This window comes from Saccopteryx leptura, chromosome 1 (assembly GCF_036850995.1).
Source record: "Saccopteryx leptura isolate mSacLep1 chromosome 1, mSacLep1_pri_phased_curated, whole genome shotgun sequence".
Classification (NCBI taxonomy): domain Eukaryota; kingdom Metazoa; phylum Chordata; class Mammalia; order Chiroptera; family Emballonuridae; genus Saccopteryx; species Saccopteryx leptura.
This window is the reverse complement of record NC_089503.1, coordinates 41,658,640-41,730,076: the sequence shown is the minus strand read 5'-3', so window position 1 is coordinate 41,730,076 and position 71,437 is coordinate 41,658,640. Positions and strand designations below refer to the sequence as shown.

Below are 71,437 nucleotides of genomic sequence, written 5' to 3'. Positions count from 1 at the left end.
CAAATCATACTATTTTAACAATTACAAAGGTACACTTCACCAGACCCAGAGCACTTTGCCAAAAGCACAAAATGTCCTCAACCTTTTTTATAGCCATGGGAAAAAAATCCAGGGGCAGGGGGGTGCTTCCAGCAAAGCCGCGCCCTACCCTCATCAGGGTATTTCACATTGTCTAAAATCCGTAAGTCCATCCAACAAAGGAGCCAGTGCCCACTCCAGTCATAGTCCAGGAAATCAGTCCACACACATGGGGCATCAGCCACCTCCTTCATCCCTGCTGTCCTGGCAGGTCTTACACTGTTTCAGAGAGGAGCACATGGCAATGGCAGTCAGCATTTCCATCTCTGCTTCAGAGAGCATGATGGCACTCACCCCTATGTCCCCAAATCGCAGACCTACCAAGGACTAACAAGTACTCCTTGCTGCTGGGCTCTCACCTTCTGGAGACTGTGGATCGCAACTCCAGACCGATTCTCCTCATCCTCCAAAGAGGAACTGAAAACACCAGCTCCCTGTCTCGAGGCCCCGGCTGCCACAGCCTTTTGCTCCACAGACCTTACAGCTCCGTACCTGGCCTCAGCCTCAGCCTCAGCCTCAGCCTCAGCCCCGGCCTCCTGCCACTGCTGGGTCTCCACAATATCCAGGGCAGGATGCAACTCACGAAGCTGTGATTCCTTCTCCAGGGTCTGCTCCATTTCCAAACAAATATTGTAAACCTGGTCGGCCTCCTGCAGTGCTTACTTCAGCTCCAGAAACAGCATCTCTTTCTCCCACGTTTGCTCCCGCTCCTTCAACTGCTTGGTTTGCAGGTCCCGGGTAGCCTCTTCCACAGAGCTCTCAAGTTTCCTCACGCATGGCTGCAAAAGTCAGCCAGCCTATAGTCCCCAAAAGGACAACCATGAAGAACCATAACAGCAGCCCGTCCCCTACTCCACCACTCAAAGGTGGTAGTGGCTCCATACTCATCTGTATCGAATCCTAACACAGACTATGGCAAATGTAAAGCCAGATGCCGCCATCATGGCCATTCACATGCAGGTTCGCATTGGATTCGGACAGATGGTAATGAAAAAATGCAGCCACGAACTGATGGGCTATCATCTTTATTCCTAGCTTGCACCCGACAGCAAGTAAAAACACATACTGGGCTCCAAAACCCACTCACAGTCAGTGCTCACAAAGCTACTGACTTATCCGAGTTTCCTAGAATCAAATGTTTCTAGCTCACCAGCCTTATTCACTTCTGTTTTCCATCTCCTTCCTTCTCCCTGCACAAACTCTGCACAAACTGGCCTCTCACTCAACACTCCACCATCTTGGCTGCTTCTACTGGCCTCCTCCCTGTGGCATTCTCTGCTTTCCTTTTGTTGGGCAGATAAAATATATTATGCTCACTTTGTTAAAGATGGCGCTGCCCACATGGAAGCCTGTCGCCCAGGTGATATTAATGTGTGTTGGGGGACGGGCTGTGGGCAGGCAAGATGCTTGTAGCCTGGGGCTTGGTTTTAGGATTAAGCCTTTCCCACCCTTTCTGATTTGTAATGGTGCAGTCTCATCATGCTCCAGATAAGTGACTTTGTATCAGAGACTTCCTTGTTTGTATATTGGATTAAAGGTTTTGATTTCTACACTATAAAATGGGGGCAGAACGGGAGCTTTCGTTCCTAGTTCCTGAGATTAGCATTAGAGAGGAGAGCAGAGAAAGGCCATGTGGAGGAGGCCAGAAAAAGCAGCCAAGATGGCATAGTGTTGAGTGAGAAGCCAGTTTGTACAGAGTTTGTGCAGGGAGTAGGAAGGAGATGGGAAACAGAGGTGAATAAGTCTGGTGAGCTAGAAACCTTTGATTATAGGAAACTCAGATAAGTCAGTAGCTTTGTGAGCACTGAATGTGAGTGGGTTTTGGAGCCCAGTGTGTGTTTTTACTTGCCCGCCGGGTGCAAGCTAGGATTAAAGATGATGGCCCATCAGTTCTTGGCTCCGTTGTTTCTTTACTGACTGTCCAAATCCAATGTGAACCTGCATGGGCCAGGCTGCTGTAAGGATGGTGGCCTTGGATACTGGCTTTACACCTCTCTAATGCTAATCTCAGGAACTGAGAGGGCAAGCTCCCAGTCTGCCCCACTTTATAGTGCAGAAATCAAAACCTTTAATCCAATATACAAAATAGGAAAGTCTCTGATACAAAGTTACTTATCTGAGGCATAATGGGATTGAACCACCCCACATCAAAAAGGGTGGGAAAGGCTTAGTCCTAAAACCAAGGCCCAGGCTACAAAAATCCTGCCTGCCCACAGCCTGCCCCAACACACATTAATATCACCTGGGCGACGGGCTTCCATGTGGGCAGCGCCATCTTTAACAAAGTGAGCATAATATATTTTATCTGCCCAATACACAGCCTGCATCTCTGGTTATCCCCCACCCCCATCTCCATGAATGCCCAACATCTAGTGTAGTAGACACTCAAAAAAGAGCTGATAAATGAATAAACATATCATCATAGGTAGTTCTGAAATTCCAGAATAACAAGAACACTTCTCACTAAGTAGAAACATGGATACTGTTAGATATGCAAATTCCTAGGTTGTGTTTCACTGTGAGAAAATGTCTGTGAATAAAAATTAGGCCAGGAAGATGGGAAGATGGCAGCGGAGTAGGCGGACACACAGACGCCCAGCTCTCACCACCAAATTGGAATACAAATCAATTTAGGGAAAATCAGCATGAAAAACAAACTCTGGACTACAAGAACTGCTCTCAAAAACCAAGGAGCAAAGAAGAAGCCACAACAAACCTGTTAGGGAGCGCCTGAATCTCCCCTGCTAACAGGAATGAAGGGGAGGAGGAGGCTAAGAGCCCAGAGGGGATCTCACCCAAGGGAAAAGAGCAGAAAATACTGCTCACAGTCACTTGCCTGGTGACCAGGGATCGAGGTTTGTTGAAAAGACAAGCTTATCTCCCAAGTGGAAAGGACAGGGAGAGGGACAGACTGTGAGGGGCTAAGGAATGCAGGAAATGAACTAAAAAAGCTGACTCATCCGTGCTGGAGGTGGCCATAGCTGGGGGAGAGACTGAACCTTCCACAAAACAGTACTGAATTGCTTCTGGATCAGAGATCTCCGGACATCTCCCCAGCTCCAATAAGCGCAACAAGACGCAGCTGAAAACAAGAAGTGGGGAGGAGGGGCAATAACTCAGGTCTCCATGGAGATATGAGATACACCTCCCCCTACTGAAGCTGAGAAAATACCCTGCCCCCAGAGAGATTAGTTGGCTGAAGAGGCCTTCAGAGTCTCAGGTTACACCCATCACATTCCTGGATACACTTTCAAGGAAACACCTGCTGAGATCAATAAACAAGACTATCACCTGTTAAGAAAACAAACAAATCAAGACTTCAAAGCTGCCCAAATCCGAAAGTGGATTACAAATAATAGCTGATACCAACCCAAGAAGACCTAGAAATAACACAACTGAAAACTGGAGGCAGACAACACCAAGCCTAGCCTCAACCAACTCTACAAATAAAACACCCAAACACAATGAGAAGACAAAAAAGTGCAATCCAAATGAAACCACAAGAGATACCTTCAGGAGATGAACTGAGTGATATGGGAATAATCAAACTTCCAGATGCGGAGTTCAAAATAATGATTGTAAGGATGCTTAGGGATCTTAGAACAACAATGGATGGTCATTATGAACACCTAAATAAAGAAATAGCAAGTATAAAAAAGAATCAGACAGAGATGACAAATACAATATCAGAAATAAAGACCACAATGGAAGGAATTAAAAACAGGATAGATAGAGCTGAGGATTGAATCAGCGAGTTGGAGGACAACTGAAATGAAGGCATGAAAGCAGAGAAGAAAAAAGAAAAGAGACTCAAAAAGTCTGAGGAAACTCTTAGAGAGCTCTGTGACAACATGAAGAAAAATAACATCTGCATCATAGGGGTTCCTGAAGAAGAAGAAAAAGAACAAGGGATAGAGACTTTGTTCAATCATACCATAGCTGAAAATTTCCGTAAATTAATGCAGGAGAAACTCTCACAAGTTCAAGAAGCACAGAGGACTCCATTAAAGAGAAACCCAAAGAAATCTACACCAAGACACATCATAATTAAAATACCAAAGCTAAGCGATAAAGAGAAAATATTAAAAGCTGCAAGAGAAAAAAAATCTATCACCTACAAAGAAGCCCCCATAAGGATGACATCCGACTTCTCAACAGAAACACTTGAGGCCAGAAGGGAATGACAAGAAATAGTCAAAGTAATGCAGAACAAGAACCTACAACTAAAACTACTTTATCCAGCAAGGCTATCATTTAAAAAATTAGGCCAAAATCTACTGTACTCTTCTCCCCTTAAGACATCATCTACACTTCTCCAAGTCATTATACACTCTTCTACAATATGAGTATATGACAGAGCAGAAGTCACACTAGATTTGTCTGAATCCAGGGCTTGGCTCTCAACTTCTGGGTCGTGCTTCCTCCATGTCCAGATGGCTGGGTTTTAGGATCTGTGTTGGGAACTCAGTGTCACAATCTCTACTAGAAAGGTATTCTGCTGTTTTGTAACAGAACCTTGGGTAGAGATAAGCATGAAACAATGGAATGGGGCAAAGTCCGGGTTTCTTAGTCCGTGTTTCTGAGATAGCTCTGTCCAATGGCATTCTTCCAAATCAAGTCATTCAAACTGGAATTACCATAAATCACCCTTAATATTTGTAAAAGGTGTACCAGTTTCCAGAAAAGAACATTTGTTAAGGAATGAAGGTAAGGAGCTGAAGTAGAGAGAGGAATGTCCAAGGATGTTCTGGTCCTTGAGTGAGCCATTTATATTCTCCTATAACTTCATCAGAAAGAGCTTTGCAGCCTAACCAGGCGATGGCGCAGTGGATAGAGCATCAACTGGAATACAGAAGACCCAAGTTTGAGACCCCGAGGTCGCCAGCTTGAGAGCAAGCCTATCTGGTTTGAGCAAAGCTCACCAGCTTGTATCCAAGGTCACTGGCTTGAGCAAGGGGTTACTCGGTCTGCTATAGCCCCACTGCCAGGCACATATGAGAAAGCAATCAATGAACAATTAAAGTACCACAATGAAAAACTGATGATTGATGCTTCTCATCTCTCTCCATTTCTGTCTGACTGTCCTTATCTATCCCTCTCTCTGACTCTCTATCTGTCTCAAAAAAAAAAAAAAGGCTTTGCAGATGTATTCCATGGATTGTTTCTTAGTGAATAAAAGAGAGTTGTTCCTAGATGATCTGGGGCACATGTTAGCCAGAGTGAACTGAGTGCAGCTCTATGAGTGTTTTATTCATAGATAAATAAATCCCCTGGCATAGGAAGAAAAGTTGTATGCCCTTTACAGTAACTAGAGATCTCAAAGGTAAAGACCTAGCCTATTAGGACAAGTGCCTCCAAGTTTGAATGATGTGTGTCAGCTTGAAAACTTAACTTCTTATTTATATATTTTCCATTTTTACTTTTCCATGTATTGAGAGTTCACCGTATCTCCCCTCATTAACCCACTCCTTCCCCTACCCTTTTCCTTTGTCCCTCCATTCTCTCTGGAACTTCTATTAAGAGTGGACTGTGCCTGACCAGGCGGTGGCGCAGTGGATAAAGCATTGAACTGGAATGCAGAGGACCCAGATTCGAGACCCCGAGGTCGCCAGCTTGAGCGCGGGCTCATCTGGTTTGAGCAAAAGCCCACCAGCTTGAACCCGAGGTCGCTGGCTCCAGCAAGGAGTTATTCAGTCTGCTGAAGGCCTGCAGTAAGGCACATATAAGAAAGCAATGAACAACTAAGGTGTTGCAACGCGCAATGAAAAACTAATAATTGATGCTTCTCATCTCTCTGTTCCTGTCTGCCTGCCTCTGTCTATCCCTCTCTCTGACTCACTCTCTGTCTTTGTAAAAATAAATAAATAAATAAATAAAGAGTAGACTGTGGAAACTTTGGGAGGACATCAGAAAGGCATCTCTACTGGTCATATAACCGTCCTTTGGGGCTTTGGGGAGGTAGTCCTACCAGCTGGTAAGTATCAGCCTTCCAGAACACGGCCTCCCACACTCAGCCCCAAAGCAATATGGAATCTCAGCTTGCTGTCATGAACCAGGATGCTAACTCACTGCTTCCTTTAATTGCTATCCTGTCCCTGCCTCACTTCACATAAATGAATTTCTCTCTGGGTCAGACTCCTCCTTCTCTACACTCCACCTGATCTTCCACTACTGCCTTTCAAAGAGCTCTGGGTGAGAAGACACTGGGGGAAATACCCTCCTTTAACTTGGCCTATTTCCTTCCCCTGTTACAGAAACTGAACCTTGCTTTTCTCCTGTTGATTCCACTTACTGTGGTCTTCTCCCACGGGGTATGCCCCCTGCCATTCCTGAACAAGAGAATGGGAAAGAGAGTCTTCATCTTTTTATCCCCCACTGCCATTTCTGCTGTCTTTACCTTCAATGCTTTTAGAGCTTTGTCTCCTAGGTCCCTGTCAAATTCTTTACTGCCCTCTCTCCAGCTTCACCAGTGTTATCTGTGCAAATGATTTCCACAACAGGGAGATTTTCAAACACAGGTATTCCTGAAGTCAACTCCAAACTTGCTGAATCAGGGTTTTCAAGGTTCTGGCCCAGGAATTTGCATTCTTAAAACACCCACAAGATGCTTCTGTTTTAGACAATCTGATTAGTAATGTTTGGGTATAAAACAGCTCTCTACTCTATTTGTTGCTATTACTCCCCACTCCTCTCCAACCTTCATGGAAAATTTCCACACTTCATTCACAGCCCTCATTCCAATATATTCATTGCAACATATAGTATTGTATTTTTCACTCCATGAGACACACTTTCTTCCCCCAACAGTGGAGGGGGAAATGCCTGTGCGTCTTATGGAGCAAAAATTCATTTTTCTTAGCTGTTGCAGGGTGCTGCGCCAGTAAACATGTAGAATGAGCACCAGCAGGTAATCGTACCCAAGGGGCGGTGTGCGGAACCTGCATCTGCTCAGTGATCTCCTGGTTCCGGTTTCCACAGTTCCATGCAGCGCAGCAGGGAAGGCAAGCAAGGTTGTGATGGCGCATTGATCTAGCATCATCGAGGGCAGACGTGAGAGGTGTGCTGCAGCTGCTGGAGCTCTGAGTGAAGTGCTGATGTCACTTGTTGCCAGCCTAATAGCATTTCATTGGCTGGCTGGCTGGCTGGCAAATAGAAGAGGGACCCAGGGTGTAAGGCATGTGCAGTGAGCTGGGAGGCCAGTGGGAGCACAGGCAAAGCAGCGGCTGATGGAGCAGGCTATGCTGCTCATCTCCTTTAGTTTATTCCAGCTGTAATCCAGGTAGTTTGCCTATGGAGTGACATTAGAGTAAAAAATAACTGGACTTTCCCTAGTGCAGCAGCAGGGGGGTTCATGAGAAAGGATGATGGATGAAAATGGAATGAGAGTGTGGATTGAAAAAGTTTGGTCCAAACGTCCTAGAGGGCTTCTGAAAAATCTGCCCTGTTAGTGCTTGACCAGTTTAGAGCATATATTAGCAAAACCACACACAAAAAAGATCTTTAAAAAAGTGAAGACTCATCTAACCGTAATTCCTGGGGGTCATACTAGCCAGTTGCAACCTCTCAACGTTTCCATCAACAAACCGTTTAAGGTCTTTATGTGAGAAGAGTGGAACAAATAGATGGCTGCTGGTAATCATGATCTGACACCAACTGCATGAATGAAAAGACCCACTGCCACTCAAGTTTGTGAATGGGTTAAAACATCAAGGCAGACAGTGAAGAATGAAACCGTGTTACGGTTTTCAAAAAATGTGACATTAGCAATGCTTTAATTTGGCACTGAAGATGGTATCATTTATGAAAATAGTGAACAAAGTGATACCAGTGATTGTGAGCAACTGAGCTTCTTAAATTCTGACACAAGCGACGATGAGTTCCTGGGGTTCCCGGACAACTAGAAGAGTATTAGAACATTGAAGTCTCTTCTCATTTGTTAATAACAGTGCTAATGGTTGTTAATACTGCTGTTGAGTTTACATTGTTGAAATATTATTGTGGTATATTTTATTAAATATTTTAACACATCATTTGGTTCGAATTGTTTTTTTTCTTATTTTCCTCCTTAAAACCCTAGGTGCGTCTCATGACCAGGTGCGTCTTATGGAGCAAAAAATAGAGTACTTATATCGTTGAAACCTCCCAGCATCCTAATACGTAACATCTTGCTCCCTTAAAGTTCCAATATGCCAATACCTTGGGAAAGGGTGTTCCAGTTGAAAGGAATAGCTAATCCAAGCCCCTGGGGTGAGATGTGTCAGGGGTTTGAAGAACAGGGAGGAGAGCAGTGTGACTGGAGGAAAAGGAGCGAGGGGAGAGAGTAGGCTATGAGGAGTGAGTGAGAAAGAGTAGTCTTGTAAGCCATTGTTAGGGCCTTCACTTCCGCGATGGGTAAAACTGAGAGGGTTTTGAGCAGAGAGTGACATGGTCTGTCTTGTGTTTTCACATCTGGTTGATATATTGAGAAGAGACTAATTGGGGGCAAGGAGGGACACAGGGAAGCCACCAAGGATTCATCACTATAATCCAGATGATGATGCATAATAACAGTATGATAATGGTATGTGCGAGGATGCTGGCTTTCTGGATACATATTTTTTGACAGTAAGTTCAACCATTCCGAGTCAGTTGGGATTTTACTGCATATAAACAATGTCCATGTTTATCTGTTCACCTCTAAATGATGAATATTACACAGCACGTATCATGTTTCAAAGCTTTTTCATTTTCTTAACTTCCAAACACCACCTTCACACTACTTCTTTCAATCTATGCAGATTACTTCTCCTCCTTCATTCACTCACTGAATCATTTGATCAATAAAAATTACGAGAGCCTGTTATTTGTGAGATGCTGTGCTTAGAGACACAGCAGATTGTCTGTCAATATGCCAGACAAGGTTCATACCCCTGGGTCTGCGCACAATAGGGCCAAACTCAGAAATGCAGACAGGCAGATTAGGATGCATCCTGACAGGTAAAGGATGGTGTTCCTGGTTTCCCTCTGTTGTCTATCGTCCATCTTAAAATATGCCTTCTTCATTCTCTCCCCTTCCTTTATGAGAGAAATACTTGATCCTACTACACTCTGGGCAGCTCTGTCCCCAGAGGTCCTGTGGGCCCTTGGACCTTGAAGTGTGTTTTGCTCGCATTTATCTGCCACTAGCTTTTGTTAACTCTCTCCTTATACCCTATGACTCTCCCACATCTTTAGATGAGTTCCCCATAGATCTGCGTGTATTCATTGACATGATACTTCAACAAGTATTTACTGAGTGGTGATATCCCATTTCCCACTTATTTCAGGGGTGCCCTTTGGCAGCTGAATGTGGTCAGATAAAACTACACAACCACAGTGAATAGTTTTACTGTAAATTCATGATCTTTAAGCTGCCTTACAATCCTGTTAACACTTCCCAAGTTAATTTACTTTGCCATTCTCCTAGATGCCCATTATTCACTCCTCTCCTGGAATTTCTACCCTCTTTCTCTTTCATCCTCCTCTCAGTTAAAGACTTTGCTTCCAACTTCGTGGAAAAATAGAAGCAATCAGAAATAAACCTCCATGGGCTCCCACCACTGAATCCGCTGATTTACATTCATTTACTCCCACATACTCTGCCATCTCTCCTGTTACTGGGGGTGACCTGTCCAATCAGCACCTAAGGCAATCCTTAGGTTTAGACTATGCAGACAACAGTGACGCCTGTTGCTAATGAGTGATTAAGACATTAATATTATATATATATATATATATATAATATTAATGGGCATTTAAAAAGTTAACTCACACCCTGCATTTATTCTTTAAGAAAGGTGACCATTTTATAAATTCTTTTAATTTATGCTTAACATATAGATAAGATGTATATGTGCTTTTATTCCCCCTTTTTTTCTTAATTTTAGGAACTGATATGATTGTCTGATACATAGGTGAAGCCTTGTTTTTATAAAGGGGACTTCCACTAATAATAGGGCTTTGGAAACCTCCACCCTGAGTTTCTGACTTGAACTAAAAAAAAGTTAATTCAAACACAGTCCCACATTACCCGGACTTGGGTGATAAAAAGTAAAACAACACACCATATCTATTTTCCTTGTGTGTTTCAATAATTGTATCATTTAGCCTGACTAGATGGAGGTACAGTGGATAGAGCGTGAACCTGGGACACTGAGGACCATGGTCTCCCGACTGAGCATGGGATTGTAGACATGACCCTATGGTTGCTGGCTTGAGTGCAAAGGTCACTGGCTTGAGCGAGGTTGCTAGCTTGAGCAAGGAATCATTGGCTTAGCAAGAGCATCTGCACCACCAGTCAAGGCACATATGAGAAACCAATCAATAAACAACTAAGGTGCCACTACTGTGAGTTGATGCTTCTCATCTCTCTCACTTCCTGTATGTTGTAAAGTCAAAAGGAAATCTTGATATATCTCTCTTCTCTCATACTCTAGATTTCTTATTCAGATCAAGAGTTTGAGAGTTTGAGACCCTGTACCTCAAAAAATGTCAAGTATTAAGGTAATAATTGAGTAAACAGCCAGGGAGCTGAGAGTCAAAAAGAGTTTATATGCTGATAGTTCAAAAAAATCAAACAAAGGAAATAAGTAAGATATGAACTTCATTGGGTTTCAGGCATTCAGTCTTTCTCTTCAATCTGTCCTTAGACAAATAGAACAAAGTCAGTTTGTTTAGGATGAAATACAATCTTCAGAATTCTCTTTCTGGAATGTTTTCAGTTAGGATGAGGCACACAGTATATATTTTTTTGATAGTTAGAGGCGCTAGATATATTGATATATGTGTGTGGGTTATATACATATAGACTTCATCTCCCTGAGCAGAAAACTGCTGATATTTTCAACACACAGTGACAAAGGACAGTCAGTGACATTCCGTGTCCCCACCCCCAGGAAGACACAGGTGACAAAAGGCTTTGCCCTGCTATACCCCTGACTGGGATCTGCGCACTTTCCCAGTCGGGGTGCCATTTTCCCATAACAGATATTCCCGTCTTCTGTGCTTTTATAGGGTTCTTAGAGTTTATCCTTTATTTCTATTGGGGAGTGGAAAATTCCCCCCTTCCCCTCTTGATCCTTATGGCAGTGGTCCCCAACCCCCGGGCTGCGGACCGGTACCGGTCCATTGGCTATTTGGTATCGGTCCTCAGACAAACCATAAATAACTTACATTATTTCCATTTTATTTATATTTAAGTCTGAAAGATGTTTTATTTTTTTTAAATGACCAGATTCCCTCTGTTACATCCGTCTAAGACTCACTCTTGACGCTTGTCTCAGTCACGTGATACATTTATTTGTCCCACCATAAAGGCCGGTCTGTGAAAACATTTTCTGACATTAAACCAGTCTGTGGCCCAAAAAAGGTTGGGGACCACTACCTTATGGCCAAACTCATAATAAAATTGGCATGAGACCAGATTAAGAGGAGAAAAACTAATTTCACGTGTGGACATGGGAGATCATAAATGAGGTTGAGATAAATGATCAAACCAGCCAACTTTTAATACTTTGTTGAACAAACAGAACAATACATTTGTGAAGCTCTGACAGGTCACAATAGTATAGGTTTTGGTCTCCATTAATGAGGAATCTAAGCAAAGTGTGAGCGTGGGTGTGTTTGGTAAAGAAGTAACGAGGTTTGCATATACAGACTTTCTTGAACTCTGGCTTAAGGGAGTCTGTCTCAGCCGTGAGCGGGGAAGGCATCTACACAGGAAGGAATTTTTTCCTGCGTGGTGGGGGACCAGGGAGGGTCGATGTGCTCTTCTTCCATTGGCTGTTTGTCAAGGAACTTTGACTGAAAGGACTCAATACCCCATTGTGGGCTATTAAGTAGCAGCCTGCCCTGGGTTTGACAGTTCCTGGCACCTAAACACCTACTCCCAGTCGGAGGTATGTCCAGGATTGGGAAGCAGAGTCCCCTCCACTTGAGTGCCCACGTCTAACGAAGAGGCCAGGATATTTTTATTTTTAATTTAAAATTATTTTAATTATAATCAGCATACAATATCATATTAGTTTCAGGTGTACAACATAGTGATTTTATGTATATATACCTTATAACATGATCACCATGAGAAGTCTAGTAACCATGTGTCACCATGCAGAGTTCCAGGAAGAAAATAAAAGAGTCGGCTTAGATAAGGCACTGCTTCAGGGCTGACAGCGGAGCAGGCCTGTCTGTGCCTTGTAGTCTGTGCCTTGGAGCTGAGAGCCGAGCATATGCAGACAGAGAGGGGAAGCAGCCTTGCAGGGCACCCATGAGATTGGCTGGGTCAGTTTAGGAGCTCAAGGGCTTTAGCCATGAACTCAAAGGGATTTCATCTGACCATCTGCCATCTGGCCCAGCAGGGACCATACTGAGGAGATGACTAGTAAAACAAATGCTGGCTGAAGGAGAGTCCTCTCACTGCACACCTTCCAGCAGTCTAGGTGTCCCGTCATGGGCCCACACCCTTTCCCTCCACAGCCCAGGTGGCCCTGCCTCGTCCCCTTCACTCAGACAGCAGGGCTGGCCTCCGGCCCCGTGGCTGCCAAGGCAGAGCAAGTCTGCCTTGTTTCCTCAGAGTTGCACAACGGGGAAATGACCTGTGGACAAAAACAGACACTGGTGTCCAGTAAGTGTTCCTTTCTACACTTCTAGGAGAAATGACCTGCAGGGACTTTGCCCAGGTCCAAGTCTGCTTTTTCTCCCCCTCCCCCACATCCCTGGCAGGGAGGGCTCAGTATACATAAATAGCAGTCACCGGTCCCCAGCAGGCAGGGACGGTAGCTCTCCTCCACTGGAAATCAGGTGAGGAACTACTCCAAGAGTGGTTGCTTCCCAAAACTTACTCTGTTCTGTCTTTCCCAGCAAGCCTGTGAATTCACGGTAAAGTATCATTCTGTGTTGAATTTGCCCTGTACGAGGTCAGGGCTGGGGGAGTACAGTTAGTGCTTTATGATTAATTACAGGCTGCTATAGGAGGACCAGTTTGGTCCTGACTGCACTCTTCCTCCACCAATGCCACCTTGGTGACATCATAAACAGTCTTGGGCTCAGAGACGATGGGTTCAGAATTGAGGGTCATGGTTCTGAGTGAGGTTTCCCAGATGCACAACCAGACTCTGTTTTACACACGAATCCCCAAGGATTCTTTCCCGTGTCTCCCTGACTCTCCCCTTTCATTCCAGCTCCATGAAGCTCTTCACAGGCCTCGTGTTCTGCTCCTTGGTCCTGGGAGTCAGCAGTCAGGGCTGGTTTTCATTCATGGGACAGGCTTATGACGGTAAAGTCACTGGCGACAGTGGGATGGGGGGTGGCATTTACGGACACTAGGGTTCACCCTGAGCTCCTTTGGGGCTGAGCTACTGGATCAGGTATGTGGCCTGATGTAGGAGAATGCGCAGGGGTTTGGGGAGTTTTTCATCAAACAGACTGCACAAAGGATGATTAAACTATCCGTCTCCTTCTCCTCACTCCCTCTCTCTTGCCCTCTTTTTCCTCCCGTCCCTTCCTTCTATTTCTTTATTGGACAGATCAGAGGGACCTGCAGCTTAGCTCTTGCTGGGGCTTCCTACAGTCTGGGGCACTGTCCCTGCTTCTGTCTGTTGGCTACTCCTTTTCTAGCCTTTTTTTTTTTTTTTTTTTTTTTTTGTATTTTTCTGAAGCTGGAAATGGGGAGAGACAGTCAGACAGACTCCCGCATGCGCCCGACTGGGATCCACCCGGCACGCCCACCAGGGGGCTACGCTCTGCCTAACAGGGAGGCGATGATCTGCCCCTCCGGGGCTTCGCTTGCGACCAGAGCCACTGTAGGGCCTGGGGCAGAGGCCAAGGAGCCATCCCCAGCGCCCGGGCCTTCCCTGCTCCAATGGAGCCTCACTGTGGGAGGGGAAGAGAGAGACAGAGAGGAAGGAGAGGGGGGGATGGAGAAGCAGATGGGCGCTTCTCCTGTGTGCCCTGGCCGGGAATTGAACCCAGGACTTCTGCACGCCAGGCCGACGCTCTACAACAGAGCCAACAGGCCAGGGCTCCTTTTCTAGCCTTTTAACTGATGAAAGAGACCAGTAGCATCTATTGAGTCTCCTGAGGGAACTCAGCCCTTGAATGCAATTTAGGGACCAAGTCTTCTGATGGGCTAAGGTGTGAGGAGTGTTCCATGACTCTTTCTGTGCTAACTGGGACACTTCTAGGGAACCAGGGACAGTTCTGGTCACCCATTTTAAGTTCAGAAGAACTTAGTGAGGCAGACATCTTCTCCAGCTTTGAAGCTTAGAGCAGGTGAGTATGTTGAGTACGGACTAGCTGCCAGTCATCACATCACAGAGTAGAGTCTGACCCGCTGAGGCCACAGTCTTGCCACGTAGACTTGCCCGGGTCCCTCTTCCTAAAGCTCAGTGGTCCTCAGTCCCATGTGCACACTGGTATCACCAGGAGAGAATTAAAACCTATTGAGGCCCGAGGCCCACCCCAGAGAGGCTGAGGTAATGGGACTGACATGGGGTATGGCATCAGACTTGCAAAATATCCCCAGGCGACTAGAAAGTAGCTCCAAAGCTGAGAAAGAATAACACTTTTCTAAGGTTTGCTTACCTCATCAGTCAGTCTAGTTAGAGAGTTATCAGGACGTCATTTATGACACTAACACTCAGAGGGTCTCAAGTGAGAACCAGGTGCGTTCTGTCTGCAGGACCACATTTCTTAGGCGTGAGTCAGGCAGAAGTGCTGTGTGTCGGTGCTTCTCTCTGAATCTGCTCCCTGTCACCACCTTGCTCACCAAGTTCCCCGACATTAACATTTGTAGCTTCATCCTATACCAGAGGTTCTTATTTATGGGCAGTTTTGTGCCTCATGGACAGGTGGCAATGTGTGAGGCAATTTTGGTTGTCACGCTGGAGGAATATGCTGCTCACACCTGGCGGGCAGAGACGCGGGCATTCTGGTGAACATCCTGAGTACTCAGGAAGGCCCAGAACAACAGAGAATCACCTGACCCCAAATTTCAAGAGTGTTGATGTTGACAACTCCTATTGTGTATTGACACCTCCCTTCTCTTCTGTAAATATATGTCACAGAGGCCTAAGTGAGGTGGAACCCATACATAGCATCTCAGGAGTCAGACAACTGAGTATAGCACAGCTGTGTCCCCACCTAAATGACTCGGTGGGGACTGGATTTGAGGAATGTTCTTCTTAACTTCTGGTATCAAGGCTGTTGCAACCACAGGCTAAAATTGAGTCAGTGGTAGATTTTTTATTCTTTTTTTTTTTCTTTTAAAAAGTGATATATTAAACTTATATACAGGATAATAGATTTTTCATTCTTGTTTCCTCTCTAAGGGTGTCACAGTTTTCTGGTATTTCACCTGATATCTCTTTGCCATGTCCTTTCCTTCTCAGGGGCAAAAGACATGTGGAGAGCTTTCTCTGACATGAGAGAAGCCAATTACAAAAATTCAGACAAATACTTCCACGCCCGGGGGAACTATGACGCTGCACAGAGGGGACCCGGGGGCGTCTGGGCTGCGGAAGTGATCAGGTAACAGGGCTCCTGGGGGTGCAGGGCGTTGTGCAGAGCCTGGCTGACTTTGGGCATCAGGAGGGCATAAACCCTAGAGAAGGACCTACAGGGGCTGTGGGCTCCTGCTCATGTTCTATGCCCACCTTCTCCATCCTTCCACGCCAGCGTGGGGCTTGGGCTGCCAACAGAGCCAGAGTAAGGCTGGTAAAGATGTTTGGTTCTGTCCCCAAAAAGAGAAATGAGGGACAAGGACTGATTCCCACCCTCGCCTGTGGGATCTGTCCACCCAGTGTGTGAGTGGTGACCCCAGAGCTGGGTGGACGTGCCCAGCTGGGTGAGTGTTTAGCTCCTTTTTCCTGGCTCCTCTAAGAGTCATTAATTCCTGGAAAGGGGAGGGTTGGGAGGGGGGGACAGTTTCTCATCAGCCCTTCATTCATCTCCTACCTGTCCTTCTTCATTCTAGCGATGCCAGAGAGAATATTTATGGGCGAGCCGCAGACCTTTTTAGACATGGAGACAGTGGTCACGGAGTGGCTGACTCAATGGCTGACCAGGAAGCCAACAGACATGGTCGGAGTGGCGGGGACCCCAATATCTACCGACCTCCTGGCCTGCCCAGCAAGTACTGAGCTCCTTCACTCTGCTCTCAGGATTCGGGGCTGCGAGCCCCTGAGGGCAGCGACACCCAGCCATTGAGTTCTACATCCCTGATGCTGATGGATGGTATCTAATAGCTATCTAATAAATGATTAAGAGATTGAATTGGTTGAATGTTCTTTGTAATTCCTTGGTGTGAAGACTGCCTGTTTGATACCACAGGGTGATGGATTAATAGCCACCCGACGTCTGAGACTGTGCCTGTGTGTTTGGTGTGGGAGACACATTCTCAGTGACATACAAGACAGTCACAGTGCAACAACTTTTCCCGTAATCAGACCTGCTCCTCTTCTGGTGCCTCGGGTTATACCTGTGCTCCGTGACCTCCTGTGTCCAGACTCCCTCACACCCAGTTTCTTGTGTACTGTCACCTCCTCTGCCCCAGGACCTCGTTCTGTTAGTGTTGCTCCTCAGTGGTCGCTGTCTGGGGGAAGGGCACGCAGCCACGGGAAGCCTGGGCAGGAGGATCCTGCTCTAGCAACTGCTGCCTTTTCTTCGGTTCTTTTCTCAGCAGCACATACTAATCCAATTATTAACCAGTAATTTTCTGTGCCATCTAAGGAATGCCTCCAGGCAGTATCCATTGCATTCGCTCTTTGTCTCATGCAAAGATCCAGGCACAGGACATGTCAGGGTATGTAGTCGCAGTGACAACATCGAGATTAAGTAGTTGAACTAACTTCCATAGTGCATTTGAACAGGATGTTCCCTCCACCCAGAACACTCTTCCCACCTGCTCCTCACTGGCTGCTCACTTCCTTTCCTGACCCCTCACTTGAGCTCCCTCTTCTGAGAGGCCTCTCTGACCACTGTCGTGGTAACATGCCTGTTCTTTCCTTCTGAAAACTATCAAGGTTAGAATGACTTTGTTCACTTCTTCGTTTACTTTTTCTGTTATTTGCTTTGTTTTTCTTGCTTGGATTGTTGTACATTGCTGTCCTCAGGTCTCCTCACAAAGGGATGCAGCATGGCTTGCAGCATGGTCTTGTTTATGTCATTCTTATATCCCTAGTACCTGCCCAGTCACCTGCCATATTATAGATGCTCAGCAAACACTTGTTGAATGAATCAGTACAATAGGAAGATAAGCATTCTTCAGAGGATGTCAGACCTGAAAGAAGTGCTTGGGATTGTGGAGAGTGGGGATATTTGCTGTAGGTTTTGTTTTAGAGAATGTTATTTTTGTGGCTTGAAGATGAATATACTTATCTATACCAAAATCTATACTAAAATACCCTCTACACTGACAGAAATTCACTATATTGTAAAATAATTACTTTGTCTAGCAATGATTTCTTTACAAGCCTTATCATAGGAATAAATATTATAAACCTCACCAATGCCTTTCAGATGTGTCAGCTTGTAGAGGCTGAACTACAGTGCACATGGTTTCCTCCTACGGAGTCATGTGAGAGTGGACCCAACATGTGTTCTCTCTGCAGAACTGCAGGATGAGGAGAGAAAACGGCCTTTTGTTGTATACATACATCTTCCTGCAATAATTCAAACCCTAAACCGGATGTTGTTGTGATGAGACTCAGTATGTGTGATTATAGTCCCAATAAACTGTCTTTAAGTTAATCAAATGGATGACTGTGTCAAGTGGGACTGACTTAGTTGGAAGGCCTTTAGAAGAAGGCTTAATTCTTCCCTTTGCTGGACTGCAAATAGTCATTGAATCTGCAATCCCGCTCCCATTTCTTTGAATCTCGCTGTTCCGGGACAAGAAGAGTCAGGCCTGGCTGTGAATTTTCAGTGTGTTCACATCCTCCCGTTCCTGGCTGCCCATGTTATGGACTTCACACTTGCTTAGCCAGCCCCCATACTTGAGTAAGCCAATTCCCACAATAAATCCCTTAAGATAGACATACATGTTCTATTGTTTCCCTTTCTCTGGTTGAACTCTGACTGGTACAGAATTTGGTAGTAGAAGTTGTTCCAGGAGAAAGAGAATCTTAAACATAATATAGATGATATAGATATAGATGATATAGATATAGATATATATATAGATAAAGATATAGATAGGTGATATAGATTTCTACTGAAGTTTCTTACAAGAAATTGGTTTCTGCAATGGTGAGACTGGCTAGGTCCAAAGTCGGCAGGGAAGGCGTGCTTTCATGCAGTCGATCTGGGAAGGTCACAGGCAGGCTGGAACTCCACAGGCATGGGCTGAACCTGTTGTCCACAGGTGGAAACTCCTCTCCTTTGGGTGATTCCTCCCTTTGGACATAAGTCTTCTAGACTGGCAGAACCACAATTCACAGGAATGGACAACAAAATTTTGTCAGTTGATCAGAAGAGCTAAACGGTGAGAGAAGTCACTGCCACTCCCTTGTCTTGAATCTCGCACCTGTCAATTTTGGTTATGGGAGCAACAGTACCATATATTGGACGTGATGCTAATTGAGAATATAAATACTGCATTCTGAGGTACATGCCCTCTCCCTAAAAGTTGTTGCCATCAAGCTAGCATTGTAGCTGAGTCTTGAAAAGATTATCCTACCATTCTAGCCAGGAAGCTACTTCAGGTTAATAGGGAACGTGATTAAACCCAAGAATTCCATGAGCAAGGCGCATTGCCATACTTCATTTGCTGTATGATAATATTTTTAACTGTGTGTGTGTGAAAGAGAGAGAGAGAGAGAGAGAGAAGAAGTGACAGACAGGTAGGGAGAGAGATGAGAAGCATCAACTTGTTCCTTCACTTTAGTTGTTTAATGATTGCTTTCTCATATGTGCCTTGACTGGAAGGGTGGATGCTCCATCAGAGTCAGTAACTCCTTGCTCAAGCCAGAAACCTTGGGCTCAAGCACGCAACCTTGGTTTTCAATTCAGTGACCTTTGGGCTTAGGCCAGCAACTATGGGGTCATGTCTATGAACCCATACTGAAGCCATATAAGGACGTGCTCAAGTCAGCAACCTCAGAGTTTTGAACCTGGGCCCTCAGCATCCCAGTTTGACACTCTATTCACTGTACCAATACCTGGTCAGGCTACAGTGATATTCTAAATCAGAAGTAATATTCTGTGGTATTCTGTGATTGTCAGTAAGGTATTCTGTATATCCATAGACTGGTAGAAGCATCACATGCAGAGGAGGCAAATCTGTATTCCAGTCAGTGTCTATTCCTGTAAGAAAAAGTGTTGTCCCTTCCATGGTGGAAGTTACCCAAGCCTATCACTAGGTTGCTTAGCGATCACCCCAGGGAACGGTGCCATATCAGGAACTCAGTGTTGGTCTCTGAAGCTGGTAGATTGGGCCCTTAGTGGTGACTGTGGCCACCTTGGTCTTGGCAAGTGGAAGTCCATGTAGCTGAACTGATATATAACCAACCTCAGCCTTGCTACTATGGCCATTTTGTTTAAAAGCCCATTGGGCAAGGACACGAGTGGCTGGGGAAAGAATCTGAGCAAAACACTTAGACAAGCATGTCTTCAAAGACAGGAATCTCCAATAAGCATATAAAAATGACACCATCATCATTCATTAAGAAAATGCAAACCAAAACCACAAGGAATACTACCTCACACCCTTTAGAAAACAAATGATAAAAGAGACAATGACAAGTGTTGGTGAAAATGTGTAGAAATTGGAAATCTTATACATTGTGGGTGGGAATGTTAAATGTTGCAGCCTCACCTGACCAGGCGGTTGCATAGTGAATAGAGCGTCGGACTGGGATGAAGAGGACCCAGGTTCGAGACACCGAGGTCGCCAGCTTGAGCGTGGGCTCATCTGGTTTGAGATAAAGCCCACCAACTTGAACTCAAGGTCGCTGGCTCCAGCAAGGGGCTACTTGGTCTGCTGAAGGCCAACGGTCAAGGCACATATGAGAAAACAATCAATACTAAGGTGTTGCAATGCGCAGTGAAAAACTAATGATTGATGCTTCTCATCTCTCTCCATTCCTGTCTGTTTGTCCCTGTCTATCCCTCTCTCTGACTCACTCTCTGTCTCTGTAAAAAGTAAATAAATAAATAAATAAATAAATAAATAAATAATAAAATGGTGCAGCCTCTTTGAGAAATAGTGGCAGTTTCCCAAAACTTATTCATAAAGTTACCATGAACCAGATGTTTTGTCCTTCTGCATGTACCCAAAAGAAATGCTACCATATTCACATAAAAATATGTACAGCAATATTTATAACAGCATTATTTAAAATAACCAAATAGTGGAAGCAGCTCAGATAATTTTAATTTGTTAGTGTTTAAACAAAATGTGGTATATTCATACAATAGACTTTTCAGAAGGAAAGAACAGCCATGTTACCATGGAGACCAAAATCAGTGAGATTGCCATATTCAAGATAAAATTTTAAAAATCCACTCTGTTTCTCTAGAACAATTCTTTTTTCTTTTTTTTTTTTTTTTTTTTTTATATATATAATTTTATTTTTTTAATGGGGTGACATCAATAAATCAGGATACATATATTCAAAGATAACAAGTCCAGGTTATCTTGTCGTTCAATTATGTTGCATACCCACCACCCAAAGTGAGATTGTCCTCTGTCACCTTCTATCTTGTTTTCTTTGTGCCCCTCCCCACCCCCTATCCCTCTCCCATTCCCCTCTCCCCCCCGTAACCACCACACTCTTATAAATGTCTCTTAGTTTCACTATTATGTCCCACCTACGTATGGAATAATACAGTTCCTGTTTTTTTCTGATTTACTTATTTCGCTTCGTATCATGAAGAACAATTCTTAACGGTTAAAAAATACAGTACGAAATAGTTCCAAAAATATTAACTATACAGGAATCCACTTAAAAAAATACACACAGATATTTACAGAGAAAATTTAAAAGTTTGTTAAGGAATAAAATATGGGGATGTATGTCATGTTTATGTATAGGATGTTTAGCTTAGTAGAGACATTAATTCTCCCCAAATTAATTTGTAAATTCAATGCAGTAGTATAAAAAATTCCCAGTGGAACTTTTTTTTTTTTTTTTAATAATTTTATTTTTTTAATGGGGCGACATCAATAAATCAGGATACATATATTCAAAGATAACAAGTCCAGGTTATCTTGTCGTTCAATTATGTTGCATACCCATCACCCAAAGTCAGATTGTCCTCAGTCACCTTCTATCTAGTTTTCGTTGTGCCCCTCCCCCTCCCCCTTTCCCTTTCCCTCTCCCCCCTCCCCCTGTAACCACCACACTCTTATCAATGTCTCTTAGTCTCACTTTTATGTCCCACCTACGTATGGAATAATGCAGCTCCTGGTTTTTTCTGATTTACTTATTTCACTTTGTATAATGTTATCAAGCTCCCACCATTTTGCTGTAAATGATCCGATGTCATCATTTCTTATGGCTGAGTAGTATTCCATAGTGTATATGTGCCACATCTTCTTTATCCAGTCATCTATTGACGGGCTCTTTGATGTTTCCATGTCCTGGCCACTGTGAACAATGCTGCAATGAACATGGGGCTGCATGTGTCTTTATGTATCAATATTTCTGAGTTTTGGGGGTATATACCCAGTAGAGGGATTGCTGGGTCATAAGGTAGTTCTATTTTCAGTTTTTTGAGGAACCACCATACTTTCTTCCATAATGGTTGTACTACTTTACATTCCCACCAACAGTGTATGAGGGTTCCTTTTTCTCCACAGCCTCTCCAACATTTACTATTACCTGTCTTGTTAATAATAGCTAATCTAACAGGTGGTATCTCATTGCAGTTTTGATTTGCATTTCTCTAATAACTAAAGAAGATGAGCATCTTTTCATATATCTGTTGGCCATTTGTAATTCTTCCTGGGAGAAGTGTCTGTTCATGTCCTCTTCCCATTTTTTTATTGGATTGTTTGTTTGTTTGTTGTTGAGTTTTATGAGTTCTTTGTAAATTTTGGATATTAGGCCCTTATCTGAGCTGTTGTTTGAAAATATCATTTCCCATTTAGTTGGCTGTCTGTTTATTTTGTTATCAGTTTCTCTTGCTGAGCAAAAACTTCTTAGTCTGATGTAGTCCCATTCATTAATTTTTGCCTTCACTTCTCTTGCCTTTGGAGTCAAATTCATAAAATACTCTTTAAAACCCAGGTCTATGAGTTTAGTACCTATGTCTTCTTCTATGTACTTAATTGTTTCAGGTCTTATGTTTAGATCTTTGATCCATTTTGAGTTAATTTTAGTACAGGGGGACAAACTGTAGTCCAGTTTCATTCTTTTGTATGTGACTTTCCAGTTTTCCCAGCACCATTTGTTGAAGAGGCTTTCTTTTCTCCATTGTGTGTTGTTGGCCCCTTTATCAAAAATTATTTGACTATATATATGTGGTTTTATTTCTGGACTTTCTATTCTGTTCCATTGGTCTGAGTGTCTATTTTTCTGACAATACCATGCTGTTTTGATTGTCGTGGCCCTATAATATAGTTTGAAGTCAGGTATTGTAATGCCCCCAGCTTCATTCTTTTTCTTTAGGATTGCTTTGGCTATTTGGAGTTTTTTATAGTTTCATATAAATCTGATGATTTTTTGCTCTATTTCTTTATAAAATGTCATTGGAATTTTGATGGGAATTGCATTAAATTTGTATATTGTTTTGGGTAATATGGCCATCTTCATTATATTTATTCTTCCTAACCAAGAACAAGGTATATTCTTCCATCTCATTATATCTTTTTTGATTTCCCTTAACAATGGTTTATAGTTTTCATTATATAAGTCCTTTACATTCTTTGTTATGTTTATTCCTAAGTATTTCATTTTTTTGTTGCAATCGTGAAGGGGATTATTCTTTTGAGTTCGTTCTCAAATGTTTTATTGTTGGCATATAGAAAGGCTATTGACTTCTGTATGTTAATTTTGTATCCTGCGACCTTACTGTATTGGCTTATTGTTTCTAGTAGTCTTTTTGTGGATTCTTTGGGGTTTTCGATGTATAGGATCATATCATCTGCAAAAAGTGATACCTTTACTTCTTCTTTTCTGATATGGATGCCTTTTCTTTCTTTGTCTTGTCTGATTGCTCTGGCTAGAACCTCTAGTACCACATTAAATAAGTGGAGAGAGTGGACAACCCTGTCTTGTTCCTGATTTAAGGGGGAAAGCCTTCAGTTTAGTGCCATTTAATATGATGTTAGCTGATGGTTTATCATATATGGCCTTCATCATGTTGAGATATTTTCCTTCTATACCCATTTTGTTGAGAGTCTTAAACATAAAATTGTGTTGTATTTTATCGAAAGCCTTTTCTGCGTCTATTGATAAGATCATGTGGTTTTTGTTCTTTGTTTTGTTGATATGGTGTATTACGTTAACCGTTTTACGTATGTTGAACGATCCTTCAGATTCTGGAATAAATCCCACTTGATCATGATGTATTTTTTTTTTAATATGTTGTTGTATTCGATTTGCTAGTATTTTGTTTAGTATTTTAGCATCTGTACTCATTAGAGATATTGGTCTGTAGTTTTCTTTTTTTGTGCCGTCCTTGCCTGGTTTTGGTATGAGGGTTATGTAGGCCTCATAAAATGTATTTGGAAATATTGCTTCTTCTTCAATTTTTTGGAAGACTTTCAGTAGGATAGGAACCAAGTCTTCTTTGAATGTTTGATAAAATTCGCTGGTATAGCTGTCAGGGCCTGGACTTTTATTTTTGGGAAGGTTTTTAATGGTTTTTTCTATTTCTTCTCTACTAATAGTTCTGTTTAGGCTTTCTGCTTCTTCTTGACTCAGTCTAGGAAGGTTGTATTGTTCTAGGAATTTATCCATTTCTTCTAGGTTGTTGAATTTAGTGGCATAAAGTTTTTCATAGTATTCTACAATAATTCTTTGTATATCTACAGTGTCCATGGTGATTTCTCCTCTTTCATTTTGGATTTTGTTTCTATGAGTTCTTTCTCTTTTTTCCTTGGTAAGTCTTGCCAAGGGTTTGTCAATTTTGTTGATCTTTTCAAAGAACCAGCTCCTTGTTCTATTAATTTTTTTCTATAGTTTTTCTGTTCTCTATTTCATTTATTTCTGCTCTGATTTTTATTATCTTCTTTCTTTGGCTGGTTTCTGGTTGTCTTTGTTCTTCTTTTTCTAGTTCCTTAAGGTGTGAAGTTAAGTGGTTCACTTGGGCTCTCTCTTGTTTGTTCATATATGCCTAAAGTGATATGAACTTCCCTCTTATCACTGCTTTTGCTGCATCCCATAGATTCTGATATGTCGTATTGTCATTTTCATTAGTCTGTATATATCTTTTGATCTCTGCACTTATTTCTTCTTTGACTCATTCATTTTTTAAAAGTATGTTGTTTAGTTTCCACATTTTTGTGGGATTTTTTCCTCTTTTTTGCAGTTAAATTCTAGTTTCAAGGCTTTATGATCAGAAAATATGCTTGGTACAACTTCGATTTTTCTGAATTTGCTGATGTTGATTTGTGGCCCAACATATGGTCAATTCTTGAGGATGATCCATGTACACTGGAGAAAAATGTATACTCAGTCACTTTGGGATGAAATGTCCTGTAGATGTCTATCATATCCAGGTGCTCTAGTGTTTTGTTTAAGGCCACTATATCTTTGTTGATTCTCTGTTTGGATGACCCATCTAGAGCCGTCAGCGGTGTATTGAGGTCTCCAAGTATGATTGTATTTTTGTCAGTTTTTGTTTTAAGGTCAATAAGTAGCTGTCTTATATATTTTGGTGCTCCTTGGTTTGGTGCATATATATTAAGAATTGTTATGTCTTCTTGATTCAGTGTCCCCTTAGCCATTATGAAATGGCCATTTTTGTCTCTGAGTACTTTTGCTGTCTTGTAGTCAGCATTATCAGATATGAGTATTGCTACGCCTGCTTTTTTTTGGATGTTATTTGCTTGGAGTATTGTTTTCCAGCCTTTCACTTTGAATTTGTTTTTATCCTTGTTACTTAGATGAGTTTCCTGTAGGCAGCATACAGTTGGATTTTCTTTTTTAATCCATTCTGCTACTCTGTGCCTTTTTATTGGTGAGTTTAATCCGTTTACATTTAGTGTAATTATTGACACTTGTGAGTTCCCTATTGCCATTTTATATATTGCTTTCTGTTAGTTTTGTGTCTTGTTTGATCCTTCTCTTTCGTTTTTCTATCTTTTGTTTTTATTTGGTTGTATTCCATACATCTTTCCTCTGATACTATCTTTTTTATCTCATGTGCTTCTGTGGTGGTTTTTTCAATGGTGGTTACCTTTAAGTAATGAAAAGGGTTCCTATGCTGTTCATTGTAGCGCACTATTTTGTGAGTACTTTTGCACTCCATCGTCCTTTGCTACTGTTAATCTCCATTCTCTCCCCCTCTTTCTTTTTGTTGTTGTCACAGTTTAAATTTGGTTTTTTTGTGTTCTTCTTGGAGCTTTTACTTGTGGCTTTGTTTTTTTTTTTTTGTTCTTTGTATCTGATTGGAGAACACCCTTTAGTAATTCCTGGAGGGGGGGGGGATTATGATGATAAATTCCCTCATCTTTTCTCTATCTGTGAATGTTTTTATTTCTCCTTCATATTTGAAGGATAACTTTGAAAGTTCCTCTCTTTCAAGACTTTAAATATTGGGGTCCACTCTTTTCTAGCTTGTAGAGTTCCTTCAAGGTTTGATTATATATTTAGCCAATTTTTCACTTGACCATAACTTCAGGTGTACTGCAAAACATCTGGAGGCTCCAAGGATTGGTTTTTCTGTTTCTGGATGAAGATCTTGTTGAGTTTTGGGGGAGATTTATCAGTATTGCTTCCTACCGCACCATTACTCTGACGTCATCTCCCCAGTGGAACTTTTTAAGGAATGAAACACATTTATTCTTGATGGCTGAATAAAGGTCCATAAATAGTTAAATCAACTTTTAAAAAAATAAGAGCAAAGAAGAAACATACACTGGACTCTGAGGTAGCTGAGGTGGGCCTTCACCCCAGTGGGGAGACTACATTTATCCTGTCTCTGTCTTTGGGGCAGAGAGTGTCAGGGGGAATGGAGAACCCAGAAATGTCCCAGCACCAGTTATGTCCAAAACACAAACCAGAGGAGTAGAGTCACACAGCTTTGCAGATCCTCCTCACCCAGACACGAAGGAAACAATTTCCCATAGAGCAATGGGGGTCATGGAGGAGTGTATATCCTCCACAACAAACTACCTTCTCAAGGGAGTCATCTCCTGATTTCTTGGCCTCAGTGTGTCTCAATAATACTAAAGCCTGTGTTTTAAAACAAAAATCTTATTGTTACAAGTATTTGAAGCAGAAAAGGGAGACAAGCATGTTGAAAATAGGAAAAATTAAAAGCAACAACCCTCCCCCCCCCACATCATCAGTAGGAAGAAGCATCCTGAGTTGGCCAGGCAAAAACACTAGTTGAGAAGCAGGATGAGGTATTGGTCAGGAGACATTAATGCAAGTCAGGATTTAGAGATTTTAAGTGTCATAAGCTCTCTGTATGAAGTCTATTGTATGAATATACCACATTTCGTTTAAACACTAACAAATTAAAATTATCTGAACTGCTTCCACTATTTGGTTATTTTAAAAAATGCTATTATAAATATTGCTGTACATATTTTTAAGTGTCACTAGAAAAGGGATGGGGTTACGGTGAAGGTCTGAGGAAACACAAAGTATTTCCTTCTCAAGTAATTCTCCAACTGTCTGAGGGATTCCACAGGATCACAGCTGGGGTTGAGGGAAGTTGAGAAACAGATTTGGGACATGCTGTAGCTAGTTGGATCCCAAGAAGCTATAGGCTTAATTCTTCCTTGACCCTGAAACCATCTCATTGGTCTAAATGCAGTACTCCACACCTTTCTCAAGTGTGCAGGGCCTGGAGGTAAGTATGTCTATATGACAAGATGGGTGATTATGCTAAGCAGGAACTCAAGTTGTCATTATCCTCAGTCTATCTATGAGTGGCACCTGCCCGTGCTTCCCTTCTAAGATTCGGTGGGGTCAGTTCAGTTCTCCTGGCTATGAGTTCCCCATCCCTGGGAGTAAATATGGTGAACTGGGAGCTCTTGAATCATCGGGAGCTTCAGAGAATGGGAGGGCCCTGATTCTGGGCAGTATACTGAGGAGTTCTGACCACAGGATATACTTCTGCGGTTATGGAAAGAGAAGTGTGAGTCTCCATTTAAGCAGAGAATCAGTTTTTCTCTCCTTTGATTTGAGAGAGAGAGAGAATCATCAACTCATTCCTCTTAGTTGTTTCATTTAGTTGTGTACTCATTGGTTTCTTCTCATATGTGCCCTGATCAGGGATCAAACCTGCAACCTCCGTGTGTCAAGAGGGTTCTCGATCCACTGAGCCACCCATTCAGGGCCAAGACTCAGTTTTACTGAAAAGAAAATTGGAAGGCAAATCACTTGAAACTGAAAGGACCTTTTGTTTATTGAACCAGTATGTTGTAAACCACAGGTCTCTGAAGGTAAGAGAAACCAGGGAATTCCAGAATGTCTAGGGCACAGAGGGTCAAACAAACATTCCCTGTTTTGCTAACCACTCAGATTGAGACAGACTCTCCGGTAAATCTAAAAATTTGACTTTGCTCAATTATAATCAGCAAATTTCCCAGGTTAGATGTTCCTGTCATGAATGTTAAGGAAAAATAATCTCTTTTATGACATAATATTTTAGTGTCTATCCAGGATTAAATCTTTTGTATTATAAAATTGAAACACATGCTAAACAAGCTAGATACTTGAATAGCTTAACTGTACAGAGGTTTAATGATGATTCATAAGATATACTTATAGCTGATTACTTGAAATTTTAAATAGACCTTAAGAAGAATGTTTGAGATTTAAAAATTTTTTTCTCCCCAATGAGTTCTTAGTTTCAACAATACTGTACAATTCCAAAAGAGCCTTGGGATTTTGAGTTGCCTTAATTCACTACTCCTTTCTGAAAATATTTAAGAAGAACAAGAAAATATTGGGAAACCCAATATAGACTCTTTTTTTACATTCACAACCTCAGTGCCAGGCTCTAAGGGAGGCCTCACTGTTGCTGACGGTGGACTGATGACTGAACCCCACCTGTTCCCCAGCATGGGTTTTCCTTGCTTTGTTCCATCAGTTAGAGTCTGGGAGACTTCAGGGGAGCAATGAGGCTCGGTCAACAGCTTCTGGGAGAAGAGAGAGCATTGAATACCAACAGGGTTGATTCTGGGTTTCTGGTGCCTAGAGAATGCAAATTGGACAAGCCAAGTGCCTTTTCTTCGTGAGGGTGTGTGGGCTTTATAAGAAGGAACACGCACCAAACAGAATGAGGAGTTCACATACTTAACAGTTGGTCTTTTTATATATCTGCTGATTAGCTCGTTCAGTTAAAAAACAACAACAAACAACTAGAAGGAAGTCATTTCTTCTGTCCTCCCAATTCTAAGAATCAATGGAGGGAGGGCAAGAAGTTAGAGAGCAGGGAGCCCTTTGGCAGCTGAGCCATATCTGATATTACTAAGCTTGAGGAGGACAAGATGGGGTGAGGAATGATGTTAGTCTGCAGGCATAGTTAGTTGTTCTTCAGGGAAACAATCTTAGGAGAGTTGGTGTCACCTTACCTTCTCTTTCCTTTCATCATACTTGTTTTCCACATAATCATTCCCATGTATTTATTGGTATCTTACTGATTTAATCATCAAACAAGTATGAGATATTTTTCTATGCACATGTAATTCTTTTTATCCCTAATTACACATGTCATTTTTATAAAGGCATGGTGTTAAACCAGTAGCCAAGGCCACAATCACATCAGCCTGGCCCATGCAGGTTCGCATTGGATTTGGTCAAATGGTAATGAAACAACAGAGCCGCGACTGGTGGGCCATTAGCTTTAATCCTAGCTTGCACCCGGCAGGCGAGTAAAAACACACTGGGCTCCAAAACCCACTCATTCAATGCTCACAAAGCTACTCACTTATCCGAGTTTCCTAAAATCAAAGGTTTCTAGCTCACCAGACTTATTCACCTCTGTTCCCCATCTCCTTCCTTCTCCCTGCACAAACTGACTTCTCACTCAGCACTCAACCATCTTGGATGCTTCTCCTGGCCTCCTCCACATGGCCTTCTTTGTTCTCCTCTCTAATGCTAATCTTAGGAACCCAGAGAGCAAGCTCCCAGTCTGCCCCACTTTATAGTGCCGAAATCAAAACCTTTAATCCAATATACAAAATAGGGAAGTCGCTAATACAAAGTCACTTATCTGAGTCATGATGGGATTGCACCACCCCACATCAAAAAGGGTGGGAAAGGCTTAGTCCTAAAACCAAACCCCAGGCTATAAGAATCCTGCTTGCCTTCAGCCTGCCCCCAACTCGCAATAATATCACCTGGGCAACGGGCTTCCATGTGGGCAGTGCCATCTTTAACAAAGTGAGCATAATATATTTTATCTGCCCAACAATGCACCCCTACGCTCACTTTACTACCTACAATCAACACCACCGGCATCCCTGTGCAAGGAAATTAGGCACATTATACAAATTACAACAACTTTACAAATCATACTATTTTAACAATTACAAAGGTACACTTCACCAGACCCAGAGCACTTTGCCAAAAGCGCAAAATGTCCTCGACCTTTTTATAACCATGGGAAAAAAATCTGGGGGCAGGGGGGTGCTTTTAGCAAAGCCGCGCCCCACCCTCATCAGGGTATTTCACATTGTCCAAAATCCATAAGTCCATCCAACAAAGGAGCCAGTGCCCACTCCAGTCATAGTCCAGGAAATCAGTCCACACACATGGGGCATCAGCCACCTCCCTCATCCCTGCTGTCCTGGCAGGTCTTACACTGTTTCAGAGAGGAGCACATGGCAATGGCAGTCAGCATTTCCATCTCTGCTTCAGAGAGCATGATGGCACTCACCCAAATCGTAGACCTACCAAGGACTAACAAGTACTCCTTGCTGCTGGGCTCTCACCTTCTGGAGACTGTGGATCGCAACTCCAGACTGATTCTCTTCAACCTCCAAAGAGGAACTGAAAACACCAGCTCCCTGTCTCGAGGCCCTGGCTGCTGCAGCCTTTTGCTCCACAGACCTTACAGCTCCGTACCTGGCCTCAGCCTCAGCCTCAGCCTCAGCCTCAGTCCCGGCCTCCTGCCGCTGCTGGCTCTCCACAATGTCCAGGGCAGGATGAAACTCACGAACCTGTGCTTCCTTCTCCAGCGTCTGCTCCATTTCCCAACAAATATTGTGAACCTGGTCGGCCTCCTGCGGTGCTTACGTCAGCTCCAGGGACGGCATCTCTTTCTCCCACGTTTGCTCCCGCTCCTTCAACTGCTCGGTTTGCATGTCCAGGGTAGCCATTTCCACAGAGTTCTCAAGTTTCCTCACGCATGGCTGCAAAAGTCAGCCAGCCTATAGTCCCCAAAAGGACAACCATGAAGAACTATAACAGCAGCCCGTCCCCTACTCCACCACTCAAAGGTGGTGGTGGCTCCATACTCATCTGTATCGAATCCTGACACAGACTATGGCAAATGTAAAGCCAGATGCCGCCATCGTGGCCATTCACATGCAGATTCGCATTGGATTCGGACAGATGGTATTGAAAAAATGCAGCCACGAACTGATGGGCTATCATCTTTATTCCTAGCTTGCACCCGACAGCAAGTAAAAACACACACTGGGCTCCAAAACCCACTCACAGTCAGTGCTCACAAACCTACTGACTTATCCGAGTACCTAGAATCAAAGGTTTCTAGCTCACCAGACTTATTCACTTCTGTTCCCCATCTCCTTCCTTCTCCCTGCACAAACTCTGCACAAACTGGCCTCTCTCTCAACACTCCACCATCTTGGCTGCTTCTACTGGCCTCCTCCATGTGGCATTCTCTGCTTTTCTTTTGTTGGGCAGATAAAATATATTATGCTCATTTTGTTAAAGATGGCGCTGCCCACATGGAAGCCCGTCGCCCAGGTGATATTAATGTGTGTTGGGGACGGGCTGTGGGCAGGCAAGATGCTTGTAGCCTGGGGCTTGGTTTTAGGATTAAGCCTTTCCCACCCTTTCTGATGTGTAATGGTGCAGTCTCATCATGCTCCAGATAAGTGACTTTGTATCAGAGACTTCCTTGTTTGTATATTGGATTAAAGGTTTTGATTTCTACACTATAAAATGGGGGCAGAACGGGAGCTTTCATTCCTAATTCCTGAGATTAGCATTAGAGAGGAGAGCAGAGAAAGGCCATGTGGAGGAGGCCAGGAAAAGCAGCCAAGATGGCGTAGTGTTGAGTGAGAAGCCAGTTTGTACAGAGTTTGTGCAGGGAGTAGGAAGGAGATGGGAAACAGAGGTGAGTAAGTTTGGTGAGCTAGAAACCTTTGATTCTAGGAAACTCAGATAAGTCAGTAGCTTTGTGAGCACTGAATGTGAGTGGGTTTTGGAGCCCATTGTGTGTTTTTACTTGCCTACCGGGTGCAAGCTAGGATTAAAGATGATGGCCCATCAGTTCTTGGCTCCGTTGTTTCTTTACTGACTGTCCAAATCCAATGTGAACCTGCATGGGCCAGGATGCTGTAAGGATGGTGGCCTTGGATACTGGCTTTACACCTCTCTAATGCTAATCTCAGGAACTGAGAGAGCAAGCTCCCAATCTGCCCCACTTTATAGTGCAGAAATCAAAACCTTTAATCCAATATACAAAATAGGAAAGTCTCTGATACAAAGTTACTTATCTGAGGCATAATGGGATTGCACCACCCCACATCAAAAAGGGTGGGAAAGGCTTAGTCCTAAAACCAAGCCCCAGGCTATAAGGATCCTGCCTGCCCACAGCCTGCCCCCAACACACATTAATATCACCTGGGCGACGGGCTTCCATGTGGGCAGCGCCATCTTTAACAAAGTGAGCATAATATATTTTATCTGCCCAATACACAGCCTGCATCTCTGGTTATCCCCACCCCCATCTCCATGTATGCCCAACATCTAGTGTAGTAGACACTCAAAAAAGAGCTGATAAATGAATAAACATGTCATCATAGATAGTTCTGAAATTCCAGAATAACAAGAACACTTCTCACTAAGTAGAAACATGGATACTGTTAGATATGCAAATTCCTAGGTTTTGTTTCACTGTGAGAAAATGTCTGTGAATAAAAATTAGGCCAGGAAGATGGGAAGATGGCAGCAGAGTAGGCGGACACACAGACATCCAGCTCTCACCACCAAACTGGAATACAAATCAATTTAGGAAAAATCAGCATGAAAAACAAACTCTGGACTACAAGAACTGCTCTCAAAAACCAAGGAGCAAAGAAGAAGCCACAACAAACCTGTTAGGTAGTGCCTGAATCTCCCCTGCTAACAGGAATGGAGGGGAGGAGGAGGCTGAGAGCCCAGAGGGGATCTCACCCAAGGGAAAAGAGCAGAAAATACTGCTCACAGTCACTTGCCTGGTGACCAGGGACCAAGGTGTGTTGAAAAGACAAGCTTATCTCCCAAGTGGAAAGGACAGGGAGAGGGACAGACTGTGAGGGGTAAGGAATGCAGGAGATGAACTAAAAAAGCTGACTCATCCGTGCTGGAGGTGGCCATAGCTGGGGGAAGGACTGAACCTTCCACAAAACAGTAATTGCTTCCGGATCAGAGATCTCCGGACATCTCCCCAGCTCCAATAAGCGCAACAAGACACAGCTGAAAACAAGAAGTGGGTAGGAGGGGCAATAACTCAGGTCTCCATGGAGATATGAGATACACCTCCCCCTACTGAAGCTGAGAAAATACCCTGCCTCCAGAGAGATTAGTTGGCTGAAGAGGCCTTCAGAGTCTCAGGTTACACCCATCGCATTCCTGGATACACTTTCAAGGAAACCCCCTGCTGAGATCAATAAACAAGACTATCACCTGTTAAGAAAACAAACAAATCAAGACTTCAAAGCTGCCCAAATCCGAAAGTGGATTACAAATAATAGCTGATACCAACCCAAGAAGACCTAGAAATAATACAACTGAAAACTGGAGGCAGACAACACCAAGCCTAGCCTCAACCAACTCTACAAATAAAACACCCAAACACAATGAGAAGACAAAAAAGTGCAATCCAAATGAAACTACAAGAGATACCTTCAGGAGATGAACTGAGTAATATGGAAATAATCAAACTTCCAGATGCGGAGTTCAAAATAATGATTGTAAGGATGCTTACGGATCTTAGAACAACAATGGATGGTCATTATGAACACCTAAATAAAGAAATAGCAAGTATAAAAAAGAATCAGATGGAGATGACAAATACAATATCAGAAATAAAGACCACAATGGAAGGATTTAAAAACAGGATAGATAGAGCTGAGGATCGAATCAGCGAGTTGGAGGACAGCTGAAATGAAGGCATGAAAGCAGAGAAGAAAAAAGAAAAGAGACTCAAAAAGTCTGAGGAAACTCTTAGAGAGCTCTGTGACAACATGAAGAGAAATAACATCTGCATCATAGGGGTTCCTGAAGAAGAAGAAAAAGAACAAGGGATAGAGACTTTGTTCAATCATATCATAGCTGAAAACTTCCCTAAATTAATGCAGGACAAACTCTCACAAGTTCAAGAAGCACAGAGGACTCCATTAAAGAGAAACCCAAAGAAACCTACACCAAGACACATCATAATTAAAATACCAAAGCTAAGCGATAAAGAGAAAATATTAAAAGCTGCAAGAGAAAAAAAAAGCTATCACCTACAAAAGAGCCCCCATAAGGATGACATCCGACTTCTCAACAGAAACACTTGAGGCCAGAAGGGAATGGCAAGAAATATTCAAAGTAATGCAGAACAAGAACCTACAACTAAAACTACTTTATCCAGCAAGGCTATCATTTAAAAAATTAGGCCAAACTCTACTGTACTCTTCTCCCCTTAAGACATCATCTACACTTCTCCAAGTCATTATACACTCTTCCACAATATGAGTATATGACAGAGCAGAAGTCACACTAGATTTGTCTGAATCCAGGGCTTGGCTCTCAACTTCTAGGTCGTGCTTCCTCCATGTCCAGATGGCTGGGTTTTAGGATCTGTGTTGGGAACTCAGTGTCACAATCTCTACTAGAAAGGTATTCTGCTGTTTTGTAACAGAACCTTGTGTAGAGATAAGCATAAAACAATGGAATGGGGCAAAGTCCAGGTTTCTTAGTCCGTGTTTCTGAGATAGCTCTGTCCAATGGCATTCTTCCAAATCAAGTCATTCAAACTGGAATTACCATAAATGACCCCTAATATTTGTAAAAGGTGTACCAGTTTCCAGAAAAGAACATTTGTTAAGGAATGAAGGCAAGGAGCTGAAGTAGAGAGAGGAATGTCCAAGGATGTTCTGGTCCTTGAGTGAGCCATTTATATTCTCCTATAACTTCATCAGAAAGAGCTTTGCAGCCTAACCAGGCAATGGCGCAGTGGATAGAGCATCAGACTGGAATGCAGAAGACCCAAGTTTGAGACCCCGAGGTTGCCAGCTTGAGAGCAAGCCCATCTGGTTAGAGCAAAGCTCACCAGCTTGTATCCAAGGTCACTGGCTTGAGCAAGGGGTTACTCGGTCTGCTGTAGCCCCCCTGTCAGGCACATATGAGAAAGCAATCAATGAACAATTAAAGTACCACAATGAAAAACTGATGATTGATGCTTCTCATCTCTCTCCATTTCTGTCTGACTGTCCCTATCTATTCCTCTCTCTGACTCTCTATCTGTCTCCAAAAAAAAAAAAAAAAAAAAAAAAAGGCTTTGCAGATGTATTCCATGGATTGTTTCTTAGTGAGTAAAAGAGAGTCGTTCCTAGACGATCTGGGGCACATGTTAGCCAGAGTGAACTGAGTGCAGCTCTATGAGTGTTTTATTCATAATAAATAAAACCCCTGGCATAGGAAGAAAAGTTGTATGCCCTTTCCAATAATTAGAGATCTCAAAGGTAAAGACCTAGCCTATTAGGACAAGTGCCTCCAAGTTTGAATGACATGTGTCAGCTTGAAAACTTAACTTCTTATTTACATATTTTCCATTTTTACTTTTCCATGTATTGAGAGTTCACTGTATCTCCCTCATTAACCCACTCCTTCCCCTACCCTTTTCCTTTGTCCCTCCATTCTCTCTGGAACTTCTATTAAGAGTGGACTGTGCCTGACCAGGCGGTGGCGCAGAGTATAAAGCATTGAACTGGGATGCAGAGGACCCAGATTTGAGACCCCGAGATCGCCAGCCTGAGCGCGGGCTCATCTGGTTTGAGCAAAAGCTCACCAGCTTGACCCCAAGGTCGCTGGCTCCAGCACGGAGTTACTCAGTCTGCTGAAGGCCTGCAGTCAAGGCACATATGAGAAAGCAATGAACAACTAAGGTGTTGCAACGCACAATGAAAAACTAATAATTGATGCTTCTCATCTCTCTCTGTTCCTGTCTGCCTGCCTCTGTCTATCCCTCACTCTGACTCACTCTCTGTCTTTGTAAAAATAAATAAATAAATAAAGAGTAGACTGTGGAAACTTTGGGAGGACATCAGAAAGGCATCTCTACTGGTCATATAACAGCCCTTCGGGGCTTTGGGGAGGTAGTCCTACCAGCTGGTAAGTATCAGCCTTCCAGAACACGGCCTCCCACACTCAGCCCCAAAGCAATATGGAATCTCAGCTTGCTGTCATGAACCAGGATGCTAACTCACTGCTTCCTGTAACTGCTATCCTGTCCCTGCTTCACTTCACATAAATGACTTTCTCTCTGGGTCAGACTCCTCCTTCTCTACACTCCACCTGATCTTCCACTACTGCCTTTCAAAGAGCTCTGGGTGAGAAGACACTGGGGGAAATACCCTCCTTTGACTTGGCCTATTTCCTTCCCCTGTTACAGAAACTGAACCTTGCTTTTCTCCTGTTGATTCCACTTACTGTGGTCTTCTCCCACGGGGTATGCCCCCTGCCATTCCTGAACAAGAGAATGGGAAAGAGAGTCTTCATCTTTTTATCCCCCACTGCCATCTCTGCTGTCTTTACCCCCAATGCTTTTAGAGCTTGGTCTCCTAGGTCCCTGTCAAATTCTTTACTGCCCTCTCTCCAGCTTTACCAGTGTTGTCTGTGCAAATGATTTCCACAACAGGGAGATTTTCAAGCACAGGTATTCCTGAAGTCAACTCCAAACTTGCTGAATTGGGGTTTTCAAGGTTCTGGCCCAGGAAGTTGCATTCTTAAAACACCCACAAGATGCTTCTGTTTTAGACAATCTGATTAGTAATGATTGGGTATAAAACAGCTCTCCACTCTATTTGTTGCTATATCTCCCCACTCCTCTCCAACCTTCATGGAAAATTTCCACACTTCATTCACAGCCCTCATTCCAATATATTCATTGCAACATATAGTATTGTATTTTTCACTCCATGAGACACACTTTCTTCCCCCCAACAGTGGAGGGGGAAATGCCTGTGCGTCTTATGAAGCAAATGTTCATTTTTCTTAGCTGTTGCAGGGTGCTGCACCGGTAAACATGTAGAATGAGCACCAGCAGGTAATCGTACCCAACGGGCGGTGTGCGGAACCTGCATCTGCTCAGTGATCTCCTGTTTCCGCTTTGCACAGTTGCATGCAGCGCAGCAGGGAAGGCAAGCAAGGTTGTGATGGCGCATTGATCTAGCATCATCGAGGGCAGACGTGAGAGGTGTGCTGCAGCGATGGAGGGCTGCGCTGCAGCTGCAGGAGCTCTGAGTGAAGTGCTGATGTCACTTGTTGCCAGCCTAATAGCATTTCATTGGCTGGCTGGCTGGCTGGCTGGCAAATAGAAGAGGGACCCAGGGTGTAAGGCATGTGCAGTCAGCTGGGAGGCCAGTGGGAGCACAAGCAAAGCATCAGCAGACGGAGCAGGCTGTGCTGCTCATCTCCTTCAGTTTATTCCAGCTGTAATCCAGGTAGTTTTCCTATGGAGTGATATTAGAGTAAACATAATTGGACTTTCCCTAGTGCAGCAGCAGGGGGGTTCATGAGAAAGGATGGATGGATGAAAATGGAATGAGAGTGTGGATTTAAAAAATTTGGTCCAAACATCCTAGAGGGCTTCTGAAAAATCTGCCCTGTTAGTGCTTGACCAGTTTAGAGCATATATTAGCAAAACCACACACACTAAAGATCTTTAAAGAAGTGAAGACTCATCTAACCGTAATTCCTGGGGATCATACTAGCCAGTTGCAACCTCTCAACGTTTCCATCAACAAACCGTTTAAGGTCTTTATGTGAGAAGAGTGGAACAAATAGATGGCAGCTGGTAATCATGATCTGACACCAACTGGATGAATGAAAAGACCCACTACCACTCAAGTTTGTGAATGGGTTAAAACATCAAGGCAGACAGTGAAGAATGAAACCGTGTTACGGTCATTAAAAAATGTGACATTAGCAATGCTTTAAGATGCCACTAAAAACCCTGGCCTGTTGGCTCAGTGGTAGAGCGTTTGCCTGGCATGCAGGAGTCCTGGGTTCAATTCCCGGCCAAGGCACACAGGGCAAGCAATCATCTGCTTCTCCACCCCTCCCCCTCTCTTTCCTCTCTGATACTCTCTTCCCCATCCCACAGCCAAGGCTCCATTGGAGCAAAGTTGGCCCAGGCACTGAGGATGGCTCCATGGCCTCTGCCTCAGGCGCTAGAATGGCTCTGGTCGCAAAAGAGCAACGCCCAGTTGGGCAGAGCATCGCCCCCTGGTGGGCATGCCGGGTGGATCCTGGTAGGGAGCATGCGGGAGTTTGTCTGACTGCCTCCCTGTTTCCAACTTCAGAAAAATACAAAAAAAAAGATGGCACTGAAGATGGTATTATTTATGAAAATAGTGAACAAAGTGAAACCAGTGATTGTGAGCAACTGAGCTTCTTAAATACTGACACTAGTGATGATGAGTTCCTGGGGTTCCCGGACAACTAGAAGAGTATTAGAACATTAAAGTCTCTTCTCATTTGTTAATAACAGTGCTAATGATTGTTAATATTGCTGTTGAGTTTACATTGTTAGAATATTATTGTGGTATATTTTATTAAATATTTTAACACACCATTTTGTTCAGATTATTTTGTTTCTTATTTTCCTCCTTAAAACCCTAGGTGCGTCTTATGACCAGGTGCATCTTATGGAGCGAAAAATACGGTAATTATATCGTTGAAGCTCCCAGCATCCTAATATGTAACATCTTGCTCCCTTAAAGTTCCAATATGCCAATACCTGGGGAAAGGGTGTTCCAGTTGAAAGGAATAGCTAATCCAAGCCCCTGGGGTGAGATGTGTCAGGGGTTTGAAGAACAGGGAGGAGAGCAGTGTGACTGGAGGAAAAGGAGCGAGGGGAGAGAGTAGGCTATGAGGAGTGAGTGAGAAAGAGTAGTCTTGTAAGCCATTGTTAGGGCCTTCACTTTCGCGATGGGTAAAACTGAGAGGGTTTTGAGCAGAGAGTGACATGGTCTGTGTTGTGTTTTCACATCTGGTTGATACATTGAGAAGAGACTAATTGGGGGCAAGGAGGGACACAGGGAAGCCACCAAGAATTCATCACAATAATCCAGATGATGATGCATAACAGTATGATAATGGTAAATGCAAGGATGCTTGCTTTCTGGATACATATTTTTTGACAGTAAGTTCAACCATTCTGAGTCAGCGGGGATTTTACTGCATATAAACAATGTCCATGTTTATCTGTTCACCTCTAAATGATGAATATTACACCACACGCATCATGTTTCAAAGCTATTTCATTTTCTTAATTTCCAAACACCACCTTCACACTACTTCTTTCAATCTATGCAGATTACTTCTCCTCCTCATTCACTCATTGATTCATTTGATCAATAAAAATTACGAGAGCCTGTTATTGGTGAGATGCTGTGCTTAGAGACACAGCAGATTGTCTGTCAATATGCCAGACAAGGTTCCTACCCCTGGGTCTGCGCACCATAGGGCCAAACTCAGAAACGCAGACAGGCAGATTAGGATGCATCCTGACAGGTAAAGGACTGGTGTTCCTGGTTTCCCTCTGTTGTCTATCTTCCATCTTAAAATATACCTTCTTCATTCTCTCCCCTTCCTTTATGAGAGAAATACCTGATCCTACGACACTCTGGGCAGCTCTGTCCCCAGAGGTCCTGTGGGCCCTTGGACCTTGGAGTGTGTTATGGTCGCATTTATCTGCCACTAGCTTTTGTTAACTCTCTCCTTATACCCTATGACTCTCCCGCATCTTTAGATGAGTTTCCCATAGATCTGCGCATGTATTCATTGACGTGATACTTCAACAAGTATTTACAGAGTGGTGATATCCTATTTTCCACTTATTTCAGGGCTGCCCTTTGGCAGCTGAATGTGGTCAGATAAAACTACACAACCACAGTGACTAGTCTCACTGTAAATTCATGATCTTTAAGCTGCTTTGCAATCCTGTTAACACTTCCAAAGTTAATTTACTTTGCCATTCTCCTAGATGCCCATTATCCACTCCTCTCCTGGAATTTCTACCCTCTTTCTCTTTCATCCTTCTCACAGTTGAGAACTTTGCTTCCAACTTTGTGGAAAAATGGAAGCAATCAGAAATAAACTTCCATGGGCTCCCACCACTGAATCTGCTGATTTACATGCATTTACTCCCACATACTCTGCCATCTCTCCTGTTACTGGGGGTGACCTGTCCAATCAGCACCTAAGGCAATCCTTAGGTTTAGACTATGCAGACAACAGTGACGCCTGTTGCTAATGAGTGATTAGGATATTAATATTATATATATAAAATATTAATAGGCATTTAAAAAGTTAACTCACACTCTGCATTTATTCTTTAAGAAAGTTGACCATTTTATAAATTCTTTTAATTTATGCTTAACATATAGATAAGATGTATATGTGCTTTTATTCCCCCTTTTTTTCTTAATTTTAGGAACTGATTTGATTGTCTGAAACACAGGTGAAGTCTTGTTTTATAAAGGGGACTTCCACTAATAATAGGGCTTGGAAACCTCCACCCTGAGTTTCTGACTTGAACTAAAAAAAAGTTAATTCAGACATAGTCTCACATTACGCGGACTTGGGGTATAGAAAGTAAAAACAACACACTATATCTATTTTACATGTGTGTTTCAATAATTGTATCAATTAGGCTGACCAGATGGAGGTACAGTGGATAGAGCGTGAACCTGGGACACTGAGGACCATGGTCTCTCGATTGAGCATGGGATCGTAGAAATGACCTCATGTTTGCTGGCTTGAGCGCAAAGGTCACTGGCTTGAGCGAGGTTGCTAGCTTGAGCAAGGAGTCATTGGCTTAGCTAGAGTCTCTGCATCCCCAGTCAAGGCACATATGAGAAAGCAATCAATAAACAACTAAGGTGCCACAACTGTGAGTTGATGCTTCTCATCCCTCTCACTTCCTGTATGTTCCTGTCTCACTCTCACTCACTAAAATATAAATAAATATTGTATCATCTATAGTTCAGACCAGTGTTTACAGCCATCTGTATATAGAGTTTCCAGTGCCAAGTAGAAAAGACTGTCACCCAGTTCCTTGAATTTGGACACAGACAAATCTTAGATATGTACTTTTTCACTTATCCTGTCACCATCCTATATATTTTATTATGGAAAGATTAGTTGTATTCATTATTTCAATAATTTTTTTAATTTTTAAATATTATACTACATATTTGTTGGCTCAGTGGTAGAGCATGGCCTGGTGTGTAGATGTCCTGGGTTTGATTCCTGGTCAAGGCACACAGGAGAAGTGCCCATCTGCTTCTTCACCTCTCATCCTCTCGTTTGCCTCTTTCTTTCTCTCTCTCTCTCTCTCTTTCTCTTTCTCTCTCTTTCTTCTCCACGTCTCTAGCAACCATGTCTCTATTAGAGTGAGTTGGCCCTGGGTTCTAAAGATGGCTCCATGGCCTCTGCCTCAGGTGCTAGAAAGATGGTTTCTGTTGCAATGGAGCAAGGGCCCCAGATGGGCAGAGCATTGCCCCATAATGGGCTTGCTGGGTAGATCCTAGTTGGGGGGCATGAGGAAGTCTGTCTCTGCCTCCCCACCTGTCACTAAATTAAAATATATATATATATATTTGTTGCAGAGTAAAAAGAACATAGAATTCTTGTTAAATTTCCTGAGTATTATTGGGGATTACACACAAAACACAGCCCTATGGGCTCATTAATGATTAAATGAACTCCTAGTAATTGGCGTTTTAATTGTTTTATATTGTAGAGATATCCTTAATATATTGTTAAATAGGTGTTTCAGTGGTTCTGATAATATTTATGAAAATAATTGTTTATCATAAATTTGCTACCCTTACTCCCTAAAAACAATTGCTACCAAAATCATTGTCAGGAATGGATTTGATTTAGATAATGATGGATATCACTATTTTTGTGTTACATACTTATTGATTGATCACTACAACATCAACATCATGAGGCTGGAGACATTCCAGCACATAGGAGAGCTCAGCAATTACTTATGGAACGAATAAAGTTCCGAACGAGCGCCCACTATACACAATAGTGCAGAAGCATGGTTTCTGTTGTTAATTTTAATTCATTTAAATTAAAATTGGTTCTTGGAAGAACTTGTTGTTGTTGTTTTTAATAGTCTTATAAGGCAAATGGACTTCAGAAATTGTTTGAATTTTCTGTACTTATAATTTCAAAAAAGAATGCAACCTGTTTGTCTTAACTGATTTGTTGCCCAGGTAATAATGTTATAATGGATGTAATTAACATTTTCTATTCCCCAATGAAATAAACAACATAGTATAAAAAATTTTTGTCAAGTCTAAAGGAAATCTTGGTATATCTCTCTTCTCTCATACTCTAGACTTCTTATTCAAATCAAGAGTTTGAGAGTTTGAGACCCTGTACCTCAAAAAATGTCAAGTATTAAGGTAACAATTGAGTAAACAGCCAGGGAGCTGAGAGTCAAAAAGAGTTTACATGCTGATAGTTCAAAAAAATCAAGCAAAGGAAATAAGTAAGATATGAACTTCATTGAGTTTCAGGCATTCGGTCTTTCTCTTCCATCTGTCTTTAGACAAATAGAACAAAGTCAGTTTGTTTAGGATAAACTACAATCTCCAGAATTCTCTTTCTGGAATGTTTTCAGTTAGGATGAGACACACAGTATATATATTTTTTGATAGTTAGAGGCACTATTTATATATATGTGTGGGTTATATACATATAGACTTCATCTCCCTGAGCATAAAACTGCTGATATTTTCAACATACAGTAGTGACAAAGGACAGACAGTGACATCCTGTGTCCCCACCACCAGGAAGACACAGGAGACAAAAGGCTTTGCCCCGTTATACCCCTAACTGGGATCCGCGCACTTTCCCAGTCAGGGTGCCATTTTTCCATAACAGATATTCCGGTCCTCTGTGCTTTTATACGGTTCTTAGAATTTATTCTTTATTTCTATTGGGGAGTGGAAAATTCCCACCTTCCCCTCTTGATCCTTATGGCAGTGGTCCCCAACCCGGGGGCCATGGACAGGTACCGGTCCATTAGCCATTTGGTATCTGTCCTCAGAGAAAGAATAAATAACTTACATTATTTCCATTTTATTTATATTTAAGTCTGAACGATGTTTTATTTTTTAAAAATGACCAGATTCCCTCTGTTACATTCGTCTAAGACTCACTCTTGACTCTTGTCTCAGTCATGTGATACATTTATCCATCCCACCCTAAAGGCCGGTCCGTGAAAACATTTTCTGACATTAAACGAGTCCGTGGCCTAAAAAAGGTTGGGGACCACTGCCTTATGGCCAAACTCATAATAAAATTGGCATGAGACCAGATTAAGAGGAGAAAAACTAATTTCACGTGCGGACATGGGAGATCATAAATGAGGTTGAGATAAATGATCAAACCAGCCAGCTTTTAATACTTTGTTGACCAAAAAACAATACATTTGTGAAGCTCTGACAGGTCACAATTGGATAGGTTTTGGTCCCCATTAATGAGGAATCTAAGCAAAGTGTGAGCGTGGGTAGTGTTTGGTAAAGAAGTAACGAGGTTTGCATATACAGACTTTCTTGAACTCTGGCTTAAGGGAGTCTGTCTCTTCCCTTCTGGAGTGTGGAAGGCATCTGCACAGGAGAGAATTCCTTCCTACGTGATGGGGGACAAGGGAGGGTCGATGTGCCTTCCTTGCATTGGGTGCTTGTCAAGTAACTTTGACTCAAAGGACTCAATACCCCATTGTGGGCTATCAGGAGCAGCCTGCCCTGGGTTTGACAGTTCCTGGCACCTAAACACCTACTCCCATTCGGAGATATGTCCAGGATTGGGAAGCAGAGTCCCCTCCACTTGATGCCCACGCCCAACGAAGAGGCCATGATATTTTTATTTTTAATTTAAAATTATTTTAATTATAATCAGCATACAATATCATATTAGTTTCAGGTGTACAACATAGTGATTTTATGTATATATACCTTATAACATGATCACCACGATAAGTCTAGTAACCATCTGTCACCATGCAGAGTTCTGGGAAGAAATAATGGAACCGGCTTAGATAAGACACTGCTTCAGGGCTGACAGCGGAGCAGGCCTGTCTGTGCCTTGGAGTCTGTGCCTTGGAGCTGAGAGCCGAGCATATGCAGACAGAGAGGGGAAGCAGCCTTGCAGGGCACCCATGAGATTGGGTGAGTCAGTTTAGGAGCTCAAGGGATTTAGCCATGAACTGAAAGGGATTTTATTTCTGACCATCTGCCATCTGGCCCAGCAGGGACCATCCTGAGGAGATGACCAGTAAAGCAATGTGCTGGCTGGAGGAGAGTCCTCTCACTGCACACCTTCCAGCAGCCTAGGTGTCTATCATGGGCCCACACCCTTTCCCTCCACAGCCCAGATGGCCCTGCCTCATCCCCTTCACTCAGACAGCAGGGCCAGCCTCCTGCCCCGTGGCTGCCAAGGCAGAGCAAGTCTGCCTTGTTTCCTCAGAGTTGCACAATGGGAAAATGACCTGTGGACAAAAACAGACACTGGTGTCCAGTAAGTGTTCCTTTCTAAACTTCTAGGAGAAATGACCTGCAGGGACTTTGCCCAGGTCCAAGTCTGCTTTTTCTCCCCCTCCCCCATGTCCCCGGCAGGGAGGGCTCAGTATACATAAATAGCAGTCACCGGTCCCCAGCAGGCAGGGACGGTAGCTCTACTCCACTGGAAATCAGGTGAGGAACTACTCCAAGAGTGGTTGCTTCCCAAAGCTTACTCTGTTTTGTCTTTCCCAGCAAGCCTGTGAATTCATGGTAAAGTATCATTCTGTGTTGAATTTGCCCTGTACGAGGTCAGGGCTGGCAGAGTATAGTTAATGCTTTATGATTAATTACAGGCTGCTTTAGGACCCGTTTGGTCTTGACGGCACTCTTCCTGAACCAATGCCACCTTGGTGACATCATAGACAGTCTTGGGCTCAGAGAAGATGGGTTCAGAATTGAGGGTCATGGTTCTGATTGAGGTTTCCCAGATGCACAACCAGGCTCTCTCTGACATACGAATCCCCAAAGGGTTCTTTCCCGTGTCTCCCTGACTCTCTCCCTTCATTCCAGCACCATGAAGCTCTTCACAGGCCTCGTGTTCTGCTCCTTGGTCCTGGGAGTCAGCGGCCAGGGCTGGTTTTCATTCCCGGGACAGTTTTATGAAGGTAAAGTCACTGGCAGGCGGGGAATGGGGGGGGGTGGCATTCATGGACACTAGGGTCCACCCTGAGCTCCTTTGGGGCTGTTCTACTGGGTCAGGGATGTCGCTTGATGTAGGAGAATGTGCAGGTGCGTTCTGTCTGCAGGAGCACATTTCTTAGGCGTCAGGCAGAAGTGCTGTGTGTCAGCACCTTTCTCTGAATCTGCTCTCCCTCTCACCACCTTGCTCACGAAGTTTTCTGACACTAACAGGTGTAGCTTCATCCTAAAACAGAGGTTCTTATTAATGGGCAGTTTTGTGCCTCACGGACATGTGGCAATGTGTGAGGCAATTTTGGTTGTCACGCTGGAGGAATATGCTGCTCACACCTGGCGGGCAGAGACGCGGGCATTCTGGTGAACATCCTGAGTACTCAGGAAGATCCAGAACAACAAAGAATCACTGCCCCAATTTTCAAGATTGCTAATGTTGACAACTCCTATTGTGTATTGACACCTCACTTCTCTTCTGTAAATATATGTCACAGAGGCCTAAGTGAGGTGGAACCCATAGATAGTGTCTCAGGAGTCAGACAACCTGGTACAGCACAGCTGTGTCCCCACCTAAATGACTCGGTGAGGACTAGACTTGAGGAATGTTCTTCTCAATTTCTGGTATCCAGGGTGTTGCGACCACAGGCTGAAATTGAGTCAGTGGTAGATTTTTCATTCTTGTTTCCTCTCTAAGGGTGTCACAGTTTTCTGGTATTTCACCTGATATCTCTTTGCCATGTCCTTTGCTTCCCAGGGGCTAAAGACATGTGGAGAGCCTTCTCTGACATGAGAGAAGCCAATTTCAAAAACTCAGACAAATATTTCCATGCCCGGGGGAACTATGATGCTGCACAGAGGGGACCCGGGGGCGTCTGGGCTGCGGAAGTGATCAGGTAACAGGGCTCCTGGGGGTGCAGGGCGTTGTGCAGAGCCTGGCTGACTTTGGGCATCAGGAGGGCATAAACCCTAGAGAAGGACCTACAGGGGCTGTGGGCTCCTGCTCATGTTCTATGCCCACCTTCTCCATCCTTCCACACCAGCGTGGGGCTTGGGCTGCCAACAGAGCCAGAGTAAGGCTGGTAAAGATGTTTGGTTCTGTCCCCAAAAAGAGAAATGAGGGACAAGGACTGATTCCCACCCTCGCCTGTGGGATCTGTCCACCCAGTGTGTGGGTGGTGACCCCAGAGCTTGGTGGGTGTGCCCAGCTGGGTGAGTGTTTAGCCCCTTTTTCCTGGCTCCTCTAAGAGTCATTAATTCCTGGAAAGGGGAGGGTTGGGAGGGGGGGACAGTTTCTCATCAGCCCCTCATTCATCGCCTACCTGTCCTTCTTCATTCTAGCAATATCAGAGAGAATATTTATGGGCGAGCCGCAGACCTTTTTAGGCATGGAGACAGTGGTCACGGAGTGGCTGACTCAATGGCTGACCAGGAAGCCAACAGATGGGGCCGGAGTGGCGGGGACCCCAATCGCTACCGACCTCCTGGCCTGCCCGACAAGTACTGAGCTCCTTCACTCTGTTCTCAGGATTCGGGGCTGTGAGCCCCTGAGGGCAGCGACACCCAGCCATTGAGTTCTACCTCCCTGATGCTGATGGATGGCATCTAATAGATATCTAATAAATGATTAAGAGATTGAATTTGTTGAATGTTGTTTGTATTTCCTTCGTGTGAAGACTGCCTGTTTGATACCACAGGGTGATGGATTAATATCCACGTGACATATGAGACTGTGCCTGTGTGTTTGGTGTGGGAGAAACATTCTCAGTGACATATAAGACAGTCACTGTGCATCAACTTTTCCCCTAATCAGACCTGCTCCTCTTCTGGTGCCTCGGGTTATACCTGTGCTCCGTGACCTCCTGTGTCCAGACTCCCTCACATCCAGTTTCTTGTGTGCTGTCACCTTCTAGGCCCCAGGACCTCGTTCTGTTAGTGTTGTTCCTCAGTGGTCACTGTCTGGGGGAAGGGCACGCAGCCACGGGAAGGCTTGCCTGGAGGATCCTGCTCTAGCAACTGCTGCCTTTTCTTCGGTTCTTTTCTCAGCAGGACATACTAATCCAATTATTAACCAGTAATTTTCTGTGCCATCTAAGGAATGCCTCCAGGCAGTATCCATTGCATTAGCTCTTTGTCTCATGCAAAGATCCAGGCACAGGACATGTCAGGGTATGTAGTCGCAGTGACAACATCGAGATTAAGTAGTTGAACTAACTTCCATAGTGCATTTGAACAGGATGTTCCCTCCACCCAGAACACTCTTCCCACCTGCTCCTCATTGGCTGCTCACTTCCTTTCCTGACCCCTCACTTGAGCTCCCTCTTCTGAGAGGCCTCTCTGACCACTGTCGTGGTAACATGGCTGTTATTTTCTTCTGAAAATTATCAAGGTTGGAATGACTTTGTTCACTTCTTTGTTTACTTTTTCTGTTATTTGCTTTGTTTTTCTTGCTTGGATAGTTGTACATTGCTGTCCTCAGGTCTCCTCACAAAGGAATGAAGCATGTCTGTCTTGTTTATGTCATTCTTATATCCCTAGTACCTGCCCAGTCACCTGCCATATTATAGATGCTCAGTAAACACTTGTTGAATGAATCAGTACAATAGGAAGATAAGCATTCTTCAGAGGATGTCAGACCTGAAAGAAGTGCTTGGGATTGTGGAGAGTGGGGATATTTGCTGTAGGTTTTGTTTTAGAGAATGTTATTTTTGTGGCTTGAAGATGAATATATATATCAATATCAAAATCTATTCTACAATACCATCTACACTGACAGAAATTCACTATATCGTAGAATAATTACTTTGTCTAGCAATGCTTTCTTTGCAAGCTTTATCATAGGAATAAATATTATGAACCTCAGCAATGCCTTTCAGATGTGTCAGCTTGTAGAGGCTGAACTACAGTGCACATGGTTTCCTCCTACGGAGTCATGTGAGAGTGGACCCAACATGTGTTCTCTCTGCAGAACTGCAGGATGAGGAGAGAAAGAGACCTTTTGTTGTATACAAACATCTTCCTGAAGTAATTCAAACCCTAATCCGGATGTTGCTAGGATGGGATTCAGCAGTTGTAATTACAGTCCCTATAAACTGTCTTTAAGTTAATCAAATGGATGACTATGTCAGGTGGGACTGACTTAGTTGGAAAGCCTTTAGAAGAAGGCTTAATTCTTCCCTTTGCTGGACTGCAAATAGTCATTGAATCTGCAATCCCGCTCCCATTTCTTTGGATCTCGCTGTTCCGGGACAAGAAGCATCAGGCCTGGCTGTGAATTTTCAGTGTGTTCACATCCTCCTGTTCCTGGCTGCCCATGTTATGGACTTCACACTTGCTCAGCCAGCCCCCATTCCTGAATAAGCCAATTCCCACAATAAATCCCCTAACATAGACATACATGTTCTCTTGTTTCCCTTTCTCTGGTTGAACTCTGACTGGTACAGATTTGGTAATAGAAGTCGTTCTAGGGAAAGAGAATCTTAAACATAATATAGATAATATAGATAGAGATAGAGATAGAGATAGAGATAGAGATAGAGATAGAGATAGGTGATATAGATTTCTATTGAAGTTTCTTACCAGGAATTGGTTTCTGCAATGGTGGGACTGGCTAGGTCCAAAGTCGGCAGGGAAGGCCTGCTTTCATGCAGTCAATCTGAGAAGGTCACAGGCAGGCTGGAACTCCACAGGCATGGGCTGAACCTGTTGTCCACAGGTGGAAACTCCTTTCCCTTGGGTGATTCCTCCCTTTGGACATAAGTCTTCTAGACTGGCAGAACCACAATTCACAGGAATGGAAAACAAATTTTGCCAGTTGATTAGGAGAGATAACAGTGAGAGAAGTCACTGCCACTTCCTTGTCTTGAATCTCAAACCTGTTGGAACCTGTCAATTTTGGTTATGGGAGCAACAGTACCATATATTGGACATGATGCTAATTTAGAATATAAATACCATATTCTGGAATGCATGCTCTCTCCCTAAAAGTTGTTGCCATCAAGCTAGCATTGTAGCTGAGTCTTCAAAAGATTATCCTACCATTCTACCCAGCAAGCTACTTCAGGTTAATAGGAAACATGATTAAACCCATGAATTCCATGAGCAAGGTGCATTGCCATACTTCATTTGCTGTATGATAATATTTTTTAAATATGTGTGTGTGTGTGTGTGTGAGAGAGAGAGAGAGAGAGAGAGAGAGAGAGAGAGGAACTGACAGGAAGGGAGAGAGATGTGAAGCATCAACTTGTTTCTTCACTTTAGTTCTTTAATGATTGCTTTCTCATATGTGCCTTGACCAGGGGGGCTTCATCCAAGCCAGTGACCCTTTGTTTAAGCCAGAAACCTTGATCTCATGCAATCTACCTTGGTTTTCAATTCAGTGACCTTTAAGCTCAAGCCAGTGTCCATGGGGTCATGTCTATGAAGACATACTCAAGCCATATAAACCCGTGCTCAAGTCAGCAACCTCAGGATTTTGAACCTGGGCCCTCAGAATCCCAGATTGACACTCTATTCACTTAACCAATACCTGGTCAGGCTACAGTGATATTCTTCATCAGAAGTAATATTCTGTGGTATTCTGTGATTGTCGGTAAGGTATTCTGTATATCCATAGACTGGTAGAAGCATCACATGCAGAGAAGGCAAATCTGTATTCCAGTCAGTGTCTATTCATATAAGAAAAAGTGTTGTCTCTTCCATGATGGAAGTTACCCAAGCCTATCACTAGGTTGCTTAGTGATCACCCCAGGGAACAGTGCCATATCAGGGACTCAGTGTTGGTCTCTGATGCTGGTAGATTGGGCACTTAGTGATGACTGTGGCCACCTTGGCCTTGGCAAGTGGAAGTCCATGTAGCTGAACTGACATATAACCAACCTCAGCCTTGCTACTATGGCCATTTTGTTCATAAGCCCATTGGGCGAGAAGTTGAGTGACTAGGAAAGAATCAGAGCAAAAGATTTAGACAAGTATGTCTTCAAAGACAGGAATCGTCAATAAGCACATAAAAACAACATCATCATCATTCATTAAGAAAATGCAAACCAAAACCACAACGAATACTACCTCACACCCTTTAGAATGCAGATGATAAAAGAGACAATGACAAGTGTTGGCGAGAATGTGTAGAAATTGGAAAGCTTGTACATTGTGGGTGAGAATGTAAAATTGTGCAGCCTCTTTGAGAAATAGTGGCAGTTTCCCAAAACTTATACATGAAGTTACCATGAGCCAGCTGTTATGCCCTTCTGCATGTACCCAAAAGAGATGCTACCATATTCACATAAAAATATGTACAGCAATATTTATAACAGCATTATTCAAAATAACCAAATAGTGGAAGCAGCTCAAATATTTTTAATTTGTAGGTGTTTAAACAAAAGTGGTATATTCATACAGTAGACTATTTATTATTCAGCCATAAGAGAAATGAAGTACTGATATGTGCTATAACATGGAGGAATCTTAAAAACATCATGCTAAATTACCTGACGAGTGGTGGTGCAGTGGATAGAGCATCAACCTGGGACAATGAGGTCGCAGGCGTGAAACCTCAAGGTCACAGTCTTGAGCACAGGCTCATCCTACTTGAGGGCAGACTCACCTGCTTGAGCGTGGAAGGTCACCGATGAGTGTTGGATCATAGACATGGCTTGAGCCCAAAGGTTTCTGGCTTGAAGCCCAAAGCCACTGACTTAAGCCCAAATGTCCCTAACTTGCAAGGGATCACTGGCTTCTCTGGAGCTTTCCAGTAGGGCACTTATGAGAGTCAGTCAATGAACAAGTAAAGTGATGCAACAAGTTCACGCTTTTCATCTCTCTCACTTCCTCTCTCTTTTTCTCTCTCTTTCAAAAAAAGAAATAAAGAGAGAAGGAAAGAAAGAGAAAATAAAAATAAATGTAATTAGTGGTTGCCTAGGGGCCGAAAGGAGGAGACGTGGGGAGTGACTGCTAAAGAGCATGGGTTTCCTTTAGGGAAGATGATGATGAGAATGACATAGAAGTCATGGCTGCACCACGTCGTGACTATAATAAGCAACACTAAATTGTGTACTTGTTGAGGATAAAGTTTTTCGTATGTGACTGTATCTCAATTTCAACATTCTATGAGCAATTTTTTTTTTGGAAATAATAGATTAAAGTCCAGGGGTAAAGGGAGAAGATATTCATTAAATACTGTGTGCCATTGACATAAGATGGAATACTATGCAGGTGTTTAGCTAATAGTCATATTATGTAGAATAGCATTTTAAAATTCTGTTTAGTAATATAGCGATAAGGCAATAAAAGAGTCTATTGTTTATCTTATACTGTACGTAGAGAATTTTCTAAGAAATATTCTCATTAACTTCCTATGAAAAAATTAAAACTCTACTATGTTTAGTATGAGATACAACCCATGTTTTTTTTAGATTTAGATAATCACTTTATTTTTCAGATACAATATTCCATCACTATTTAAGAAAGATATAATTTTATTTTAAGAATGCATTGTGGTATTTATCATTTTTAAACTAGTTGATGGACCACAAGACACAGTGCTGTTCTGAGGAGAGGAGTTTATTCGTGTGGACACATAGAAGGCCCCAGCCTGGTCAGAGCATAGTCACAGCTCCTTGTCATGTTATCCACCTCATTCAGATGCTGCCCTGAGTCCCACCCTACCCAGTCTGGCCTTTCAGACATGCCAGGGAGCCCATCACAGCCAAGGTAGATCCAGGAAGAGCTTGATACACCATCCTGAGAGGAAAATGCCTGGACAGGACAGAGCCAGGACAGGGGAAAGCGAGGACAGAAGCTGGTGTCAATTTTCTTTTATATTCACCTCACTATATAAATAGGACACTTATTTCTCTCTTTCCTTCAGTTTATAGTCTTAAGAAGGCTCAAAAGAAGTTTATAGTCTTAAGAAGGCTCAAAACGGTAGGTAGTGTCAGTTGCAGGACACTCTTTGAGCTTCAGGTTGCGTGGATGATTAAGTGTGTTAACCCCTTGATGTCCCAGGTCCTTTGGGTCTCTCACTATCGGGTCAGTGGGTACATGTCACTTTCCTCTGTACTCAGGGTATAGTTGGAGGGTTGCCAAGAGATTGGAGATTGAGGATCTATCAGTGTGTTCTACATGAACTCATTAGCTAAGTTCATCATTATGGGGAAGGTCAGGGTGCTCGGCTGTGGGGATCTGCAGACATCAGAGTGCTGGAGCAGAAGGAAGCATTTGTGTTGGGGGAGAGAAAACCCATGCCACAGTGATGGCTGGGTAAGTACTGTTTCTTACTTTATGGACCCTTGATCCTGGATAACAGGTAAGTCTAGGTATGAAGCCTCCAAAAAATGAAAGAATCTTCCCATTTACTACGCCCTCCCACCCAGTGGTTCTCAGTCCGGGTGCTCAAATATTTTATTTGGAAACTGTCCCAGGGAGCAGGAGTGACAGACTGGAGGTAACACAGGGCAAGAGCAAGTCCAAGGTGAGGACGGCTTATAGAGCTGGCCGTGAGTGACAGTCTCAGAGCTGGAGCTCATCCCCCTGGGACCTGCTGAGGAACCGAGTACAAAGTGTCTCCGCACTGCCCAGGAGGCAGATAGAAGCACCTACCAACCGGCTCCCTCTGCATGGTCGTGGGTGAGCCCTCGAATGTTCACTTTCTTGCATTTTGTATCTGTGCACATGTGAGTGCCCAGTGAGTTGCCCTGGGGCATGATGTACAAGGTCATAGAGTGGACTTATAACAAGATGCTTCCAGGCTCCACCTGCATGAAAAGCAACAAAGCCCATGTGGTACTCACCACTGTAGCTGTGTCTGGAGAAAGATGAGGGCCTGTAGAGTTTGAAGGATGCTTAAACTTTCTCCGATACACTACAGCCTGTGCTTTTCTAAAGCATGTGGAAAACACAAGCCTCCCCAAGGTGTGGACATAGTCAATTCACTCAGAAATGAAGTAACCGATGGAATCTGAGACTTGAGGATAAAAGAAAGAAGAGGGGTCCCTGGCCAGCTGGCTCAGTGGTGGAGTGTCGGCCTGGCATGCAGAGGTCCCGAGTTCGATTCCCGGCCAGGGCACACAGGAGAGGCGCCCATCTACTTCTCCACCCCTCCCCCTCTTTTTCCTCTCTGTCTCTCTCTTCCCCTCCTGCAGCCGAGGCTCCATTGGAGCCAAGATGGCCCGGGCGCTGGGGATGGCTCCTTGTCCTCTGCCCGAGGCGCTAGAGTGGCTCTGGTCACAACAGAGCGACGCCCCGGAGGGGCAGAGCATTGCCCCCTGGTGGGCAGAGTGTCGCCCCTGGTGGGCGTGCTGGGTGGATCATGGTCGGGCGCATGCGGGAGTCTGTCTGACTGTCTCTCCCCATTTCCAGCTTCAGAAAAATACAAAAAAAAAAAAAAAAGAAAAGAAAGAAGAGGAAATCACACTGGTTAACCAGGAGAGGAGAGAGGTGGAGGCAATAGGGAAGGACAGAGAAATGCAAATGCCATGGATTTGTGAAGGCAACCAGCCAGGAACGTTGGGATCCCACACAGATAGAGCCACCCAGAGGCACGTGACCTGGAGCAGTGTTCTCTAAGGCCCTGGAAATGCAATGGGGCTGTCAAAGAACTAGGTACATGGTGGCATTCCTAACAGCAAGATTTTATCTTGCTATTTACTACATAAACTTTTTCTGAAAATAACTTAGTTTTATTATCAAAAAATAAAAAGTTTGTTGGAAGCTGGAGTAAAATTAAGGTACCATAATGGCTATTATGGTCAGGGAATTTAAGGACCATAGGAGCCGCAATATGGCCAATGAGATCAAGTCCTGATAACAGTGACCAGCAGCTTTCTGTTAACTCGGGTTTGGCTCCAAAACTCACAGCTGAGCTCTTGTAGCCCAGGCTGCCCTGCCTGGTTGGGGCTGGAAGGCTGAGTGTCTTCTCCTCTAATTCCAAACTCAATCACCAGTGCCCAGACCGTAAAGGCCATTGCAGGCAGCACCCACTAGCACGGGAGAAGGGCAGCAGAGAGCCAGAACTGGTGCTTGACCCAGCGGAGCCCATTGCCCAAGCACAACTCACATAAAGACTTTTCTCCTTAATATTTGTTTTTCCCCATTGATTTGAGAGAGAGAGAAGGAGAGGAAACAAGAAAGAGAAACCAGAACTTGTTCCACTTAGGTGGTCCCTTTAGTTGTTGGTCCCATTCATACGTTGCTTCTCCTACGAGCCGGAGCAGTGACTAGGCTCATGACCTTGGTGCACCAGGACAACGTTCTGTCCACTGAGCCACACGGCCGGGGCCATTTCTCCAAAGTTATTAAAGTCTAAATAAACTGAGACCAGAACAGATGTGTAACTGCTTTATGTCATTGCTTTTGTTAATTAAAGATAAATTACTGTAAAAATTTCAGAAGCTTAAGAAATACAGAAATGAACATTTCACCTAATGGTTTTGGGCAAGTAATCCCCCAGCCAGGGGCCTGGGCTCCGCACTGACTTACAGACTCCTTCCAAGTTTCTGCTTGTCAGACTTCAGACTGAACCTTGCTGCTCACAGGTGGTCCAGGGACAGGAAGCTTCTGCCCCCAGGATCCTGTCAAAGTGCGATAGCTCAGCCTCCACCTCAGGACTGTGGCAGCCGGGACAGCTCCAGCACGTGTGGACACTAGTGCAAAGTAAAGCATGGTTCCTTTGCTCAGAAATTATTAAAAATTCCCAAAGGTGAAAGCAGAGCACTAATCCAAGCACAGGGCTCAGAGAAGCTCAGGGCGCTGCGTGAGCTGCACAGCCAGGGGCTTACGAGCACTGAGACGATGTCACCAAAGCCAGGGTCTCCTACTAGTATCAGGTAGAAATACGCCTCAGCCCCTAGTGGAATGTTACATAACTGAATATTCAGATTAACCAGAGCTGTCCATCTGGAATGAGGGATCACCTGGCCAAACGGAAACCACAATCTGGGAGACGCTCTCTGTGTTTAGGGCAGAGCTGTGCCAGTGGGTGTTTGCCCTTGCCCTTTGGAAGAACTGCCGAGTTGGGATTTTCCGGGCCTCCCCTGAGTTCTGTATTTGATCCTCAGACCAGGGCGCCTGGAAACTCCAGGTTCGTCATCTCAGCACAGCAGCTCCCTGCTGTGGGTCCGTGTTGTTATCCAGGAAGTTTACTGAATCCAGATTCCCTAAACGTAGGTGGGGGAGAAGAACCCTTTGTGGCTGAGACCTCACTCTGAGAGATTTCAGCCCCTTGTTCTGCCACAGAAAGGTTAAGATGCTACTTATTTTGTTATCAGTATTTTACGATTTAAAAAAAAAACCTTAATGTGCTGAACCTGAAGAGACAGACACTGGTAGAATTTCTGCAGTTGGGCACTGGGGCAAAGGGCATGTCAAGGTTGAGCGGGGCACAACCGGAGGGCCTCCTGTGGAGAGGACCTTAGAAACAGGAAGCATCAACTTTTAGTAGTTTCTTCTCATATGTGCCTTGACCGGGCAAGCCGGGGTTTTCGAACCAGCGACCTCAGCATTCCAGGTCGAAGCTTTATCCACTGCGCCAACACAGGTCAGGCAGGACCATAGAAACAGAGAACTCAAGATGAGAGGCTAATTTAGGCTCTGAGACTGAGAGAGTGAATTTGGAGACAGGTCACAGAGGGCCTTAGAAACCAAGCTCAAGGATCTGAGCTTTATTCTGAAACAGGCGGGAGGAGCTACCAAAGCTTCTGCTTGGGACGAGGCCTGATCAAGGCTGTGCCTCAAGAGGACAGGGATTCTGCCGGATCTCCAGTTGACTTCCCAGAGACCAAGACAGGGAGTCTTCCTCAGGGGCCGTGGTCTACCTGTAAATTAGGAGAGCTTTACGTCTACATCTAGGTACAATGTGGTGGTGGGAGGACAGTTGGAGAATAAATTAGTTCCTAGTCGTACAAGTAGCAGGTCTGGGTATATTCCTGGCCTGTGTATTTTCAAGAAGCTCCTGGAAATTGTGATGTGTAGGTTGGTGAACCAGCTGACTGGGTGGTACCTAAGGGTGCTTACAGTTTCATGTGCTGAGGCTGGGAGGTGGTAGTGGGAAGGCAGAGTTTAGAAGTGAAGAATGGTCTTAAGACTGCTTTGGCTGTTTAGGCAAGAAGTAATGGGAATACAGGCAGTGGAAATAGAGAATGAAAAAAAATGATGACTGGAAAACACCACATTGAATTCAGAGAATCTACTTAGTAAATGGCAGTATTACAAAACAACATTCAACAGAGCAAGTGGACAAGGACATCCTTTTTATGGGAATAGATTAGGAAGAATTTTTTTAGGTTTATTTATTTATTTATTTATTTATTTTAGTGAGAGGACGATAGGCAGAAACAAACTCCTGTATGTGCCCCACCAGGATCCACCCGGGAAGCCCACTAGGGGCGATTCTCTGCCCAACTTGGGTCCTTGCTCTGTTGCAATGGGAACCATTTCATTAGCGCCTGAGTCGGAGGCCATGGAGCTATATCTTCAGTGCTTGGGGCCAACTCAATTTAATCGAGCCCTGGCTGTCGGAAGGGAGGAGGAGACTAGAGGGGTGGAGAAGCAGATGGGCTCTTCTCCTATGTGCCCTGACTGGGAATCGAACCCAGAACATCCACACACCAGGCTGATACTCTAGCACTGAGACAACTGGCTAGGTTCAGGAAGTATTTTTATCATTCAGACTGCCTCTTCTTTGTAAAGGGGATGGAGAGGGACCATAATGACAGGTTATCTCCTTAGTGATGGCAGAAAATTCCAGACTAGTTGTTTCTGGTGGAGGCTGAAAGTGGAATTTGATCAGGTATGAAATCTAGGTTTGGCACCATGTGCTTTTAACATGGTGATGCCATTTTGAGTCTGCCATTTTCTCTTTAGCAATTACCCCTTTTTGATCAGACTCTCAGCTTAATTAAGAGATATAGTATAAAAAATTAAGGCACTTTTGTCACTGTTGGCTACCACTCTGCAGCTCCTGTGATTCTTGGTTGGCATGATGTTTTACTTACTGCTGTGACATGGCTTGTGGATTTGTCTTTAACAGCAGTGAGGGTTGAGAAGAGGAAGAGGCAAGGATGACTACAAGGTTTTGAGCCTTGACCATGGCACTGACAAATGTAATACAAGCGAGTAAGTTATTGACTTCAATTGTGGGCTTCCTACTTTCTCCAAATCACATAAAACAATTTACATGGGTCTGATCACTACTGAGTGAAACGATGATATTCTAAACTTTCCAAAGAACAGCTAACATTTATCAGCCATATAGCTTGTCATAGGCACTATGCACTACTGTTGTGTCTCATTTAATTGTCACTATTAGGTAGCTCTTATATCTCTCTATGTGCTGCATGTTTCACGTTTATTATCTTATGTGATCTTCAAACTACTCCGAGTGAATGCCGCTGTTATACCCATTTCCTCAATGAGGAAACTAAAATTTAGAGAAAGAAAGTAACTTTCTCAGGGTCATATAGAAAAAGAGCAGATAATAAAACCTGACAATCAGCCTCAGAACTCAAGCTCTACACCACTACGCTAGCCTGCAGCTCAGCTGAAACAACAGAAAAGTCTGGAAAAAAAGTATAAGTGGCCCTGGCCAGTTGGCTCAGCGGTAGAGCGTCGGCCTGGCGTGCGGGTGGACCCGGGTTCGATTCCCGGCCAGGGCACATAGGAGAAGTGCCCATTTGCTTCCCCCCCCCTCCTTCCTCTCTGTCTCTCTCTTCCCCTCCCGCAGCCAAGGCTCCTTTGGAGCAAAGATGGCCCCAGGCGCTGGGGATGGCTCGTTGGCCTCTGCCCCAGGCGCTAGAGTGGTTCTGGTCCCGGCAGAGCGACGCCCCGGAGGGGCAGAGCATCGCCCCCTGGTGGGCAGAGCTTTGCCCCTGGTGGGCGTGCCGGGTGGATCCCGGTTGGGCGCATGCAGGAGTCTGTCTGACAGTCTCTTCCCATTTCCAGCTTCAGAAAAATACAAAAAAAAAAAAAAAGTGTAAGTAAGGCGACCGTGAATCACAGTCTGTCTCACATTTTAAAGGAGGTTAGAGATATAAGTTGTATTTGAAAACACTGCCTAATATCCAAGTAGACTGTTAAAATTTAAATGTTTAACTGAAAGACTTTTTTTTTTTTTTGCCTTGAGAAATGAATTCAGACGTTGTGATATATTTTTCTTTAGTGCTAGAAATTTCTCTCTGTACTCTTCTGGTAAGTGAGGATTGCGATAACATGGCCTGCCCTAGAATCATCTGTTGGGAAATGATTGTGCAACTGTGCCCAGTCAGGCTTTTTCCTCCTTCCTAGATTTCCACTGGGCTGTGTTTTGGACTGTCATTGTGTGATGACAAAAAAATTACTCTCATTCTGCATAATCTATATGACCCAATTCCAGCTCATGGGAAGGTGTGATATTGTGATTTTAAAAACATATATATTCGATAACCTGTTTTAATGTTATATTCTATTCTCTTGAAACTTGGAACTGTTTTTCTGCAAAGTCCATTTTTATCCTAAATTTGTCAATAAAGGTGATTTTAAATGTAAAAAACAACAACATATATATTCGGTCTTTGTCAGGTTTCTGTCAGAGCTGCTAAAGCCCTTGGAATGTTCAAACTAGTGAGAGAGATAAAGGTGCCATGTCAGTGAGGTGAGTTTTGGAAGGCACCTGTGGATAGGAGCTGGTTGCCAGGGGAACCAACTCTGTGATTTGAAGGTTGGAACTTTCAGTCACTAATGACTAATGATTTAATCCATCATGCCTGTGTGATGAGGTCTTCATTAAAATGTAATAGGACTGGGTTCAGAAAACTTCCGGTTTGGTGAGCATACGGAGGTTCCCTGAGAGGAGTAAAGAGGACATGGAAGCTTCTGGGTTTTTCCTATATCTGCACCTGGCTGTTCCTGAGTTACAACCTGTTTAAAACAAATAGCAGTGGTGCCTTGACACACAAGTTTAATTTGTTTCATGGCCGAGCTCATGATTCAATTTGCTCATGTGTCAAATTGAATTTCCCCATTTAAATTAATGGGAATGCAATTAATCCGTTCTGGCCGCCAAAAACCACACAAACTTTTTTGTTTTATTATGCTGCCAAAAACCACACGAATTTTCTGTTTTATATGCTTTTATATTAAAAAATGTACTTTATAAATAACAAATACATACATATATATATATAATAAGAGAGAATGTAAAGAAAGTATACAGTCTACCAGAAAGTTCTGTCCGTTTTTGGAATAAAACAAAATACAAATTTTTCTTACCGTCAATAAACTTTATTAAATAATATAATTGCCATTATAATTAATGATTTCTTGCCAGCGTGAGGGCAATTTGTATATCCCATTTTAAAAAATGTTTTATCTTTTGATGTGAAAAATTGAACGAGTGCTTGTTTGATATCTTCTTCATTTTTGAAGCTTTTGCCCTTCAAAAAATTTTGTAAGGACAAAAACAAGTGATAGTCGGAGGGTGCTAAGTCCGGGGAATATGGTGAATGTGACAGAATTTCCCAGCCTAGTTCTGCAGTTTTTTGATGAGTCCCCAAAGCAGTATGTGGCCTGGCATTATCATGATGCAGTATGATGTTCTTCCTATTGAACATCGCCGGCCTCTTTTCTTGGACTGCTGTCTTTAAATTATCTAGTTGCTGCCGGACCTGTGGTGGCGCAGTGGATAAAGCGTCGACCTGGAAATGCTGAGGTCGCCAGTTCGAAACCCTGGGCTTGCCTGGTCAAGGCACATATGGGAGTTGATGCTTCCAGCTCCTCCCCCCCTTCTCTTTCTCTGTCTCTCTTCTCTCTCTCTCTCTCTCTCTCTCTCTCTCTCCCCCTCTCTTCTCTAAAATGAATAAATGAAAAAAAAAATTATCCAGTTGCTGACAATACTTCTCCGAATTGAGCTTTTCGTTCGTTTTTAAAAGCTCATAATGTATTCGTCCTCGAATGTCCCACCATATACACAACATTCTCTAATTCAGAGTCAAATTTGGTTTAGAGGTGGAAGGGCTAGGTTTTCCAGGGTCACAATATGCCCTTTTCTTTACGATGTTTTCATAGGTAATCCACTTTTCATCCCCAGTTATCATCCGGTTCAAGAAGGGCTCGATTTTGTTCCGAGCAAGCAGAGATGTGCATATGACGACTCGATCATCCAAATTCTTCTGACTTAATTCATGTAGCACCCATCTTGAATATTTCAACACCAATTCTATCTTCCGAATATGGTCCGAAATGGTTTGCTGAGCTGAATTAAGACTTTCTGCAATCTCCGATGTTGTCAGAAAAGGATCTTGCTACAACATGGTCTTAACAACATCGTCATCGATCAAAGATGATTGCCCAGAACGTGGCTTATCAGAAAGGTCAAAATCACCTGTTTTGAATATTTTGAACCATCTTCTGCATGTCCTATAAGAAACTGTACCTTCACCAAACACTTTCAATAAATTTCTACATGCTTCTGTAGCAGTTCTTCCTTGTTGAAATTCGTATCAAATACAGTGGCATAAATGAACTTTATCAGTAGCCATGGGTACACTATGGCTTCACACATAAGACTAATGTGAATCAACTTTGTTTTAGTTAATTTGCTACGTCAGTATGTATACATTAAGTGATAAAAATAGAGAGGCACACATGCGCCAAATAAACATGTGCTTACGTGTTGAAACTTGTTGATTAGAAACAGAACTTTCCGGTAGACCTGATATATTTACCTTCAAGGTCAGGCGATGATGCTGTCATAGGGGGAGAAGACTGGTGGAGGAGGTTTTCTTTCTTTTTTTTATTTTTTATTTTTCAGGGACAGAGAGAGAGTCAGAGAGAGGGATAGATAGGGACAGACAGACAGGAACGGAGAGAGATGAAAAGCATCAATCATCAGTTTTTCATTGCGACACCTTAGTTGTTCATTGATTGCTTTCTCATATGTGCCTTGACCGCAGGCCTTCAGCAGACCGAGTAACCCCTTGCTCGAGCCAGCGACCTTGGGTCCAAGCTGGTGAACTTGCTCAAACCAAATGAGCCTATGATCAAACTGGCGAACTTGGGGTCTCAAACCTGGGTCCTCGGCATACCAGTCCGACGCTCTATCCACTGCGCCACCGCCTGGTCAGGCCGGAGGCAATTTTCATTTCATGCCCTATTACTTAACATAACTTACTCTCTACAAACAATGCTACATTTAATTGCAAAATTTAACTAACACACTACATATAATATGTAACTTTATCACTAAACTTAATTGCTATTTTTTTCCTTTGCTTAATCATCGTTGTATGGCTTCCTTCTCCTTTCCCTTCTCCTTCTAGGCTCTTTTCAAAACATTTTGGCACAACAACCCCTCCTCCATCAACATTAGCTTAACAATGGTCCTTCCCAAGCAGGAAAGTAATTAGCAATTTCACAGACAGCTCCCAGCACCATTTTTAACAATAAAAGTGAGCAAACTCAGAAAATACATATTTTACATACTCATATGCCCAACAATCATCATTTTCTTCAATGACTTTTGGCTTTTCCGCCACACTTTCCTCACTTTCACTTAGAGGCCGTTTCAACAAAAACCTTACATGGAAGTTTGTTTCTTCCTCCCTTTCAGAACGTTTGGCAGGCCATCTAGTGGAGGGTGGTAGAAGCCTGTGACTCAAATATCTGCTCATGAATTAAAACAAAAAATCCTGCGAGTAACTGGTCATCTTTCAAATTGCTCGTGATTAAAGTGCTTGTGTATCAAGGTACCACTGTATATTGGCCTGACCTGTAGGGGTGCAGTGGATAGAACAACGACCTGGAATGCTGAGGTCACTGGTTAGAAACCTCAGGCTTTATGCCCAGTCAAGGCATAAAGGAGAAGCAACTATGAGTTGATGCTTTCTGCTCCTCTCACCCCCTTTCTCTAAAACTTGATAAATAAAAAATATTTTTAAAAATTATATTGAATAAATTTGAAGATCTCATTGGCTTTATTTTGAGTAATTCATGAAAGATGCTTCAAAAAGTTTTACAAAATAGAAAGTTTTATAGGCAGAAACTGGGAAGGAAAAGAAAGTTATTAGGAAAAGAAAAGAAAGGAATGTTTCAGGCAAGGGCACTTTTCTTTGAGAGTAAGAGCAGCAAGGGCTTCTTTAGACAAATTATCTCACCAATGTTGGCCAGGAGATTCCAGATTGATTATTTTAAAATTACACTCCTGGTAGAGGCTGAAACTGTAGTTAGGTACAGAGGTGGATTAAGGTCGGTTGAAGCCCCAGGCACAGACGAAGATATTGGGCCCCTTAAAAAAAGAGAGAGACAGGGAAAATAAAAATAAATGTTAACCATATTTTTAAGTAAATAAAAAAATATTATATACTATTAATGTTAAAATTACACATATGAAACAGAACTTGGTGTCATTAGAAAAGACTGTAAAGTTGAGGTTTTGTGGGGCCCTTCAGAAGTCAGGGCCCAGGGCATGCGCCCACTGCACCTGCCGTTAAATCCGCCTCTGCTTAGGGTAAGGTATTAAGTCTTGGTGGAGCTTAGCAACAGTGACTCCATTTTGGGCCTGTTGTTTCTTTTTAATACCCTTTTATAATAAATTGATAATCTGGTAAATAAAATATTTTTTTCAGTTGTATGAGCTGCTCCAGGAAATTAGTCAAGACAAAGGAATAGGTCATAGGAACAGATGATTTAAAGCCAGTTAGTCAGAAGCACAGTTAACAACATAGACTAGTGATTGGCATCTAAAGTAAAGATCAGCCTTGAAGAACTGAACCCTTGTTCTGTGGAAGCTGATGCTCTCTCCTGGTAGAGTCTCAGAATTGAGTTGAATTGTCAGATACCTAGTTGGTATTAACTATTGGTTGGCATGGTGAAACATTACACACACACACACACACACACACACACACACACACACAGATGCCACACATTGATGACCAGAATCTTTAGGTTTTCCACACTCCCCAAAGGTTTTTTTTTGTTTGTTTGTTTTTGTTTTAATCTTTTTTCTGAAGCTAGAAACGGGGAGAGACAGTCAGACAGACTCCCGCATGCGCCCGACCAGGATCCACCCGGCACGCCCACCAGGGGCGATGCTCTGCCCACCAGGGGGCGATGCTCTGCCCCTCCGGGGCGTCGCTCTGCCGTGACCAGAGCCACTCTAGCGCCTGGGGCAGAGGCCAAGGAGCCATCCCCAGTGCCCGGGCCATCTTTGCTCCAATGGAGCCTTGGCTGCGGGAGGGGAAGAGAGAGACAGAGAGGAAGGAGGGGGGGGTGGAGAAGCAAATGGGCGCTTCTCCTGTGTGCCCTGGCCAGGAATCGAACCCGTGTCCCCCGCACGCCAGGCCGACGCTCTACCGCTGAACCAACTGGCCAGGGCCCACTCCCCAAAGTTTTAAGAAACCTTGTGAAGACTCCTTTTTTGTTCAATCTCCTCATCCAATCTGGTTACATCATATTAATAACATATGGGAGTGTAAAGATTAATAAATAGAAATCCCTTTAAATTGGAATTGGGAGGGCTTCTAAGGGGAGCTCTCAAGCCCTACCACTCAGTATGGTATTTTGCCAAATATGATATTCAAATTGCAAATAATATGAAAAGCTGCTCAACATCACTAATCAGTAGGAACCTGCAAATAAGAACTGCAAAACGACATTACCTCATGCACACTAGGATGGCTACAATAAAAAACCCAGAAAATAACTGTTATTGGTAAGGATGTTGAGAAATTGGAACCCTTAAGCACTGTTGGTGGGAATATAACATGGTATAGTCTCTATGGAAAACATTATGGAAGTACTAAAAAATTATAAATAGAATTACCATCTGATGTAGAAATTGTACTTCTGGGTTTATACCCAAAAGAATGGAAAGCAGGATCTCAAAGAGGTATATGTACAACCATGTTCATAGCAACAATACTCACAACCGACAAGAGGTGGAAGCTACCCAAGTGTCCACTGACAAATGAATGGATAAACAAAATGTGGTTTACACATATTAGAGAATATTACTCAGCCTTAAGAAAGGAAGGGAATTCTGACACATGCTACAACATGGATGACGCTTGCGGACATCACGCTAAGTGAAATAAGCCAGTCAGAAAAAGGCAAATACTGTGTGATTCCTTGAATTTGAGGTACTTAAAGGAGTGAAATCATAGACACAAAGTAAAATGGTGACTGGGTGGAGGGGGGAAATGAGGAGTTATTTAATGAATACAGAGTTTCAGTTTCACAAGAAGAAAAAGTTCTGGTAATTGACTTCACACTACTAAACCAAACACTTAAATACAGTTAAGATGGTTAATTTTATGTTATTTGTATTTTACCATAATTAAAAACAAAAGTTCCTGATTGAGACAATTAGGTATCTGGTGCCAGTATCATTCCTAAAAAACTGAGTACACCTCAGATTTGGGTATTTATTCACATTAATCCGAATAGTGTCTTGGTCAGAACTGTGAAATAAATATTACCTTAGCCTCTTCCCTTAATCACCTTCATCAACAATGATCCTATGTCCCCTCATCTGTTGTGAGGGGCTGGGGATAGATGATCTCTCTAGTCTTATCCTCCTCTATAAATCTTGGAGTTCCACATTCCCCAGTTCCCCCTGGAGAGGGCATGACAGACAGGTATTACCTCTGCCTTTTCTCAGCGATCCTCAGGATGTCGCAGGTTCTGGTAAACCTCTCTGACAGCTCAAGGGTCAAACCACATTCCTGTAGCAGCGACCAGGCCCGATCTGGACCCATGGCCTTAGCTAATAGCAGTGCCACATTCTCCACATTGACAGGTGAAGGCCCGTCACTGAAGTTCCCTGTTGGTGACTTCTGGGACGCTGGCTTTGCACTCTTGTTCTGTACCAGATGTAGGAGAAGCTTCCACTCCTCCGTAGTCTCAGGGATCCAACCTACACAAACACACAGAACATAGAAGTGCTAGTTCGGACTGCTCTTGGCACTCTGCCTGCATACAGGAGACAGAACCATTTCTGAAAATATAATAGCAAAACGTACAAATATTAGAGAACATAATCTCATTACTCTAACACAAAGTTATTTTCTGAACATCTGTTGAAGAAGTCACAGAATTAGCTTCAATTTTCTTTTTTTGGCACCCTCAGTAAATACCCAGGATGTACTCATTCTACGCTGGGCACTGGGTATTCAATAAGGAAGTCTTGTGCAGTTTACAATAAAGGAGACAGAACTTAGACAAACACATAAATCTATATACTTAAAACTTCGCTACGTGCTATAAAGAAAAAGATCAAGAAAACATTAGTGAGAATGGCAAGGTTTTTGAGAGGATCTGAGAAGGGCTCTGAAGAGGTGACATTTAGGCAGAGAGAGGGAAGATGAGACAAGCTTAGACAGACGGTATGTGCTTCTGGCTACGTATGCACAGACTTGAGGTGCAAGCGTCAGGAAAGGAGAACCTCATTCAGATGCTGCCCTGAGTCCCACCCTACCCAGTCTGGCCTTTCAGACATGCCAGGGAGCTCATCACAGCCAAGGTAGATCCAGGAAGAGCTTGATACACCATCCTGAGAGGAAAATGCCTGGACAGGACAGAGCCAGGACAGGGGAAAGCGAGGACAGAAGCTGGTGTCAATTTTCTTTTATATTCACCTCACTATACAAATAGGACACTTATTTCTCTCTTTCCTTCAGTTTATAGTCTTAAGAATGCTCAAAACAGTAGGTAGTGTCAGTTGCAGGACACTCTTTGAGATTGAGGTTGTGTGGATGATTAAGTGTGTTAACCCCTTGATGTCCCAGGCCCTTTGGGTCTCTCACTTTTGGGTCAGTGAGTACATGTCACTTTCCTCTGTACTCAGGGTATAGTTAAAAGGTTGCCTAGAGATTAGAGATTGAGGATCTTTTAGCATGTTCTATATTAAGTCATGAGCTAAGTTCATCTTCAGGTGGAAAGGTCAAGGGGCTCGGCTGTGGGGATCTGCAGACATCAGAGTGCTGGAGCAGAAGGAAGCATTTGTGTTGGGGGAGAGAAAACCCATGCCACAGTGATGGCTGGGTAAGTACTATCTTTTATTACATTTTTGGAAAAAGAAACAATATATTCGTGAAGCTCTAACAGGTCAAAGAAATTTATATTTGGGGGTCTTGGTCCCCATTAATAAGGAATCTAGGCCCTGGCTGGTTGGCTCAGCGGTAGAGTGTCGGCCTAGCGTGCGGAGGACCCGGGTTCGATTCCTGGCCAGGGCACACAGGAGAAGCGCCCATTTGCTTCTCCACCCCTCCGCCGCGCCTTCCTCTCTGTCTCTCTCTTCCCCTCCCGTAGCCAAGGCTCCATTGGAGCAAAGATGGCCCGGGCGCTGGGGATGGCTCTGTGGCCTCTGCCTCAGGTGCTAGAGTGGCTCTAGTCGCAACATGGCGACGCCCAGGATGGGCAGAGCATCCCCCCTGGTGGGCAGAGCATTGCCCCATGGTGGGCGTGCCGGGTGGATCCCGGTAGGGCGCATGCGGGAGTCTGTCTGACTGTCTCTCCCTGTTTCCAGCTTCAGAAAAATGCAAAAAAAAAAAAAAAAAAAGGAATCTAGGCCAAATGTGAGCTTGGCTAGTGTCTGGTAAAGAAGTAACGAGGTTTGCATATACAGACTTTCTTGAACTCTGGCTTAAGGGAGTCTGTCTCAGCCCTGGAGCACAAAAGGCATCTACACAGGGGAGATTTCTTTCCTTAGTTGTGCGGGACCAGGGAGGGTCGATGTGCTCTTCTTCCATTGGCTGCTTGTCAAGCAACTTTGACTGAAAGGACTCAATACCCCATTATGGGCTATTAAGGTGCAGCCTGCCTTGGGTCCCACAGTTCCTGGCACCTAAACACCTATTCCTATTCAGAGGTATGTCCAGGATTGGGAAGCAGAGTCCCCTCCACTTGAGTGCCCACACCCAACGAAGAGGCCAGGATATTTTTATTTTTAATTTAAAATTATTTTAATTATAGTCAGCATACAATATCATATTTGTTTCAGATGTACAACATAATGATTTTATGTATATATACCTTATAACATTATCACCACAAGAAGTCTAGTAACCATCTATAATTATGCAGAGTTCCAGGAAGAAATAAAGGAGCCGGCTTAGATAAGACACTGCTTCAGGGCTGACAGCGGAGCAGGCCTGTCTGTGCCTTGGAGTCTGTGCCTTGGAGCTGAGAGCCGAGCATATGCAGACAGAGAGGGGAAGCAGCCTTGCAGGGCACCCATAAGATTGGATGGGTCAGTTTAGGAGCTCAAGGGCTTTAGCCATGAACTCAAAGGGGTTTCATTTCTGACCATCTGCCATCTGGCCCAGCAGGGACCATCCTGAGGAGATGACCAGTAAAGCAAGGTCCTGGATGGAGGAGAGTCCTCTCACTGCACACCTTCCAGCAGCCTAGGTGTCCTGTCATGGGCCCACATCCTTTCCCTCCACAGCCCAGGTGGCCCTACCTCGGGCCCTTCACTCAGACAGCAGGGCCGTAATCCTGCCCCGTGGCTGCCAACAACAAAAAAAATCCCCGTTGTTTCCTCAGGGTTGCCCACGGGGAAATAACCTGTGGATGAAGATAGCCACTGGTGTTCAGTAAGTGTTACTTTCTACTCTTTTAGGAGAAATGACCTGCAGGGACTTTGCCCAGGTGCCATGTCAGCATTTTTCTCCTCCCCACGTCCCCAGCAGGGAGGGCTCAGTATACATAAATAGCAGTCACCGGTCCCCAGCAGGCAGGGACGGTAGCTCTCCTCCACTGGAATTCAGGTGAGGAACTACTTCAAGAGTGGTTGTTTTCCAAAGCTTACTCTGTTCTGTCTTTCCCAGCAAGCCTGTCAATTCATGGTAAAGTATCATTCTGTGTTGAATTTGCTCTGTATGAGGTCAGTACTGGCGGAGCACAGTTAATGCTTTATGATTAATTACAGGCTGCTATAGGAGGACCAGTTTGGTCTTGACGGCACTCTTCCTCCACCAATGCCACCTTGGTGACATCATAGACAGTCTTGGGCTCAGGGCCAATGGGTTCAGAATTGAGGGTCGTGGTTCTGAGTGAGGTTTCCCAGATGTACAACCAGCATCTCTTGAGAACGAGTGCAGATGCACAGCCAGGCTCTCTTTTACACACGAATCCCCGAGGATTCTTTCCCGTGTCTCCCTGACTCTCTCCCTTCATTCCAGCTCCATGAAGCTCTTCACAGGCCTCATGTTCTTCTCCTTGGTCCTGGGAGTCAGCAGCCAGGACTGGCTTACATTCATGGGACAGGCTTATTATGGTAAAGTCACTGGCGGGAGTGGGATGGGGGGTGGCATTCACGGACACTAGGGTTCACCCTGAGCTCCTTCGGGGCTGAGCTACTGGGTCAGGTATGTGGCCTGATGTAGGAGAATGCGCAGGGGTTTGGGGAGCTTTTCATCAAACAGACTGAAACCACAGCTCCCAGAGAAAGAACTGTCATCATTACCAGCTGAAAGGTAAGTTTGACTAGAAGACATATAATAAGCCTTAAAATTGCATAAAATTGTCCTCAGAACAAACTGCACAAAGGATGGTTAAACTATCCATCTTCTTCTCCTCACTCCCTCTCTCTTGCCCTCTTTTTCCTCCCGTCCCTTCCTCCTATTTCTTTATTGGACAGATCAGAGGGACCTGCAGCTTAGCTCTTGCTGGGGCTTCCTACAGTCAGGGACACTGTCCCTGCTTCTGTCTATTGGCTACTCCTTCTCTAGCCTTTTAACTGACGGAAGAGAACCAGTAGCATCTATTGAGTCTCCTGAGGGAACTCAGCCCTTGAATGCAATTTAGGGACCAAGTCTTCTGATGGGCTAAGGTGTGAGGAGTGTTCCATGACTCTTTCAGTGCTAACTGGGACACTTCTAGGGAACCAGGGACAGTTCTGGTCACCCATTTTAAGTGCAGAAGAACTTGGTGAGGCAGACATCTTCCCCAGCTTTGAAGCTTAGAGCAGGTGAGTATGTTGAGTACGGACTAGCTGCCAGTCATCACATCACAGAGCAGAGTCTGACCCGTTGAGGCCACAGTCTTGCCACGTAGACGTGCCCGGGTCCCTCTTCCTAAAGCTCAGTGGTTCTCAGTCCCATGTGCACACTGGTATCACCAGGAGAGAATTAAAACCTATTGAGGCCCGAGGCCCACCCCAGAGAAGCTGAGGTAATTGGACTGACATGGGGTATGGCATCGGACTTGCAAAATATCCCCAGGTGATTAGAAAGTGGCTCCAAAGCTGAGAAAGAATAACACTTTTCTAAGGTTTGCTTACCTCATCAGTCAGTCTAGTTAGAAAGTTACCAGGATGCCATTTATAACACTAACACTCAGAGGGTCTCAAGTGAGGACCAGGTGCGTTCTGTCTGCAGGACCACATTTCTTAGGCGTCAGGCGGAAGTGCTGTGTGTCGGCACCTTTCTCTGAATCTGCTCTCCCTCTCACCACCTTGCTCACCAAGTTCCCTGACACTAACGTGTGTACCTTCATCCTGTACCAGAGGTTCTTATTTATGGGCAGTTTTGTGCCTCACGGACATGTGGCAATGTGTGAGACAATTTTGGTTGTCACGCTGGAGCAGGGGTCCTCAAACTACGGCCCGTGGGCCGCATGCGGCCCCCTGAGGCCATTTATCCAGCCCCCGCTGCACTTCCGGAAAGGGCACCTCTTTCATTGGTGGTCAGTGAGAGGAGCATAGTTCCCATTGAAATACTGGTCAGTTTATTGATTTAAATTTACTTGTTCTTTATTTTAAATATTGTATTTGTTCCTGTTTTGTTTTTTTACTTTAAAATAAGATATGTGCAGTGTGCATAGGGATTTTTTCATTGTTTTTTTTATACTCCGGCCATCCAATGGTCTGAGGGACAGTGAAATGGCCCCCTGTGTAAAAAGTTTGGGGACCCCTGCACTGGAGGAATATGCTGCTCACACCTTGTGGGCAGAGACACGGGCATTCTGGTGAACATCCTGAGTACTCAGGAAGGCCCAGAACAACAAAGAATCACCTGGCCCCAAATTTCAAGAGTGTTGATGTTGACAAATCCTATTGTGAATTGACACCTCCCTTCTCTTCTGTAAGTATATGTCACAGAGGCCTAAGTGAGGTGGAACCCATAGATAGTGTCACAGGAGTCAGACAACTGGGTACAGCACAGCTGTGTCCCCACCTAAATGACTCGGTGAGGACTAGAGTTGAATTCTTCTCAACTTCTGGTTTCCAGGTGCTGTGACTACAGGCTGAAATTGAGTCAGTGGTAGATTTTTCATTCTTGATGCCTCTCTAAGGGTGTTACAGTTTTCTGGTATTTCACCTGATATCTCCTTGCCATGTTCTTTGCTTCCCAGGGGCTAAAGACATGTGGAGAGCCTACTCTGACATGAGAGAGGCCAATTTCAAAAACTCAGACAAATACTTCCACGCCCGGGGGAACTTTGAAGCTGCACAGAGGGGACCCGGGGGCATCTGGGCTGCGGAAGTGATCAGGTAACAGGGCTCCTGGGGATGCAGGGCGTTGTGCAGAGCTTGGCTGACTTTGGGCATCAGGAGGGCATGAACCCTAGAGAAGGACCTATAGGGGCTGTGGGCTCCTGCTCATGTTCTATGCCCACCTTCTCCATCCTTCCACACCAGCATGGGGCTTGGGCTGCCAACAGAGCCAGAGTAAGGCTGGTAAAGATGTTTGGTTCTGTCCCCAAAAAGAAAAATGAGGGACAAGGACTGATTCCCACCCTCGCTTTTGGGTGCTGTCCACCCAGTGTGTGGGCGGTCACCTCGGAACTGGGTGGGTGTGCCTAGCTGGGTGAATGTTTAGCCTCTCTTTCCTGGCTCCTCTCAGAGTCATTAATCCCTGGAAAAGAGAGGGTTAGGAGGGTGGGCAGTTTCTCATCAGCCCCTGATTCACCTCCTACCTGTCCTTCTCCATTCCAGCGATTTCAGAGAGGATATTTATGGGCGAGCCTTAGACCTTTTAAAGCATGGAGACAGTGGTCACGGATTGGAGGACTCAATGGCTGACCAGGAAGCCAACAGATGGGGCCGGATGGGTGGGAACCCCAATCGCTACCGACCTCCTGGCCTGCCCAGCAAGTACTGAGCTCCTTCACTCTGCTCTCAGGATTTGGGGCTGTGAGCCCCTGAGGGCAGCGACTCCCAGCCATTGAGTTCTGCAACCCCAGATGCTGATACAGAGCACATAACAGCTGTCTAATAAATGCTCTAGAGCTTGAATGTTGAAAACTGTGTCATATTTCTTGGTATAAGGACTGTTTGTTTGATAAACAAGGGTTTTTGGATGGCCACCAATAGGAAGGTTGATCCTGTGCCAATTATTTTGGGAGTGGGAAACATAGTGTCAGGTCATATAAGGCAGACACCTTGCACCAACTCTTCTCTGAATTAGACCCTCTCCCCTTCCCAGACTCCACTGGATACCTTTGTGCTATTTCAGGTCCTTCCATGTCTGGCCTCCTAATTCCCTGTCAGTTATGTCTTGCCACCTTCTCTGTCCCAAGGATCAAGTTCTGTTAGTTTATTTTTTAGTGGTCTCTGTTTGGGGGCAAGGGACACAGCCACGG

General features: G+C 43.8%; 2 protein-coding genes across 9 annotated transcripts; both read left to right on the top strand.

The window, feature by feature from the left end:
* The first annotated feature begins 12,826 nt into the window (after positions 1 to 12,826).
* Positions 12,827 to 46,521, top strand: LOC136392584 (serum amyloid A-2 protein-like). 6 transcript variants are annotated; one of them, XM_066364893.1, is made up of 4 exons: positions 12,827 to 12,894; positions 13,275 to 13,369; positions 15,483 to 15,621; positions 16,067 to 16,370. In XM_066364893.1, the coding sequence occupies exons 2-4, from the start codon at positions 13,279 to 13,281 to the stop codon at positions 16,230 to 16,232; spliced, it is 396 nt and encodes a 131-aa protein (XP_066220990.1). In that variant the 5' UTR covers positions 12,827 to 12,894; positions 13,275 to 13,278; the 3' UTR covers positions 16,233 to 16,370. The 6 variants fall into 6 exon arrangements, with proteins under 6 accessions (XP_066220990.1, XP_066220981.1, XP_066220972.1 ...); XM_066364884.1 differs by having other exon boundaries at positions 12,863 to 12,972; XM_066364875.1 differs by lacking the exons at positions 13,275 to 13,369; positions 15,483 to 15,621; positions 16,067 to 16,370 and adding exons at positions 44,762 to 44,856; positions 45,639 to 45,777; positions 46,223 to 46,521 and having other exon boundaries at positions 12,870 to 12,894.
* Positions 44,402 to 71,099, top strand: LOC136392610 (serum amyloid A-2 protein-like). 3 transcript variants are annotated; one of them, XM_066364934.1, is made up of 4 exons: positions 44,402 to 44,461; positions 68,035 to 68,129; positions 70,208 to 70,346; positions 70,791 to 71,099. In XM_066364934.1, exons 2-4 carry the CDS (start codon positions 68,039 to 68,041, stop codon positions 70,954 to 70,956), a joined length of 396 nt encoding a protein of 131 aa, XP_066221031.1. In that variant the 5' UTR covers positions 44,402 to 44,461; positions 68,035 to 68,038; the 3' UTR covers positions 70,957 to 71,099. The 3 variants fall into 3 exon arrangements, with proteins under 3 accessions (XP_066221031.1, XP_066221013.1, XP_066221021.1); XM_066364916.1 differs by lacking the exon at positions 44,402 to 44,461 and adding an exon at positions 67,538 to 67,620; XM_066364924.1 differs by lacking the exon at positions 44,402 to 44,461 and adding an exon at positions 67,569 to 67,698.
* Positions 71,100 to 71,437: the final 338 nt, after the last annotated feature.

Bases quoted from the DNA above. Each gene is read 5' to 3' on its own strand.
- LOC136392584 (XM_066364875.1), top strand. From the start codon at position 44,766: ATGAAGCTCTTCACAGGCCTCGTGTTCTGCTCCTTGGTCCTGGGAGTC. The intron at 44,857-45,638 runs GTAAAGTCACTG...TTTGCTTCCCAG, and splicing joins CCCGGGACAGTTTTATGAAG to GGGCTAAAGACATGTGGAGA. The intron at 45,778-46,222 runs GTAACAGGGCTC...TCTTCATTCTAG, and splicing joins TGGGCTGCGGAAGTGATCAG to CAATATCAGAGAGAATATTT.
- LOC136392610 (XM_066364934.1), top strand. From the start codon at position 68,039: ATGAAGCTCTTCACAGGCCTCATGTTCTTCTCCTTGGTCCTGGGAGTC. The intron at 68,130-70,207 runs GTAAAGTCACTG...TTTGCTTCCCAG, and splicing joins CATGGGACAGGCTTATTATG to GGGCTAAAGACATGTGGAGA. The intron at 70,347-70,790 runs GTAACAGGGCTC...TCTCCATTCCAG, and splicing joins TGGGCTGCGGAAGTGATCAG to CGATTTCAGAGAGGATATTT.